This window comes from Carya illinoinensis, chromosome 11 (genome assembly GCF_018687715.1).
Source record: "Carya illinoinensis cultivar Pawnee chromosome 11, C.illinoinensisPawnee_v1, whole genome shotgun sequence".
Classification (NCBI taxonomy): Eukaryota; Viridiplantae; Streptophyta; class Magnoliopsida; order Fagales; family Juglandaceae; genus Carya; species Carya illinoinensis.
This window is the reverse complement of record NC_056762.1, coordinates 42075095-42146917: the sequence shown is the minus strand read 5'-3', so window position 1 is coordinate 42146917 and position 71823 is coordinate 42075095. Positions and strand designations below refer to the sequence as shown.

The window sequence follows — 71823 nt, the reverse complement described above, 5'->3', positions numbered from 1 at the left end:
TTGAACGAATGTCCCATATGCCACAAATCAAGATGGACATCTGACAAACAAAATGTGCCGCAAAAGGTAGTACGCCACTTTCCTTTGACACCTAGATTACAACGATTATATATGTCACGTGCAACGGCTGCAGACATGATATGGCACTCATCAGCCAGAGTTAGAAACGATGATATTTTATCACATCCTGCTGACTCTCAAGTGTGGAAGGAATTTGATAAGGAGCACGCATGGTTTGCAGAATAACCACATAATGTGAGACTTGGGTTGGCAACAGATGGATTTAATCCGTTTGGGAACATGAGTACTAGTCACAGTACTTGGCCAGTCGTACTTATGCCGTATAATCTACCACCGTGGAAGTGTATGAAAGATCCATATTTCATTATGAGTTTGCTCATTCCAGGTCCGAGATCAACGGGAAATGATATAGACATACACTTACAGCCATTGATTGCAGAATTGAAAGATTTGTGGGAGAATGGGGTTGTCACATTTGATTCATCAACAGGCAAGTCGTTCAAGATGCATGCTGCCGTTTTATGGACAATAAATGATTTTCCAGCATATGGAAACTTGTCAGGTTGGAGTACTAAGGGGAAAATGGCATGTCCAACTTGTAACAAACATACTAAATCTGAATGACTCACTTACGGGAGGAAATTATGTTTCATGGGTCATCGTCGATTTCTACCTGAGATCATAGATGGCGGGGAAATTCACAAATGTTTGATGGTACTGTTGAATGGGGCCAACCTCCACCATATTTGTCTGGTGAAGATTTACTTGCACAATTTCTAGATGTTGGTTGTAAAGAATTTGGTAAAAAACAACAAAAGAGAGAACGAACTACATCTGAGTTGAATTGGACTAAGAAGAGTATATTTTTTGATCTTCCATACTGGTCAAAGTTAAAATTACAGCACAGTCTTAATGTTATGCATATTGAAAAAAATATATGCGAATCCGTATTGAAAACATTGATGTCAATTGAAGGAAAAACGAAGGATACATTAAACTTAAGGAAGGATTTGAAGCGGTTGGGAATAAGACCGGAAATGCAGTTGCAAGAAAATGGTTCGTCCGTTTACATGCCGATTGGGTGGTATACATTGTCAAGGAATGAAAGGGCTACTTTTTATGACTGGATAATGAAAATTAAATTACCGGATGGTTATGCCTCGAATTTGACAAGGTGTGTGCGAACAAATGACTGGAAAATAATTGAGTTAAAAAGTCATGATTGTCATGTCCTTTTGCAGCGTATCTTGCCTATTGGTATCCGTGGGTACTTGACTAGAGACGTGCGCGTGACTTTGACTGAGTTGGGTTTATTTTTCAAAGACTTATGTGCAAGGACATTACATGTAGAAGCTTTGGATCGAATGGAACGGGAAATTCCTATAATATTGTGTAAGCTAGAAAGTATTTACCCACCGTCATTTTTCGATGTCATGGTTCACCTGACCGTCCATTTGCCACGTGAGGCTCGACTTGCAGGACCAGTTCAGTATAGATGGATGTATCCCATTGAACGATTTCTTGGGAAGTTGAAACGAACAGTTGGTAACAAAGCTCACCCAAAAGGATCAATTGCAGAAGCATATATTGATGATGAGTGGCATACCTTATGTTCCAAATATTTTCACGGAGTTGACACTAGGTTTGATCGGCCAGAAAGAAACTTTGACGTTGACAGAGCAAGACAACAAAATGTGTTTTCCGTATTTTCCCAACAAGTACGTCTACTTGGTGCAGTGCGTGGTTATGACTTATGTGGAAGAGAATTTGAGAAAGCTCAGTGGTACATGCTGAACAATTGCCCTGAGATAGAGATTTACTTGAAGTAAGTATTAATCTTTTCTTAATTTAGTATTCGCTCATTTACTTTCACAAAATTCTAATAATATAAAATACATGTGGTAATCATCAATTTCAGTGATCATATTAACATGCTCAAGGAACTAAGAGTAAATGATATAGACTAGAAACATGAAGAGGAGTTTCCGAGATGGTTTGAACAACAGGTAATGACATTACATATGCGACACTTCATTCAATACAAATAGAAAATATTGATTGTTTTTTTATTGATATAATAGAAGTTTTATTTAATATGTAGGTTATACAAATGCATGCCAATAATCCAAACGATATATCAGATGAATTGTATGCATTAGCGCGTGGCCCATCGAGACGGGCTACAAGATATTCTGCATGTATTTCTCGTGGTAGTAGGTATCACACAATAGATCGAGATCATTATAGGAAAACACAAAATAGTGGTGTCCTAGTTGAGAGAAGTCATGATGGAGAAAATATTGATTTCTATGGAGTGATTGTTGATATAATTGGAATGAAATATTTGGGGGAGCTTGCAGTGTATCTATTTAAGTGTGATTGGTGGGATTTAAGCAATCCTCGAACTGGAGTACGTGATGATGAATATTTCTTGAGTATTAATACATTAAGAAAATGGTACGATGATGATCCATTTATTTTAGCTTTTCAAGCATCTCAAGTATTCTACTTAGATGACCCGAAGTTAGGAACTCAATGGCGAGTAGTACAAAAATATGCTCCAAGAAATATATATGATGTTATCCCTCAGGCAGAAGGGCGAGTGAAGAAGAAGATGATGTCTCTACTCAAGAAGCATACCAAGAGAGTCAGCCCGTCTTTAATTTGTTTGTGGATTTGATCCAGTATGAGATGATTCCATTGAATAGAGAAGATATTGAGGCTGAAATTATTGATGCGACACTTGAGCAAAATGTTGATTCATCTGAAGTATCTACAGAAGATGAGACTGAATTGTCAAATGATACTGATACAGATAGTGATTGACGAATTATATTTTCACATTACGTGATGATGAGCACTATTTTACTTAATGAATATTATATCAGTTTTTTGAAATTATGCCTCCAAAGAGAAAGGAAGTGCGCAACCCATCTCCACCTGTTCCTAACTCTCCTTCAGACTCACCATTAGAGATTGACTCTACAGAACAAGATAAAATTCTAATAGTCATAAAAGTTATTAATTAAGATTATAATAGAATATTGATTATAATGTTATATATCATGATGACTTCACAGTACAATCTCGTCAAGGTCGAGGTACTACGAGAGGCGTGACGTTGGAAAAATATCGTAAGGTGGGTAAGATCAAAGTTAACATTCTTGATGAACATACCAGAGGCAAAGGACAACCAATAGCTTGGCTTGCATCGCATGTGGGTGCTCTTACAAGTACATATGCACCTTTGGCAACAAGTTCATGGAAGAAAGTCCCCCAAGATGTTAAGGACCTTATCAAGAAGCGTTGTTTGGTAATGTTTAATAAATGAAATTTAATTGGACTTATGATTTTATTTTACTTTAAAGTTAGAATATTGTAAATGATAATATTTTTGTCTAAACTTTTTTCTGTAAGGATAATTTCGAATTAAATTTTGGTCGAAGAGAGGAGCGTAAAACTGTGGAAGAGCTTATGAGTAATGCATTCCGCAAGTATAAGGCGAGGTGTCATGAGCATTATAATAAGTTTGAGAATAGTGAAGAAGCACGCCAACATCCTTTTCAAGATGTGCAACCTTTTGATTGGGAAAAATTTTGTGACATGTTTGAGGATCCATCATATAAGGTATAATTAATTTAATTATTTTAGTCCTATTTTTAATTTCACTTTCTAATATTTTCAATTCTTATATAGGAGCGAAGTTCTATAAACAAAACAAATAGATCAAAATTAAAGATTATTCATCATGCAGGCTCAAGATCTTTCCACCGCCTCTCTAAAAAATTGGTATTGCTATTCTTTTATTTGTATATAATTAACTGAATATATGAATCATAATGACTTTATATCTTAACAAATCTTTATTATAACAAGATTCAGATGCCAATTATGATATGACAAAATTATATGCTGCATCACATACTAATCGTAATGGAGAGTGGAGTCATCCTGATGCCCGTGAAAATTATGTAAGTATTATAATTTGTTTTAAATAAATATATTTGAATATTTATGATGATATTAACTCTTTATCTTATGTGTAGGATAAAATTGTTGCCCTGCGTGCTGAATCTACGTCAGATCAAAATTCCTCAAATACTGATGTTGAGATTTTTACACAAGTTCTGGGTGAACGTTCAGGATATTTGAGGGGTTTGGATCGCTGTGTAAAACCTTCTCCCTCTTCCTCTTCTTCCGGGTCTGCTTCTATAGCTCAAGAGAATGCGAATCGTAGAATTGAAGAATTGGTTGCAAAACAACAAGAGTTAGAGACTCAATTAGCGAGACAAGGAGACATAGAGATGCGCCTCAAACAACATGAAGAAGAACAAGCAGAGTTCAGGAGAGATATGCAACTCCAAATGCAACAGCTCATGCAACAGTACAGGCCTCCAACCAACTGATGGTTTTTTACGTCTAACTTATGACATTATCTAATTATGTATGAACAATACTAGTCTTATGGTTATTTATTTCTTCGCACTTATTATAAAAATTTTGTGAGTAATTAAACAGTTCCTAATTTATGTTTTTCAAATAATATGGATGTCTATTTAGTTTTTTTATAATTATTGGGTTTAATAAAAATAATATTCGTTCGAACGATCGTGTCACGTTCGAATATTAATGGGCATGCCATTCAAACGATAATGTACCGTTCAAACATTAATGAGCAAACCATTCGAACGATACCAGATGCTCAAAAAAACGTTCAAACGCAGGACATTACCATATCATTCAAACGTTTATCAGCACCGTTCGATCTCCCCAACCGTTCGATCGGTTCATTTAACTTTCGAATGTATTTCTATTGATCGTTTGAACGTATCTTGATAACCGTTCAAAAAAACGTTAACGTTCGAATGGTAGATGAGAAGCATTCGAACGCAATTCTGGAACGAATTTTATCCGTGACAAAAAAATCTATCGTTCAAACGGTGAATTTCAAATTCGTTCCAAAAGATATATTTTGGGACGAAATTGTGATTTTCATCCCAATATATCTTCTGGGACAGTGATGTTGGGACGACCTTGGGACGAAATTTTTTCGTCCCAAAAAATATTTCGAAACGAAATCTATATATTTTGGGATGAAAATTTTCGTCCCAAAAAATATTTTTTGTTGTAGTGACTACAACAAATACAGGCTTTTGCTGCATTCCTTTTTTCAGCGATGGTTATCAGCCGGTAAGAACCATATGTTTCCTATTGTATCCTTCGTGTCGACTAATTGAAGTGCCATCAATTCAATTCCTTTTTGCAACAAAATTAGGTCGCAGCAAAAGGTAATGCAGCAAATGTATTAAGTCATGATGCAGTTTGAACAAAACAGCATTAATGTTATATGAAAAAGTATGGTGTCTCAAAAGAAGTTGGAGATGATGAATTCAGCAGGAAGGATATCAATGAGGATCTTATATATATATATATATATGAGGCTATGCGCTTTCTCAATCTTTTAGGGGCAATAAATGTCATATAAAAGGACAGAGATGGATATATATACCGTAACAACCCAACCCAATAGGTAATAATTTTAAAGTTAGAATATTGATAATTTTTATTAGGCCTAAATTATATTTAATGGGTCACATTGCATAAGCCTACGAGTGATAAATTATTAAAAGTGATTAAGAATTTTAATTAGACTCAATCATTAAGTTAAATCCAATTTATTATTTATTGAATGAATTAGACTCCTTTTAGAATTTAAAAACTAGCCATTAGAAATTTATTTCAATTTAAAATTATTACTAATTGAAATTCCCTATATAGTCTCTAACAGTCTCAATATTACATTAAATAAACTACTAGAGTATGTCTTCAATTTCAAACACGTTAGAATTACAACGTTAGAATCTTCTTCACCTTAAAATACCTAAACCCAACTCATATCATCCTATAAATAGAGTCGCATACATTGTTCGTGCATCTACGGCCTCTTCAAGCCTAGACTTTTTGTTTTTAGCTCTCTTTTTACCTTCAGTATGCCGTAGACTCATCCCCCCCCACCATGAAACACGGCAAGGCCACCGTTGTCTTTTCCTCCCTCCTAATCACAACCATTGTTGTCCCTCCATTGCACTGTGATCGATTTTGTGTCGAAAAATTAGGAAGCAACACTATAAGGTAAGTAGTTTGATCACAAGTTAGGATTAGAATACATTAGCCTGTTAAATATATTATTATTAAGAGTTTTGCTATATACAAGCACAGTTGTATACTAATCTGTGTACCAATACTGATTCATTCATATTTAAAATTTAAATTAACATTGTTTTCAATATAATCTATTTTTTGACCAATCACATCACATTGGTGCACAGATTAGTGCACAATTGTGTTTGCAAGTATATTTTTCCTATTATTAAAGCCAATTCTTTCGAAACTAATGTTTATGTACCACACATGTTACGATATTTGAATGCATGTCATTCATTATGTTTCATTTCCCATATTATAGTTATATATGTATCATGCATCTCACGTTGCATAAAACATATAAATTTTTATAAGATCAAGTGTAAAATAAATTCATAACAATTAATCAAATGGTTATTCAAATGCAGGCACAGATTCTAGCTTGGTCCACTATAGTATGCCATAATACTATTAGCGGCTCCTCTTGCGATAGAGGGAGGTGGGGACGTGCATAACCTCGCACACATGATTAAGTGTGTTGGCCAGCTAGATTAGTCAGATAAATCAGATCAATCAGTTAATTCAAATAAATCAGTCATGCAAAGTATAAGCATGAGTATGATCAATCATGATTTTAAGCTCAAGATGAAATATTTTATAAAAATCTTATATTAAGTATGTTTATGTTATGATAGATTTTTTACTAAGTCGTCGATTCATTTTAGTTTATTTTATGTTTTTAAACTAACCTGGATCATAATATTTATGAATGTAGCGATGCAAGACAAGACTTAGTATAAAAAGGCATGACAGTGGCCTAAATCATATACAGAGATTTTAAGTTATGATTTTTTTTATAGCATAGACTTCAAGAAATTTTAATAAATAATTCCGTGCTCTCTTTTATGATTTCAGTATTTTAATATAAAATAAATTTATTTATTATAAGAATTTTTGTACCTAACGCTTCTTTTAGAATAAAAGAAAATATTTTTCTAAGTCTAGTTTAGTAATAGTGCGCACTCTGGCTCCTCCAGATCTTTAAAAATAACTTTATTAATAACTATGGGGAGCACGGTGTTACATACACCCGGCCATGTGAAAAAAGAGATGAAAGCTAAGGTTGAATCGCTCGTATATCCAATCTCAATATGAGTATTACTAGTTGTATTCAAGTGCTCTAAAATAGATGGATCTTGGAGTTTATAATAAATCATGAAGAAAAGGCATAGCCCTCAAAATATGTCTTCCTGTTGATTTAGTTCAAAATATCATACATAAGCTTGGTTTGAATGCCTTTAATTAACTTTTTAATTTACCTTGTGCATGTTATATGCTAGATTTTTCATTTTTTTTTTATTCTTTTACTTGGCACAGCTAGGCGCCAATATTTCGACTCCAATATCATCTCTATATGGTAAGAACTACGAGATCAGGAGCCTTCGATTATTACGCATTGACGGTAGTAGTCCTGTAGCCTGAAGTATCACTACTAAAAAGTGATAAATTAGCAAAGTTGTAGAGCTCAAGTGATAAACTCTACTATTAAAAAGTTTTTTATTGTTTGATAATCATATGCATGTCTAAATTAGCACTTTGTAACATGTTATATTTGTTTGAAAACAATATAAAAAAGTGATTTTTAAGATGATTAGTTCCGTATGCATGCATGGATGTATCCAGTTTCGACAGAAAAATGATCTAATAAGTTTAACTTTTCAAAAAATATGGAAGAAAATGAGCAGTATAGGCCAAAGGAAAATGGTAAACCTTACAGTTAGTTTATAACTTTTTTACAACTCTACGTGAAATTGAGGGTAGTTTTGTAATATTAAAATTAATTTTAATTGAAATGATATAATTTTATTGGTTGTTTAAAAATAAATTCTAAAATAATTATAAAAGAATTATAAGTCATGTAACGATATATAGATCGAGCGGACGAAAATCTGGAAAATCGCTAGAGTGGAGGAAAGTCCGCATGAAGGAGGCACGCGCGGGTAGTTGGAAAGTAGCCAGTATGCAATTGGCTGTTTATGTATACCATTTTTCCATTCAAAACGTACATATCGAACGCACATGCTTTTAATTTCTACGGACTCGTCAAAACATGTGCGATTGACGCCAAATATTGATCCTAGTTAGATTCTTCACACACCTTATCTATGAATATTATACATGATCTGCAAGCAGGCATTGTGGACCGGATCGTAAATCAACAGTAATTTGAGCATGAGTTTTACAAACTAATGCGGGTTTGTAAATTAAGTCCGCATGTACGAGGCACGGGTAGCGGAAAGGTTGAGTTTGATGACGTGAAATCACAAATAAGACAGAAAGTTGGAGTCAAGATTTGTTTACGGGTCATAGAAGTGATCAAGATTGAAGGGGGGGGGAGTACTCGGTCCAAAGAAGTAAGCATGCAGCCGCGCGTGGGGTATTTTGTGACTGCTTGGAGGAGTCCGTAATCGATCGGTTTCCACGAAAAGACTACCCAAAAAGTATCTGTTCTCCAAGTATCTATTTTATTCCCAGAAATTCAAAGGTGGCTGCTGGCGATCGAGATATTTTATTAGATATTTTTATTATCAATATAATATATCTGTTCAAACCGTTTGGGTGTAATTATCGATATAAATTTTCTCAAGACTTTCCAGTATAATTTATTAAAACGTGTGATTAAGGTCTGTAAAGTCATTCCATTCGTTGTTTACAGCATAAATCTTTCTATAAATACCTGAACCCGCAATCTCTTTATGATCACATACTAGCCCCTGAAACTGAAAGCTCTAGAATTCGGTGCCATTTAGCAACACCATCTCCAATTACCTTCTAAAATGTCTGTTCAAGTTTCAGAAGTTGCTGCTCCAACAGCTCAGAATCATGTTATGCCAGAAATTAACCGTCGTTCAGCAGATTTTCAACCCAGCATTTGGGGTGACCACTTCCTCTCATATGCTTCTGAATTCCTGGTAATTTAAGAGTGCTATGTATTGTGTTTACATTACAATATCATATGTTTCGAACTTTCATAAATCAAACACTATTTGCATTTCTCAGTACTGGGAAATGCTAGCTTATATTTTAAGTCCTGGCATTTCAAGGGATAATATTTTAATCTTGAAAGTATGATATTATTTTATGGACGAGTCACAGTGCATATATAACTTTTGCTCCTACAGGAATATGATGTGAATATGGGGCAACAAATTGAGGAATTGAAGGAAAATGTGATGACGATGCTCACGGCTCCGATTGAGAAGCCTTCACAAAAACTAATCTTGGTTGATGCAATTCAGCGCTTAGGCGTGTCTTACCATTTTGACAATGAGATTCAAGAAATTCTACAACAATTGCAGAAGACTCATGAAAGTGATGACCCTGAATATAATGATGACCTCTACAGTGTTGCCCTGCTATTTCGACTGCTTAGACAAGACGGCTATTATGTTTCATGCGGTAAGAAATGCTTGCTTCAATTCCTTTCTATAGGCTTGCAGAATTCTTTTTCAAGGGAAACATAATGAACTAATTAAAGCTTTTAAAAGTAAAAGACAGAACCCATTTCATTATGGGATTAAAAAGTGCCTTACAGTACTATTTAACACACACACATATAGATATATATATATATATATTAATCTCCTTCCATGGGGTGACTTATTTGATGTCATTGGAATGTTGTGAGGTAGATATGTTCAACAAGTTCAAGGACAGCAAAGGGAATTTTAAGGGATCACTTTGCAATGATGTGAAAGGAATTTTAAGCTTATATGAAGCCACACATCTCAGGGTAAAAGGTGAAGATATATTGGATGAGGCTCTTGTCTTCACTACCACACATCTTCAATCTGTAGCATCCCAATTAAGCGGGCCTCTAGCAACACAAGTAACCCATGCCTTGAAACAGCCAATCCGGAAAGGACTACAAAGGCTAGAGGCAAGGCATTACTTTTCTGTATACCAAGAAGATGCTTCACATGATAAAGTTCTTCTTAAGTTTGCAAAGTTGGATTTCAACCTATTGCAGAAAGTGCACCAGAAAGAACTTGCTGACATTGCCAGGTCAGTTATTAAGCTCTATCTCAGAGTACTTGCAAGTACTATGAGTAAGCTAGCTTGTACATAATGATATGATAATTGTAGGAAATTGATAGAATGATTATTTTAAATTATGTTTTACAGTTGGTGGAAAGACTTGGACTTTTCAAGAAAGCTACCCTTTATCAGAGACAGGGTGGTTGAGTGCTATTTTTGGATATTGGGAGTGTACTTTGAGCCCCAATATTGCTTTGCTAGGAGGATGCTAACCAAAGTGATATCCATGACCTCTGTTATTGATGATATCTATGATGTGTATGGTACAATGGAAGAACTTGACCTCTTTACTGAAGCAATCGAGAGGTTGAGATTGAGACACATCCTGATCATATTTGCATTTATTCTTAATTTTTTCTGATTAACAAGGAAAGCTAAATTTCACAAAAACTACCTATTTTACAGGTGGGATATGAGTGCTGCAGATAAACTCCCGGAGTACATGAAAATGAGTTACCAGGCACTCCTAAACGTTTACACTGAAATGGAGCAAAACCTAGGTGAAGAAAAATCGTATCGAGTCCAGTATGCAATAGAATCTGTAAGCATCATAGTTTATATATTCAGAGAAATTAAGCAAAAAAAAAAAAAAACAAACAAACAAACATATATAACATGAAATATTATGTTTGACTATATTATATGTTTCAAAAACATTAGTGTTTGTTCTGATTGTGAGTTGCTTATATCTACGTACTTACGTTGTCTCAGATGAAGAATCAAGTTAGAGCATACCACCATGAAGCCAAATGGTTCCACCAGAAATACATACCAACAATGGACGAATATATGCCCCTTGCTCTTGTTACCTCTGCCTACGCAATGTTAGCAACCACATCCTTAGTCGGAATGGGAGAAATTGTCACAAAGGATTCCTTCGAATGGTTGTTCAGTGACCCTAAAATGGTCACAGCTTCAGCAGTGGTTTGCCGACTCATGGATGACATCGTGTCACACAAGGTATAATTATTTCTCCTTTTTTTTCTTTATAATAATAATTTATAAAATTGCCCTATTAATTAATTATATACTAACATATATAAACAATTCTTCAATAATAATATTTGCAGTTTGAGCAAAAAAGAGGGCACGTTGCTTCAGCTGTTGAATGCTACATGACACAACACGGTGTTACAGAAGAAGAAGCAGTCCATGAATTGATGAAACAAGTGACAGATGCATGGAAGGATATAAACAAAGAGTGCCTCCACCCAACTGAAGTCCCCATGCCAATTCTCATGCGAGTTCTCAACCTTGCACGTGTCATTGATGTCGTGTACAAAGACGAAGATGGCTACACACATGCTGGAATTGTGCTCAAAGATTTTGTAGCGTCTTTAATGGTGGATCCTGTGCCCTTATAAGCTTCATGGCTTAATAAATTAATAAGTTTAGCAGATTGCTCAATATATGCATCTAAATATATAAGGTGTGGGCCAGGAGACCATAGAAAATACGAAAAATTTCTTGATCTCTCTCTTCTTATTCTGATTGAGTAATGCTACATACAGTCACTTTTACGTATTCCCTGCGCACTCTACTGATATGATTGGCTGAATTAATTTTTTTTTAATACACAACTAATCATATCACTGGAGTGCACAAAGGAGTCTACAAAAATGACTGCGCATAGAATTTTTGATTCTGATTATATGACAATTTATTGAATAAAGTGAATCGTGATCTATTCGAGTTGCAAATTTATTATTATTAGTTTCGAATTCTTAATTAATATAACTAGCCTGTATAAAAATTGGTCGTTCTCTTAAAAAATTTATGACAAGGCTCGAATTGGGCTAAAGCCTCGGCCGGGGAAAGACTCCTGGGCCTTCAATCTCGTCCCCTCAACAAAAATTCTTGCCTTGGGGACTGGACCTCTTAAAATAGAGGAACCCCAAACTAACCTCCAGGCTTGGCTGACTAGGCTTCTGCCTAGTCCACCTTAATTACATGCAAGTGCAACCTTTAAACTCTCTGATTCTGCAACAACCCAATCCCAATTACTCACGCTAGCTGCATGCACCTGATTGAAGAAAAATTAACAGTTTAATCATGAAAAAGATGCTTGTGCAGCTAACCATCTGCTTGGCTTCATCTCTCTCGACTCTCACTAAATCTTCATTGATGTTCATTTATATTTTGTTAGCATGGTTTGAATACATTTTTGTTATGTTGTGATCAAACCATCTTGAATCCACTTTTCGTCAGCTTTTAATTTTTAAGGTTACATTTGGATACTGAAATCATCGTAAATTATATATAAATAATAATAAAAAAAATTAATAAATGGTAGTAAAAAATGTAAGACATAATTTGTAAATAATAATAAACTGTTTATGCATAATAGTAAAGTAATCCCATACTACCTTCACTTACCAAACACAGCCCTTTAGCATATTGTTAGTTCAATTCGGCCAACTAAGGACTATTTATTGCACGTAAGCTCCAAATTTAGTATTAAGATATTTTGCATTATATATAGTTTTAAATATTTAATTTTTTATTATCCCTTCTAGTTAGGAATGATTTGATTAATATGATTAAATTATTTATTGCATTGATAATATATTTATATTTGAATGTATTTATGTCTTCATATACCCCAATTCTCCCGATCGAGTAGTCTTGCCTAGTGTTGGACGTACGTTGACATTGTATACGTAATACCGAACTACGTACCATAAAACTATGTCTTATTTTCTCTCGACCATTTCTTTCTCTTTCAATTATCTTTGGATCATAAACTCACGGACTAAAATTATAATTCTTACAATCCATTTTCTTAAATAAAGGACTCATAAATATTATATATATATATATATATATATCAGGGGTGCAACATTCCTCGCTCTCAAAGTCTCCTACTCCTACTGGTGAATCCAATCATAACCGAGAACCGCAAGTAATCAAACGTACACAAGTGGTTCCATAACCCAACGGCGTGGAATATATATAGAGACAATTTTGCTACGTATAAAAAAAAATTGCGTTACATATCAATACTGATTTTTTTATATTTAAAATTTAAATTAGCACTCTTTTTAATAAAATCTACTTTTTAAAAAATTTTATTATGTACAAACAAAGTCACATTTCTTTAATTTACAAAATTTTTTTACAAGTAGATAAAAAAATTATAAATTTGATAAATATATAACTTTTCTTTCTCTTTTAACCAATCGCTCATAACTTGAAGTCTCTATTGAATTAATTATCCTGGTAATCAAGTGTAACAAATATTAAATAATAATATTTCATTTGATATGACTTGATTTATAACATCGTTTACAACATCAAATAGATTTTTTAAAAAAAAAAAAATCAAATAGATTAAAAAAAATAATGCTCTTGTTATTCATCTTTGATCATTTTATAGGGTACACATCAACGAACAGCAATCCAAAATTCACTCCATAATTGAAGATACTTTTTTGACCGTTGAGTAAGGTTGGCGTTGGGATCAGTAGATCAGTACGGCTCTTGTTCTTGTCCATCTGATCGGCTCTGTTCTTTGTTGTCGCTGAGACTCCACTCAAATCACAACCACTGACAAGGCTCAATCACCATTAGAGAAACTGTCTCTGTACAATGACCAACCAAAAATTAAAGAATAAATATTGGGAGCAGCCCCTGTTTGGGATCAGCCGGAGGCACACCCTACGTGGCAACTGTCTAATGACCAAATTGACCCCATTTTCCGTTCCCTCCCTCAGTAGTGTCGCTCGGTTTGATTTCGAAAAGAACCTCTCGAGCTCCCCTCTCCCCAGCTTTTCGTCCCCTCCCTCGTTCTGTCGTCAGCATCCCCCCACCAGCAGCACTCTCAGACCACTCTCCCCCTCGTCTCGCTCAACTTCTCCCACTCTTTGGCAGCCACTATTTGGCAGCAGCCGGCTCACACATTACAGCTTTTGAAATTCGAAGCACCCATCCTCTCCACGGCCTCCTCCTTCGTGTTCCAACTACCAAAATGCACCCTTGCTAAATCACTGGCCACGCCCTCCTTCACTATGTTTTTCCTATTGTCACCGTCTCTCCAACCATCTACAGCTTCTACCCTTCAACCCCTGTTCCTCGGACCAACAGCAAGCTGCTGCAATACGAGATGACCCCTTGCAACCCAGCCGCTACACAACTCATGCACGGCAACTAATCGACCCCTTATTACTTCTTGTTTCTCTGTGATGCTAGTGTTTAGGAATATATTTCTCTCTTCTTCTTCTTTTTTCTGTGTTTACTCCTCTGTATTTAGCTCTAGGGTTTAGGTATATTAGCTGTAAATTAACTAGGGTTTTGATTCAGGTTGATAGAATTTGGTTCTGCATTTGGTACTATAAATTAACCAGAATAATTTCCTTATTGACATTCTCCATTGCCAATCTTGCCACCTATGGTTTCCTAGAGAGTTTCTTCTTAAGCCTAGAGTAACTATTTCCATCTTTTCTCTCAGCCCAAAAAAAAAAAAAAAAAAAAAAAAAAAAAAAAAAGAAAGAAAGAAACCATTTCTGTCTTTTCTTTTGTTAAATTATTTTTGGTATGCAAGCTTTGAGGTATTGGGGTATACCATTTCCGTGTTTGCTCTCGTTTGTATTTCTTTTTATTGTAACTATTTTTATTCAAGTAGTCTAATTGACTAGTTTGATTAAACTTCTCTTTTTTTGACCGTTGTTGCACTAGTGTTGCATGGGTACTTGGAGGCGATGGTGCTTTTGCTATAGCTTATACTAACGGAAATTTGTATGTGTATGATAAGGCAAGCCTTGTACTTTCATGATTCAATGTGTTGTAGATAGCAAGTTAAGTATGTTTTAATGAAATTTTGTTTTGCACAGAGTAATAGAGGAGAATATTTTGACAAGAGAGAACCAAGATTGGAAGAGAAAGAATAATGTATTGTTGCATGAGTATGAAGCTCAGAAAAAGAAGATGAAGTAAGAGAAACAAATGTTCACAAGGTTGAGGTCGAACTTGAAAAGCGGAGGGTTATGTACATGAATATGGTTGTTTTTGTATTGGGTTGTATCTATTGTAATTTCTCTAGTTGGTTTGAATCAAATATGTAAATAGCTAGAAGCATAGTGTCAAAATCAATTATGTAATTTTTCTGGTTGGTTCGGATCAATAGACGGAAGCATCATGTCAAAATCACTTTAACATTTGTATTGAAAAAGCCTTTGGTCTTGATGTGAGTTTCTGCCTGAATTTAGCTTGCACAAGATATTAATACTTTTCCATCTAAAATGGTTCTTATTTATCTAAAAAATCAGCCAGCATGACTGTATGCATTTCTCTTGTTCATCAAGCCATCCTCACATAAAGAGAACTAAAGATTTGTGAAATGAAGGAATAATAGTCACTAACTTCTTCCAAGTCATCAAAGCCAAAATGGAAATGGATGCCACGGTCAGCAGTTTAAAAAACAAAATCCAACAAAAGAAAGAAGAAAAGAAATGTAAAAGTAAAACAATATCATGGCTATCGATGGGCAATATTTTCATGCTAAAATTGTACAATTCAGCTAGTTGTATTCATACTTTCAAGATGAAATGTTCCAAGGTGAATTTGGAGATCTTAACTCTTAGATACAACATTCTTCAAACTACAAAGTGTAAATTTACAACCACAATTTGATAAAAACTACAAATTTCAATATTCTTCCAGCTTCAAATTACAAATTACACTTTCTATAAACTACTCCACAACCAAATTTTGGAGTGCTGCCTTAACAATTACATTACAATTCCTACAGTGCTGCCTTAACACTCGAGATTGCTGCTAACTGGAAGGATCTCCAAGTCAAATCAACACTATAGCAAAAGACTAGCCTAAGAACTTGAGCTCCCTTCAAATGGGTTTGAAGCTTCCATTCTGTAAGATAAAGAAACCTGTACCCTTAACATTAGAAATTCATAAAGATGTGTACTCAGTTAATATGTTGGGCATTTATACTAATTCCGGCAATATTTGGACTAAATATAGCAGAAAACTTCATGTTGAACAACGTAGGCATCTATTTCATCTTGGTCTTTTTATAAGCAAATTAAAGAGAATAAACTAAAATTGTAATTTAATCAATCCACTTTAAAGCTAGTGAAAGAAAGGGAATAACTATACCTCCAAATGCAACTCAACAAACAAATTTCCAGGTAAAGAGATTATATAACTGGAAAAAAAATTGAATTTAAACTAAATGTGTAACAGCCCGCTAGAAATTCAATTATGAAATTTCTATTAACTTTAGGAACCTCGTGAAAACCCCATAAGTTTTCACGAATCCATTAATCGTATAGGTTTTTGTCTAACTATATAGTTAGTGTTATTATTTACTATTGTATCAGAAGTGTGTTTTTGATTATTGGAGATAGTTAGAAGTGTCAAAATGTATTATGGTTTGTGCCATTAGACTCGGAGGGTTATTTAAAGTCTTATGGCGCAATAACATTTTTTCATATTTTCGGTCAAAACGTCTGTTTAAAACTGTAGATATTATTGGATAAAAAGAAATATCTTGAGGTAATTTTCGTGAATATTATTGGGTAAAAATATCTTGAGTTGATTTTGTAGATATTATTAGGTAAGAGAGTCCTACACTCCACTCTCACTCCGGTAAGAGAGTCCTACACTTAACTCTCACTTCGGGTAAGAGAGTCCTACACTTAACTCTCACTCCAGCCTCATCTCTTCCATATCTTATCCACAAATATCTCCAGCCATCCCTCCCCACGAAATTATCTTCATTTATGCTTTCCATTGAAAGAATACCAAACACTCTCTCTCGGATAGCTTTTAGGAGTTCTTTTGCACACCCATTTCGAAGCTTTTGTAAGTGTTTTATCATAAAGTCTCCTTCATATAAGTTGTTCCTCTTTGAGTCTAGTTTCCGTAGATGTATTTTTTGTATTATTCCATGGTCATTTGGTCGGTCAAAAGTATTTTTAACCATAGAAAGGTCATTCTGGGCGTGAATCTGGAGAGTATGTTATAGTTTGGAGTTTTTGACCAAGCTAATGGATAGATATTGGTCCGAAAGTTTTATGGAGTATTGTTAACATGTATATATGACTATTAGTTGAGGATTTTTGCATGATCAAAGGTTTTGATGAAAGATTTTCTTAGATTTAGAAACTTAGAAACTGGAAGAGGAAAAACAGTTTCTGTTTTGAGAAAGTTTAACTCTTTGGTGGTCTAAACCTATTCTAATGACTTTAATAATTTTATTGGAGGATCCTAAACATCTTATATACATGTTATATTATTATTTTGAAGATATTTAATGTTAGTTTCAAAGATATGAAATTTTATGCAAAGAGATATTCAGATAAGCCAAAGTGTGGATATTCTTGGCTAAATTTATGTTTTGATTAATTTCTAACCATGTGATCTTGAATTAGAAGCTTGTATATGTTTTAGGACATCTTTTTAAACCATGTAATGGTTTGGTTTGAAGATCATATATTTATATGTCATAGATCAAGAGATTTATCAAAACTAGTTGAGGAAAAAGTTTCTGTTTTTGGACTAAGTGTAAAACCAAAAACTCCAAATGTTATTTTGTGATTTTGGTGACTTTAGTTTGATGATTTAAAGCATGGTTGATGTTAGGATGATATTATGAATATGTTAGAAGTAAGATTTGATTTTTTGAAATTCTTGGAGATGTTTTGATTTAAGGTCAAAACTTGTGATTCAAGTGCTTGGATCTTTTTACAAAAAAGTTTGGTGTTAATTATTAGCTTTTTCTAAATGGATGTTTTAAGTATGATTTTGAACTTAGGATTGGAAGATGTTTGTTGCAAAATTTTGGTTTAAGCATGAGTTTTGAAATTGGAAGGAATTGCAACAAAAATCAAGGGAAATGGCCTATGGATGTTTCGGCCATAATGTGTTCTTCATAGTTGTGTTTTGTTTTAAATTTTTCTGAGTTGATATTTAAGTTTAGGACAAAATTTACATGAGGAATGTAAATTTTGGAAACTTTTGGAGTTAGTATGCAAAATCCTTAAGTTATGGGTAAAACGGTCATTTTTCCACATGTAGAGAGTAAAATGAAAATTTTACTCTTTAAGTTAGTATTTTCCATATTTTAAATTATTAGTGATTTAGTTTTAACTTTTAGAATCACTAATTACAGTTCCTCGTGGTCGCACTTGAAGTTTTATAAGAAACGCGGAGATCGAGGTAAGTTAGCTTTTAACTTACTAGCAGTCTACTGTGTATGTGTGCTAAGTAAAAGAACTACAGTGTATGTATGTACGTTATCATATGTGTCATGCCATGTCAAGTTATCATGTAATTGTCTATTATACAGAATTTATTCTGTCATCAATTTTTATCTGTTACATAATATATTCTGTTATATATTACTGTACATTACAAGTACGTCATGCTAAGTATGTCATCCATTACATGTAAGTCAAGTCATGTAATATTCACTGTTGCAAGTATGTCATGTTAAATATGTTGTCTATTATATGTTATGCCATGTTACGAAATGTTTCTATCTCAAGTTGGTCATGTATTCTAAGTTATGTTCAAGTCACGTTATGTTACGTCAGGACTTCAGTCCTTTCGTATTCCAGTCACATTTCATCTTGAGTACATTATGATGTGTAGAATACATGGGGCCACAACAACTGTGGAGTATGTATTTTTAATGTTAAGTCAAGTTTGTGTAGAATACATGGGGCCACAACAACTGTGGAGTATGTATTTAACTACAATTGTGATGCGTAAAATACATGGGGCCACAACAACTGTGGAGTATGTATTTTTCATGTTAAGTCAAGTTTGTGTAGAATACATGGGGCCACAACAACTGTGGAGTATGTATTTTTAATGTTAAGTCAAATTTGTGTAGAATACATGGGGCCACAACAACTGTGGAGTATGTATTTAACTACAATTGTGATGCGTAAAATACATGGGGCCACAACAACTGTGGAGTATGTTTTTTTCATGTTAAGTCAAGTTTGTGTAGAATACATGGGGCCACAACAACTGTGGAGTATGTATTTTTCATGTTAATTCAAGTTTCAGAGCAAGTTTATGCTAAGTCAAGTTCAGTTCATGTTTCAATTTAAGTTATGTCAATTATGTTATGTTGTACGCTAAGTTATTCTTTAATTACTTATGAATTTGATTATGCATTTATGCTTTTACTGTCATCCATGCATCATTAGTCTGTGTGGAAGTTTTTTGTTAACTTGCTGAGATTTGTAATCAAATCTCACTGTGGTAGTCCCAACTACCATTCCTCCCGAATGGTAGATCTTGTTACAGGACCTGAAGGAGGACCAGGAGCTGACCAACTAGACACAGTCGACTGAACGACGGTGCGTCATTAATGTTAATATAGTAGTTAACGTAAATTACTACTTGTACAATGGAGTTACATCTTTAGTATTTTTTGGATCATAACCATTTTGGACTAGTGTTGTGATCTACTCAATGGGTCTTTATGTATGAAGTATGTTTTAAGCATTTGGGATATTTTCAATTTGGTGCATAGTATTGCTAAAGAAAAAAATTATCCGCTGCGAATATTGCATAATGTTAGATGCATGTTAGGAACATTGCATCTTATATGTCATGAACGGGGGCAGGTAACCTTGTGTTGCATGTCTCGACGCTTCAAATGTCCGTCTGATCCCAAACGGAATTTGGGGGCGTCACAAAATGAATTACTAAAGAAAATACAAAAAAAGTATATAAGATCTATCTAACTACAAAAGGAAGTCACCTTGGTCCCTTCACAAAACTTTGAAGATACAGGATCCCTAGAATCAGCAACAAAAAAACATTAAGCCCTTAATTTCTACACAAAAGCACATAGTTTGTGACTGCAAAAGCAACCACGAGTATACATGTATTGAAACCATAAACTACACTAAGAATTTCACCAACACTAGTTTCAGACTTGTCAAAAGGGAAAAAACAGAGTTGGGACAGATCATTTAACTTAACAGCAAAGCTCTACAAAGTTTAACATTTGAGGTTACCAAAGGATCAACTCCATGCGAATAAAACAACAATCTCACAATCCTTAGAGTTCATTTAACATTTCATTAATCATTATTCTTTATTCGAGAACATAAGTTAACCCTCTGAAGCCCAGCCTGTGTACATGAACCCATAAGCTAAAAACAAGGGCATAGCCCCTCCCTCTAATTTTAAAAAAAGAAATAAAAATAATTTTCAATCAGATTCGATTATCGACTAAAATAGGCAGAAAAAAAAGAGATTCATATCATTTTGGCTAGAGGGATGATTTACAAAATCAGATGTGTCAGTTGCACCGTCTAGACCTTTCGTAATACAGGTGATTTGATGTCCTACCTGCATTTTATAGGATATTGTTTTGACAATAATGTATCGTATAAACAAAACCATTTGACACTCTTAACGCCATGATCTCGTAAGTTTTGCAGTTCCATGAACTTTTTTGAAAGAAAAACTAACACCAAGAGTCTAAAGTTTCACTTTAGTAGAAGAAAAAAGATGAGGCAAAAAACTTCATGAAAACAGGGGTCATCAAAAGCAAAAAGTTTGATTTTTTCTCCATGCCCTAAGTCTTTCGAAACCCATCTCACAAAACCCTTTTATTGCACCTCTCTCAATAAACAAGAAGAATGTAATGGAAATCGAAGGAAAATGGTACAACATTTACCGTTGAGCAGGGGCGGCGACGCAATGGAGGAACGTCGGAGGGCTTTTGTACTTGAGGAGTTAGTCTGCTTTACTCCATCAGAGGAGCACTTGGGGAGTGGGGGCACTGTGCAAATGGAGGGACGTCGCTCAGTGTTTCTCTGGACAGAGAGACGGCATTGCCGAGTGGCTGTGGGCAAAAGAAGGTGATGTGACGCGGGCGGGCAAGGGAGGATTTCTTTTGCGGGACAAATTCAAATGAAAAAGCAAAATGCCAAACAAAACAAAACGGTGCATTTTGTTTAATTAAAAAAGAGCAGCCACGTAGGGTGTGCACTGTGCGCAGCGCTATAGTGGCTGCCCTGTAGAATTACTCAAAATTAAATGAATAGATAATACTTATCGAATTGAGAATTTATTTGCATATATTCGTACATAGAATGCAAGAAAATTCATTAAAACTCTAGTTTTTCTAGCCTTTTTAGAAAATGGCGACTTCTCCATCGCAAGTTTTTCTCTCTTATTTCTTGAAATCCTCGCTTTATCTCTTGGATCTCGTTAGATCCTTGTATTGCTGCCATGTACTGCCCACTGAGTCCCACCCCGTCGGCCTCAACGCCACAAATCTCCCTATACCAACCACTAATGTACGGTGGCAAGCCCTTTCCCTTGGCTTTCAGCCCTCCCATCGCTGCCATCAATTGCCTTAGACCACCACAACCCATGTCCAAGCCCCACCTCCATTAACCACTACCTATGTCCCCTGCACCAATGAGAGAATACAAATAGAAAATGAAAAAATAAACAAACTTGAAGAAAGAAGACAAAGACACAAAGACCTAAAGAAGAGAGAAGATGTAGAGAATAGATATATCACAACACTTAAATAAAAAACAAAAAACTCAAAATTAGATCTCGGATCATCTTAAAAAAATACAAAAAATATATAATTTTTCACAAAATTTATACCCAAATTGTAGTGGTACCAAGAACGGAGAAGACCAACTCCTGCTCTTTGAAAAGGGTTGCTAGCTGATGGGGAGAGAGAGAGAGAGAGATGAGAGATGAAACATCACTTCACATAGTATCTTAAAGCTAACAAAGGTGGACACGCGGAAAGTAAATCACAAAAACAAAGACAAAATTGTAATAAGATCCAACCACACAAATAAATCTTGTTTCTGTTTACCTCACATAATATCTTAAAGTTGACAGAAGTGGACATGCGGAAAATAAATCATAAAAGTAAGAGAAAACCGTAATAAGATCCAACCACACAGAAATATAAATGGAAGAAAGAAAGTGTCAAACAAAATTTACTATTTATTCACATTCATTCATCGATAGGCTCTTTTAAGTATAAGGAGATATAGGGTAACATTATTATCCTCCCTCAATTTTCTCACTTGGTATGCCTCCTAGTGTAAAGTACACTTTTTTTTTTCCTTTTCATTTCAAACATTTTTTAAGCATGTTTAAATATTTTTAAAAAATAATAAAAAAAATATTAATACATTAATAATCACTTCTTTAATCAGCAAGCAAAAAAAAATTAAAAATTAAATGCATGAGAGGTTAAAATGAGGAGGTAAAATGATGGAGCATACTAGCATTATTCATACATACATACATATAAATATATATATATCTCCCATGTATGTGCTTCTTTATGTTTTATTTTTCTCCATTCTTGATACAAATTGGTCAACATAACCTATCTCTTTCCTCTTTGTTGGAGATGTAATTAATCTGGTTGAGTCGATCCATATGAGAGGATTTTTGGACCGGATCAAAAATTTTGATCCACTTATTTTTTACCTTAAGACCAGACCGATTACACTTATAGACGGGTCCAATTAGGTCCGAGCCAATGCAAAATGGACCAACATATAAAAAAGCTCTAAATCATCTTATAATGTTTATTTCGGCCTAACATACAAAAAAATCCAATATTTTTCTTTTATTTTATTTTCTTAGGAAATAAATTAAATGATAAAATCCAACATTTTTCCTATTTTCATTTCCTTTTATTTATAAAAAATATTTTAGCTATAAATAGATTATACAAAAATAAACTCACAAATTTATATAACTTAATGTCTCATGTCAGGTTGTAAATTTATTTTCGTTATAAAATAAATCTAACAAATCAAGTTAATATATAAATTTGCATAATCTCTATTATCTCTTAAGGTAACACTTTTTCATAAATTCCTACTCGTAGGAATACAATATTGAATATGCTTTCCAAGTTGCAGCTTAGGCCCCGAACCAAAATAGATGCCCAGAACATTCCTCATGATCATCACCACACCCGCGGCCCCTTTTAAACCTTTATCCCAGTCAATTCCCTGCAAAATCAAAAGGCCATTCACTCCCTACCGGCCTACTGTCCATATATACAAACACCTCCTATTCCCTACGGAGAGAAGAGAACCTCTTAATTCCATAAATCACCCAGATATGACTGACGCGTCAGCATCCGATCCTGTCAACCGGAGCTCCGACCTACGGTCACCCCTGCTAGAGCCGGAAAAATATCCCGAACCCAAATCGGGACACGAGAAGCTCTGCATCGATGACATCCTCCAGAGATACTGCGGCGAGTTCGGGCCATGGCAGCTGAGGCACTTCGTGTTGACGAGCCTGGCTTGGGCTGTGGAGGCTTTCCACACCATGGTCATGATCTTCGCCGACCGCGAACCGGGGTGGACGTGCACGTCCAGTTTGGGATGCGACGTCGCGGCAGCCAGCGTTTGTGGGCTCAAACCGGGATCGTGGGAGTGGAACGGTGGGTTGGGAAGCTCGACGGTGGCGGAGTGGGGATTGGTTTGTGGACAGAAGTATAGGGTTGGGCTGGCTCAGGCCGTGTTCTTTGGCGGCTGCATGATAGGTGATCCCTATCTCCACGTCTCTATCTTCTTAATTATTTATTTATTTTGTTTGTTTGCCTGCCTGCCTGCCTTCCTTTATTTTGTATTTGAGATTTCCTAAAATTTTGGACCACCAAGCTGGAATGATATATTATAACGATACGTGGGGGGATGAGAAATAATTTTTGCAAATTTAAATAGATAATTTTTATATGGGTAAAAGATGATGGTCTAAAGATTGATGACCGATTGTTTTTTACTTTTTTTTTTCTTTAAATATTAAGAAATATTTGTTTAATATTTAAGAAAACAAAACAAAAATAAATAAACAAATCAATTCAATACATTTCTTAACATTTTAAAAAAATAAACAAAAAAAGAACAGAAAATAAAAATACATCTATCGGTGCAAATACTCGGTAGACCGATAGCATTTCCTTTTACCATGCTTTTATTATTTTTCTGGTCTAAAATTATTGTCGGGCAAACATCATCACGAGTAACGTCTTAAAATTATTTTGCAGGTGTTTTGTAAGCATGACTCTTATTTTATAAAGGTTTTTATAATTAGGTAATTAAAAACAGTTGAGAGTAAGTACTCCAATAATTAATTATGAGGATTATATATAGTTTCAATCAATTAGGTGGTCAAGTTAGATTTAGACCGAATAAGAATTAATCATCCATCTATTTCTTCAGGGATTTTCTTTTAATACAAGACAATAATTAGAATTTATTATTATTCATAAAATTTTCATCTCATCAAGCCGGATCTTTCTTACTCGACCATCTTATCCGCTTAAGTATTGTCTTCTACTACTCTCTTTTACGTATTGTCTTCTACCATCCTATCCTGATCTTAAGTAGTACTATTTAACTGGTAATGGTAATATTGGCTAACTCTTATGTACAAAGACAAAGACAAGAGATGCGTATGAGAGTAGGGAAAATAAAACGTGAATAAAGGGAAAAAAAAGGGAAGGGGGGGGGGGGGGGGGGAGCATCCGAGGCTTTTGGATAAAGCTATAGATCGATCAAGTACTTCAGTTGTCGGTTTGTTTGTATTCTTTTGATTTGTAGATCATGGCAAATATCTCTTGTTTTGTTGCACATGTTCATGAGCACATGCATGCGTTGGTCATCAACACCTTTATGAAGAATGCAGCATGGGAAAACCTTTATGATCTTTCTGAAATGTCAGTCTGCATTTTAACTTTAATGCCACCGAAGATAATATTCTAATCTGTCAAGGATGCTATTATTATTCTTATTATAAATCTTCCACCTATATATAATAGTTTTTCAAAGTACCAAGTGGGGGGGAAGATATCATTATCTGATCAATAATGTTTTGTTCTTTCCTTTATTTAATGGCCATGTTAATACGCACAAAGTACTCACTGCTTAGTGCTTGTCATCATAACATTCATGACACTGATCAGAGTACTGACTAAACGAATTATGGATAAGTATGATCATAACATCGATGATAATATTTTTTAAAGTTACGGTGCTGCTCATCCCTCTTGGTATAAAATCCCCTAATGTCTACTTCATTTGCTGCTAACGACCCCTCTTCTGATCAGAAGCGAGGCCACTCTCACTTAAGCTTTAATCAATGCCCGACAAGCGAAGAAAATAATAAAAAGATGCCTGCCAAGAATAATGGAATAATGTCACGGTAAACAAAGTCAATAATGTCTGACAGGAATTATTATAATGTTTTCAGTATTCAACGTGAATAATGTCACAGCAATATAACTAGTGTAAGGCCCCGCATGCAACATTAGTTGATTAAACCCTTGAAAACAAGAAAACAAAAATAATTAGGTGCGAGGTACATTTGTAGACAGACGTTGTGGAGTACTACATGATAATATTAATTGTGCGTGCATATATATGAAATATATTCATAACCCCACGCATGCTAGCTGGTCATGTATGATCAAAATTATCAAATTTTCCTTAATTTATAATGCCAATGTAAATGAGATTATTCGCCTGATTAGTGCTTAGTACTAATTTTTTTGCAAGCTAATTGAGTTTACAACAGCATGATATCACGACTGACATGATTATTGTCTCGTAATTTCATTTTCAGGTGCTGGGATATTTGGCCATCTTTCAGACTCCTTCCTGGGTAGAAAAGGTTCTCTTAGAGTAGTTTGTATCTTAAATGCCGTCTTTGGTTGCTTGACAGCGTTTTCCCCAGACTACTGGACCTACGTCTTACTACGCCTCCTAACTGGTTTTAGCACAGGCGGCGTTGGCCTTTGTGCTTTCGTCCTAGCCACCGAGCCCGTCGGCCCTTCAAAGCGCGGGTATGCCGGGATGTCCACATTCTACTTCTTTTCAACCGGAATCGCGCTACTCTCTGGTATAGCCTACATTTTCCGGTCATGGCGTGCTCTCTACATTGCTTCCTCCATTCCCTCCTTTCTCTTCCTCGTCACTGTCCTTCCTTTTATCTCTGAGTCTCCAAGATGGTATCTCGTTCGAGGAAAATTAACGGAGGCCATGACACTCTTGCACTCCATCGCTAAATACAATGGAAAGCACCTCCCCGATGGAGTTTTTCTGGCACTGGACGAGGAAGCAAATAACAGTTCAAACTATGAACAGACCTGCAAGCAGCAACTGGAAACTAACAAAGCAATTAGTGGTTCTCTCGTAGATGTGGTTCGCTCACCAGTCACTCGCATCCGTCTTTTTCTTGCCGTGACCATTAATTTCCTGTGCTCGGTTGTGTACTATGGCCTTAGCCTAAACGTTGTCAACCTAGAAACTAATCTTTACCTCAACGTGTTCCTTAATGCAGTAGCCGAAATGCCGGCATTTACGATCACAGCAGTGTTGCTGGACAAGTTCGGTAGGAAGCCATTAGCAATAGGGACGTTATGGTTCAGTGGATTTTTCTGCTTATTGGGAAGCTTAATGAGAAGCGTGGGGATATGGAAGGTATTGAGAATGGTTTGTGGGATTTTGGGAATCTTTGGAATGGCTGGAACTTACAACTTGCTGTTCATTTATACGACGGAGCTGTTTCCAACGGTGGTCAGAAATGCAGCACTGGGATGTGCAACACAGGCGGCGCAAATGGGGGCAATCTTAGCACCGTTCGTGGTGGTTTTAGGGGGTGGGTTGCCGTTTGTGGTGTTTGGAGTGTGTGGGATCGTGGGAGGGATGCTTGCATTTTACGTGCCGGAGACATTAAATAAGCCTATGTATGATACGATGGCAGGAATAGAGGATGGAGAAAGTGCTGATAGATCAAGTACTGTGTCAAGTTGTTGATATAGGGTGTTTACCTTCTTTCTTTTTTTCCCTTCTTTTGACGAGAGGTTGTTTTCTTAAGAGTTCCGTCGTTCATCTTTGACAAAGAGTTACGTTGCAGGGAAGCGGGTACGGTTTCCCTTTGTGACGTGCGAGCTGTATATGTATTCGGCTGGGCATATGGGCATGGAAATAGTTTTTACTCAGAAATAAATAAGAAAAATTCTATATACAATTATTTTTATATATTTTTTTACACATTATACTGATATAATTAGTTGTGTATTAAAAAAAGATCGATACAGTCAATCACATCGATAAAGTGCGTAAAGTGTATGCAATGGTGACTGTATAATGATATTTTCAAGCACGGTGGAGACACAAATTTTATTACAGTTCTTATTAGTACCCAAATAGACTATGCATTATTCTCATCTTAACACTACTTCCTTTTTAGTTGCAAGATTCAGTTAATATCAATTCAGTTTAGTTTATTTTTAAAATAAGACTAATGTCAAAGCACCAAACTTTTAAATTAATAAACTTATCTTAACTTAAAACTTGCTTATAAGTGAAACTAACAACTTTTTTTAACTCAACATATTTTTATACGTAGGATCCACAACCTTTTTTAAGTTTTTATAAATAGTATTAAATTCAATTTAATATCTAAATACATCTAAACTCATTTTAAATAGGCCACACATAACTCACTCCACCTACTGAACTCACTACTATTTATAAAAAGTTCAACTCAATATCCAAACGCAACCTACGTGTCATTTGGATCAATAATATACATGTTGCATAAAAACCTTATAATAGCATTTTTCTATTAAAATTTCTTATATAATCACAAATTTAAATCAATATAACATCTTACAAAGAAACGACAATATTATCAGATATTTGTGCTTTAAGACTATCTAATAATTACTTCAAATAACAATGGAGTCCATTCAAAAGAAGCCTATGAACTATCAGACTAATTGTACCTTAGAGCATTCTCATCCGGTTTCTCATAAAATTTCCTATAATTTAATTCAAAATCACATTTTTTCAAATTTATCTCTAAATTTTATTCATCTTTTAAAAACCTCTTACATCATATTCCTCATTTCTATCTCTATTCTATTAAATAATATTTCTTTATTTTTTTAGTACTTTTTTCTCTCTTTCATTTATAATCTTAACTGCTAACTCTTTTGTCTTATTAGCCTATCCGAATCTATAAGGAAAGAGATTTACCAGGAAAATAAATCAATTGAATATTGGAAGTCTCCATGAAAAACAAAATGGGTGACAAATCAAACACCCAGAGGGCTTGCAAAAACATTATTTTTATGAGGATTTTAAGGGTAGGAGAAAATAAGTAATAATTTAGACGCTTTTATTAGTGTCAAATGGATAACTCAACGGCAATATAAAAGACCCAGTTGCAGGGAAAACAAATACAGCTTATGAAAGAAATTAGAAAGAAAAAATGAAAAGGAAAATAGAGAAATTTTCTGAATATAATATACTCGGTAGAGAAAGAAGACTTAGAAGAGGCCAGATTCATCCTTTTGAGCCAGACAGTTTCATTTCATTACAAGCACCAGTTTTGCCCTCCAGATTTGGCCCAGAACACTTTCAGTTTCAGGCCTCCCAAACTTAATCCACGCCCTTAAACTAGGTCAATTTGCATTACCCTATTAACTACCCCGCGAAGTCCAGCCGAAAAAAAAAAAGAGGGAACGATATACAGAAAAAGGGATACCGGAGCAGGTAAGTTTGACCTATAAATTAGTATGGGGAAGGAAGAAAGGTCACAATCTGTTCATAGTTAGAAAGGCCTACCAAACATTACGGCAGGTGGGGGCTACTTGATCTAGCCCTCTTCTTGCAGCAGAAGTCAGGCCTGCGCACGACTTAGGGCAGCCCAACCACACAGGCTTTCCAGAGGTAGTAGGGGCAAACGTCCTCATCACCCGCCAAAAATATTGAAAAGGGACTCTCTTGACGACGATCTATCTAACTTTGCAAAAGTTGGGATTACACGAAAACTTAATAGATCACGAGGAAGTTACTTCTGTATATATTTTTAAAGAATAAATCTATTTACAAGCCTATTTATTGATACATTAAACATATTATTAATCTAAAAGTCTATAATACTAACTTACATAAAAATTTATGGGTACTTTTGACTTTCATTATAAATATAATAGATGGCACAATAAATAACATGTTAGACATTAGATTTGTAAATGGTATAATTTATTTTTTAATCCAAGCCATGGTAGTCATGTATGGTGGTTCCGAACCACAGGAAGTGGAGACATCATGGTGGTCTCGAGTATTGTTCTTCCTTCCCATGTCTAAAGTGAAAAATAATATATCGAAATAGGGTATAGTCTCAATGTATGGAGCAGCTTGGTCGACAGTTTAGGTCATGGGGCTAAGGCCAATCAAGCAATTTGTTGCAGTGGTACATATATAAGAGAGGGAAAGAGTGAGTTCATGATTATTTACTTTTTGTGTGGCAATGGATGTTAGAATTCGTCTCGTTTGGCTATTCAGTTTAAATGAGATGAGTTGTTTTGTTAAAAGTTAAATAAAATATTATTATAATATAATTTTTTAATATTAATTTTATTTTGAGATTTGAAAAAGTTGAATTGTTTATTATATTTTATCTGAGAATTTGAAAGTGTAATATCTGGATTAAGGAATTTAGAAATGTTTTTTTTTAATTTTTAATTTTTTCATTTCTAATTAAAAATAAGAAAAAATTTATTTATAAGTCTTATTTCTTACCCACCCAATGCACTTTGATGTGTGGAAGGCAGGTATGCTATAAAATTATTGATGTTTTAATTTTTTTTTTTAAGATATAATGGATTTCGCTATAAATAGTGTGTCAACGCATCAGTTTAGGTGTAGCAAAATTAATAAAAAAAATCACATATTTTAAATGACTATTATTCAAGTACTTAAAATTTATCATATCAGTAAATATAATTAAAAATTAATAAAATTTAAAATGAATAACAATATTGCCAGTCAATTAAGCAACTAATTAATAAGCGATATGTACGATGTTGGATTACAAATAGTGATTAATCGCTCAGTTGGCAGGGTATAGCACTATAGCCCAGCTCCATAACAGATTGTGCTCCATGCCGAACAGACGTGCTGACATTGTTAAAGATGTAGGGATTTTGTCGATTTTGAGATGTATTTAACGTGTGAAGTAGATTAGATATGTTTTAACTATTTTTTTATATAAAATTAAAAAAATAATAAATCTCATTAATAATTAATTTATTGTTATAAGGATGGAATAATGATAAAAGTCTTATCAATCAACAATGTTGAGTTAAAATGAAAAAAATGAAGTTATTTCGATGAAATAAATTGTGTTTGGATTAAGATTATATACATATGTACGAAATTATCTCAGGTGATCTAGATCGTTTACCACCCAAATGGGCTTTTTAGCTCTTGTTTGAAGAATGAGTTGAGATTAATTTTTTATAAATAATAATAAGATAGTTTATTAATATTATTGAGATAGTTTGAATTGAATATTGTTTAAACTTTAAGAAATAAGAAAGAAAAAGTTGAATAAAATATATTATAAAATTAAAATATTATTATAATGTTATTTTTATTTTAGAATTTGAAAAAATTGATTTTTTTTTTTTTTAAGTTTAGAGAAGTTGTAATAATTAATTTGAAAATTTTATATATAGATATATATATATATATATTTATATTTGTGAATGTTTAGACAACTTGTGCGCACCTCGACTAATCTCACAAAACCTTAAAATAACGGTCAGATAAATCTCCAGTGTCCTTGAGAGAACTTGAATCAGTAACCATTAGAGAACAAACTCAAGGCCTGAGCTATCCCTCATGATTTTAAAATTTTTTATTTAAATTATATTTATGAAATAAATAAGATAAGATGAGATGAAATTAAAATTTTAAAATAAGATCTATTTTCAAATATAGTATACCAGTAACATGTGTTCAGTCCTGACTGCTATATAAAATACAAATCAGTGAAGAAAACAGGATTATACTAAAACATATAATATTATAAGTGAATGCTGAATATATAAAAAGAGAGAGAGAGAGAGCACTCCTGCCATACAAAGTTACTTTTTGTCTAAACGAAGATTTGACTTAAGAAAAATTTAGTTGTAAGTGTAATTATATATTAATATGTATATTAATTTTTTATGATTGATTAAAAAATAGATTTAATTAAAAATAATATTAATTTAAATTTTAAATATAAAAAAATTAATATTTATATATATATTAATACGTAATTTTAGTTATACTTAGTAAAACCCTTTGAAGTAAGACCACACAGAAATACACATTAATCATCAAGTTTATTGTTTGCTTCGGGTGTTCAACACAAAGGGGCCAGTAGGAGGGAGGTCCCCACCACTCATCCAAATTCAGCCTAGATTTCACAATCTTGCACTCAAAAGATAGATTACCACATCAATATCATCACATCATCACCACTTGGTATTTTCTTCAAATACAATTGTAATGGCATTCTTTCATTAATATTAATACCATTTTTAATTATCATTCTTTCATCTTTATTAACACGATTTACAGTTAAAGAAATAATCAATCTTTTTAATAACTTAGTGCCACTACAAAATAATAATAATAATAATAATAATAATGCGTATAAATAAGAATATAATTAATAATAAAAATAGCAAATTTATGGTTAAAAATTAATGAAGAACATATTTATCAGTTTATTCGAGTAAATTTGGAGGAAAATTCTCTGCAAGTTGAATCCTTAGTTGTAAAACAAAATACGTAAATAAAATCCAGGAAAATTTTATAGGAATTTATTTTCTAAAGTTACGCTTTCAATCCATAAAATTATTTACAAGCTTTGGATATAAAGAAAACGAGGAAACCTCGAGTGAACGCTAATCAAAACATGAACGGAGTCGGAGCGAATGCCGGAATGACAGTCGGAATATGATGAGTTCGCCTGCAAATATTCACCACCAATAAGAAATCCTCAACTATGTTTTCTATTGATCAACTAAAAGTTTAACAGAAACAAAAAGGGTGCCGGCCCGTGACCGTGGAGAATTAAAAGGAACGGTTGTTTTACCCGTAATCGTCACCGTAGCTACGGACATGAACTCCGGTTCCGGACCCACTCTTCCTCTTCGCAGATCTCCGAGCCTCAGATCCAGAATCATTGGCGCAACCGGCTTTCTCTTTCTTCTTCATCACCACCATCGCGTTGTCCTCGGCGATAGCGCACAGAGACGGCTTCCACTCGGACTCGGCCGCCGGCTGGCCCAGATGTCCCCGCCTCCTCCGCCGATTCCTCCTAGTCGGAAAAGACGGGGCCAGGCACTTCGTCTCCTCATCGTACTCCGCTCTCTCCGGCGCCGTTCCCTGGCCCGAGCAGGCAGCGGATCCACAGCACGATACAAATTCCAATAAGAACTTCATTCCAACAATATATGAGTCTGTAATCTCTCAGACTATGATAAAAGAAATTATAGGTGAATCCATTGTAGGAGAAGTAGAGGTACCCTCCTTGTAGCCTTAATTTTCTCCATCTGCTATGCTACGGAACCAGAGGGAGAGTAAGCAGAAGTTTTATAGAGGGTCGATTTTGTCTTTATCCGTAAGTGCATAAAATCACCCCTAGTTTTGTGAATTTATTTCGAGCGTGCCCATGAATTTGATGGGTGGATGCGCGGCGGGCCCGGCGGCTTGTTAGGATACTCCACACATTAAGGAGTGCTAATTACCTTTGTAGCATGTGTCATGTGTACCTATCACTACATATGAACCGTATTCTCGTTCTATTTTTATTGAGATTTTTTCTTAATAAGAATTGAATATATTTAATATTTATATAAAATATATTTTAATAAGAATCTTTTTTTTTTTTGTTAAATGATTATAAGAGCAAGACTTGCATAACCCAAACGATATGTACCATTATTTTTTTAATATTTTTTGTCTGATATTTGTTTTAAAAAAATAGAATAATATGCTAAGTTGCTGATATTTATTGCTGAGATTTATAATGTTCTAAAATCTATTTATAATATTTAGTTATTTTCCAAGAATATAAAAAGTATTTAAAACAGAAAATAATAGGGAATGATCATTTTGATGTCATACCATTAAAATGGATGGTTATAAGAAAAGTTTTAATAATAAAAAATCTCACAATAAGTTGGAAGTATTCTCTAATTTATATAATAATTAATTCCATCCATATAAACAGATGAACTATCCAATGTTCATTGTCGACGATATATAGAAGCCTTAAATAGATGAGGTCCCTAGTGCATATGAGTTATGAATAATACTAGTCCCACAGCTCCCAGCTCTTGTTGGGAGCTACTGTTGGCAATTTATTTTATTTGTTTACTTCGTGGTTAATAAAGTGTTGTCTAATGATATTATAAATATCTTTTTAAATTTAAAAGTATTAAAAAAATACATGTAAAAAAATTAAAAAAAAAAAACACGTCAAAATAACTAATAGTAGCTACGAGCGGTGGATGTAGTGCCACCCTATGATGAGTTATATTTGCTAGACTACCTAACTCAATAAAAGCATCAAAAGAAAAAGAAAAAAATAATAATATTATTAGAGTTAGGTTAACAAATTAGTGGATGTGTGTATCTTTAAGAAAATATATGTGGGCCTTTCATATATATATATATATATATATAATTGAGACACGAAATTGGATGTAGATTCCACTTAACTCTTTTATTGCCGAGCCTTTAGTTTAAAATATCCATAACGCATGAGTTTGATTGGCGATTGATGAAGAAATCTTGCAAGTATCGTTAAAGAGGAGAGAGAGCTTTGTCTTGGAAGCAATTTGGGTGACGTGGGGTTTTCAAGTTCTGACATAATAAAGTTTGATAAAATGAATTAGGTTAAAAGTCTTTTTTTTTTTTCTTTCTTTTTCTTTTTGTGATGGGAAATCGACTCGACCATATCTCTCCCCTTTTTACCTTAACATGATACATCATTTTTTTTCTTTTCCTCATTGACATGATCATACGTACCTTTCACTTTGCCATTTCTTTTCTTTGTATATTCCAAGCAAGTTAACCACGTGGGTCAGCTCCTATGAAATCGACCTTGCATGAATTCAGTGACCCAATTAGCATCTTCTCTCCTCTTCTTCTCCTTCTTCTTCTTATTCTTCTTCTTCTTTTTCCTCTTTAAAAACACAAATATTCCCTTCAATAATAATTATTATTATTAGTATTACTATTATTGGTAGTGGTATTGGTGTGTTTGGCTTTCACTCTTTGTTATTGCGTGTGCCTGCCGCCAATCAGCCGTCCTCCATATAATAACCCATAGAAGAGTCAATTAAATGGCAATTTGTGATATAGAGTAATGTTAGTCGATCTCTCTAGTCTCCTTATACCATATTTTTTGAAATTTTTAAATTTTTTAATATGTTTTTTTAAAATTTTTTTAAGTTTATTTTTTTTAAACTAATCGAATTGTTTTATTCATTATCTATATATTAAATATTAGATAGAAAAAATAATAAAAATTTAAAAAAGTACGGTGTCTCATGTATCCTTCGGATTTTTATGAAAGTTTTCTCGTAAGGTGTGGATGATATTCCAGTTTTTTTTTTAATTCACTTTCATGGAGTTGACCGAGTTTTTGGTCCATGTGCAATTCCAAAATTATATTTACCCAATTAGAAAATGCCTGCGCTGCTCACACATTCAGAGCATATTTAAGAATTGTTAGTAGCATTGTTGTCATGTATTGTAGCAAACGTGGAAAATAAAATTATAACCACCATAATATATGGTAAATGTGTCGGCATGAGGAAGTCAACCATTGCATGCATTGCAAAAAATAATCCCTTCTTCATTGACAGAACTAACGATCTATAATCCCGTCTACGTGCCGTCCAGAATGGGGACTCCCCTAGCAGTCCTGCACGAGTGTCCTAAGTCTGAATGACCAAAATATCCCCGAGTCCATCTTCGATCAAAATATCGATGGCGTGCTGTATCTGAAATCTTGAAAGTGTACATAATAAGAACAAACTTTCACTCTCCCTTATTCCGATTTTCCAAATTTTTAGTATAAATCAAAAAACCGTAGTGGCACAAACCAAACATTTATTTTATTTTATTATTCAAAAAGAAAAGGGTTAAAAAAAGGGATGAGTTTTCTACAATATCAGTCTTGTTGTACGAGAAACAATCTGAAGAGGAATGGAAACAAATAAAGCTATAGAAAATAGAGATCTCTCAGAAAATCAGAAAACCAAAAAAAAAAAAAATTAATAACAACATTAACGAACATAATTCAATACTAGAGTTGAAAGATGACCAAACAAGCCATCTTTGGTATGTTTTACCAGAGATGCTGGAGGGACGGTATAGAGCTCTCTCATGGAAAGAAATCAACTGATCTCCCGTAGGCAACTCACAGAAAATAATAATAATAATAATGGGTAAATTTTGGGTACTTTTTTTTAAAAAAAAAAGAATGTAATCTAGTATTAATATATATATAAATTTATATTTATTTAAAAAAAAAAAAAAGATACGGAACTTCCACATTTTAACTATTAATAGCGTTTCTCAAAATTGATGGTAAATGTCTAGCTGGGTACCTTGTGACACTGAAATATTTCATTTTCTTTATTCTCAGGTACCTTTGAAAGTTTATCCGACATACCCAATATTCTTAATTCATATTAGGAAGTAGGTACAGAGCAAAAGTACTTGCATCATTGGCGTCGTACGACAAATTCTTGTCCATCACATATTTCATTGACATTTTGTGTTCATTTAATTTATAGAAACACATTGTCATAGCTTTTGGAACTTCAAGTTCCTTGCCAAATGTTGCTGATTTTCCCTTAATTTCTTTCCCTCTATAGAATACCCTGATCCCTTACCAGTAGTCTTTTGTCTGAGTCGAGGAACAGGTGTACACTTGCAAGCTTATAAGAAAGCAACCAGTGATGATGATATGCAGTAGCCACGATAAAATTGACACCAACATCAAATCAAAATGTCATGTGATGTACATATGGGCTAGGTGTCGAGAAACGAAGATGAATTCATTCCATTTCATCGACTACTTCAATTCCCTCCAAACACTTCCATCTAACTAAAACGATTTCTTTGTCCTAGTTTGATGACAATGCACTTGAATTCGAAATATCCAACGTTCAGTTACTTTCAGTTTAGGTTTTGTTCTTGTTTGCTTCCACGGCAAGGCAAATCAGGTGCCCTCTTCCCTCGAAAATAATGAGCTTGGCATTTACTCACTACTTTTCCACCACGTCTTTAAGAGATATGATGAAATTTATTGAGCATGGGGCCCATCTGATAGTGCTTCCGAGAATAACCTAATCAAGATTTCTTAAAGTTTCTATCCAAATTCTAGAGTGATGGGAGAGCAATTGAGGCATCAAAGTGTACTTTTATAACATTTATAACTACTAAAATAAAATTTTCAAATACCATTAAATGCTCAGTAAATACTGTAAAGTCCACTTCACGTTTCTCTCACGTTAGCCCCAGAGATCTTAATCCAGCCAAATTTATCACCTAACTAAAACTATTGCATCTGAAATCAAGTTTCCAACCACATCCACAATTTCTACTAAACAACTAACCTCTTGAATTCATTGAGAACAAATGAAGAAGTATAGCCATAGGCAAAACCAACTGCTGCGATCTTCTTCTTCTTTTTTTCCATTAAAAAACCAAAAGAACATAACAACAAATCTGACGTAGCCTTCAGCATTTCCATTGACGATGCCAACATTAAAACAGCTTCACCAGATCAGTAAACAACATGAAGTTCTACAAAATGTTCATAAATAGCCAATCCAGATCTTGCCACGACAGTCGCAACATATAACAGTTGAAGACTCGTATTTTTCAGTTTGATCTGATCAATTCACTTATAAGGCTAATATCCACCACAATTTAAAACTCTTGAGGCCATAAAAAACCAACCATCCCGACCCCTTTAGAAAGATACAGAGCCATGATTCATAAATGCTATTTGCAGACCAAGTCAGTTTCATGAATGACAAACTTGTTTCGTTTAATGGAGTCACTGACGGAAATATGGAGAAGCCGTATTGTTCTCAGGTGGGCCAGGTGGTTGCCTGGGTCTTGCATACTCAGCAAATATAACCCAACCATCAAGAAACTGCACAACACAAACAGAAAGAATGATACAATTACCAATTTTGATATAAGTATATATTTTACCAATGGAAGCAATTAAAGAAACAAAAAACCAACACCACCAACAGAACTAGGAAAACAGAAACAAGGTTGAATAATCATTATCGCCACCGTTCACTTGCCATGGTAGCATATGGTTCTTTCTTTCTATAAATTAAATATTGAAAAAATGTGCCTTAAAGTAACTTAATTCTTCTCCAGGAATTCATGAAAAAGTTAACTAAAAGATTCCATGACTGTACATTGTTTATCTCCATCTCAATAGGACATTGTAAATGAAGACGAAACATTTCCTCAAGACCAGAATTTATACATCAACATAACAATGAACTTCACTTTTCAGTGGGTTTGTGCCTGAACCAGGAGCACATTTGTTCATATATATATTTTATTGGTAATCAAAAAATTTTATTCATAAGAATAGGCAAAGCCCAAGTACACAGGGAGACATTTGTTCATATATTTAATTGACAGAAATATTGGGGCATCTTGATGTTCAGAATGTGAAGTCATAGTCACACAGCTTTTAACTTCTCAAGGGAACAATGTCAAACTCACCTTCCCATCCATGCCCTCGATACCTTTTGCAGCATCTTCTAGAGTAGCATACCTTACAAAACCAAAGCCCTTCGAATATCCCGACACCCTATCGGTCACAACCCTAGCTGTATATGGCAAAAAGTAAATCCGACAGTTTGCTGGTGATCAGAAAAGTAGTAGCATAAATAACAAGAGAACAAACCATGCAGAACTTCACCAAACTGGGAAAAGGCTTCTTGAAGTTTTTCTGTAGTGGTACGCTTACTAAGCCCTGTAAATAGAACAGAAAGAGAACCTCATAAACCTCACCATCACCAACAAAAGTAATCTGATCATCCCAGTCATTGACAAGTCTGCTTAAGATGATTATAAGAGGTTGAATGTGATACAGAGAGATTCAATGAAGCAAGGTCTCTCCAACTTTTGTTTTTTCGGTTTTTTTTTTTTTTAATTTTTTTTTTTTACAAGTAATAAGAATTTATTAATCCAAATACTTAGGAAAAGCCCAAGTATACAAGAGAAAAACCATTTTTTTTTTTTATAAGTAAGAGAAAATCCTATATAGAGAAGGGAAAGCATTCTTCAAAGCAACATCGCCACACCCTTCCCACCTCAAATCTCAAATTTCTAAAAAATCTCCCCAACCATTCCAGATAAATTTCCAAACACCCACACCATACACCACTCTTACTTCATTTGAGCACCAACCTTCCCAAATACTCCCATATTTGACATCAATAAACATTCCTCCACAAAGCAACCCCTTCCTGATGATACCGCCACAACCATTTCCACAAAAGTGCCTTATTGAAAATTCTCAGTTTTCTAACCCCCAATCTTCCACAAGATAAAGGGGTACAAACAATTATGTTGTGATCCCCAATTCTCCAACTTTTGTAAGCAGCATAAGGAATATAAGCATGCTGTGAAAAGAAATTAAGTATCAAACAATTAAAACCATTGAATCTTGACAGCATTTACAATAGAAAAATTTAATAGACACAATGAATACTTGACAAGGAAGAAAAAAACGGAGAGCATGGAAGACAAAAAGGAATACATCGTTCAGTTCTAAATTGATTTGAAGGGCATCTTGGTTCCCGTTCTTCTACGAGAATTAATTTGTTTGCCTCAAGACTTGTATTCTCTTCTCATATATATTTTTTATAAGTGTATTCTCTTCTCATATAATTTGAGTCTGTGTAAAAAGTTAAACTTTACAAAAGAAGATGAGAAATAATGAGGGTGAAAGCAACAAGAGAGAAAAAATGAACTATGGCTACTTTAAGAAGACATAACTAGCCAAGCTTCAATTGTTATGCCCCCTCAAAAGGAAGAGGGGGGAGGAAATCATCCCATTTCAACCCAGCCAAGTCAACTAACAGCGGTCTACAAAAAATAAGCAAACTCAATGGTCCAAGCATTAAGCAACAGTTGCTTTGCACCAACTATGTATCATAGGCAGAAAAGGCAACAAGATATAAAAGCACAACATTCCCTTCACCGAAGTATATCAGCTAAGGATCCATACAACAATGAGTACCAAATATCTACAATCTGGAAACACAGATTGCCTAGTTGCCTGAGGCACAATAGATATAATTTCCACCCTAAGGCAAAAGCCTTAAGGTTGGGCATACCCACAAGCCATAATGTCACAAATTCCATTCCTAGCCCAAAAATCCAAGACCTTTTCTCAAGTCCAGTAACAATTCTGTGCAACAGCTAGACTGACACCAATTAGACATCCAAATACATATACTTATAAAAAAATAAAATAAAAAAAGACATCCAATACATATAATTCTATCGGTCCATACCCTCCACTGATTTATATTTTTTATTAGTAAAGCTTCAACAATGAACAAAAGAAGGTGTTGCCTGAGTAAACGGGGTCGGGGCCTATACATGAGCAACACCAAGCAAAAAGAAGAAGAAGAAAGAATAAGGAAGTCCTGAAAATTAGAAAAAAGGAACTGATTTATATTTTTTATTAGAGAAGCTTCAACAATGAACAAAAGAAGGTGTTGCCTGAGTAAACGGGGTCTACACATGAGCAACACCAAGCAAAAAGAAGAAGAAGAAAGAATAAGGAAGTCCTGAAAATTAGAGAAATGGAAAACCAAACCCTACATTGATTTATACTAAAAAATTAATTGGATCTATAACCCCAAGGTAATGGCTAGTTAAAGTAACAAGAGTATTTAAATGAGTAATTATTTTGTGAGCTACACAACAGATTGAGACGCCCAATAATGAAGAGTACAATACAATAGAAGCAGGGTTTCCTTTCATGATTTTCTTGTTCTTGTATTGCATGGGGATAATCTTCATGTATTTTTTTTTTATAGCTATCTTCATGTATTGAATGGGGAGATAATCTTCATGATTTTCTTTCAGCTTTTCCTAGTTTCTAGCATGTATTTAGGTGTTTCTGCTTGTATACTTCCGTGTACTTGGGCTATGACTATTTACTTGTCTTAATAAAAATTTTTATTCCTTATCAAAAATACAAAGAAGCAGGATTTCCTTTCATTTCCTACATCTTTTCAGGAGGCAAACACAGCATTGAAGGACTCACAAGAAGTGAATCACAAAACTGAATGTCACCAAATTCTTAGAGAAGAAAACGTAACAACATGAACAAAACTACGATAACCCAAAAAAAGAAGGAAAATATGACATAAATGAAAAAATATGACAGAAATAAATGGTAAAAAATGAAGATAAAGATAGAGAGAGATTAAGAGACGTGCCCGAGACGAAGAGGTTGGTGCTGGGCTCGGCCTTTTCTCTCTGCTGAGCCACTGCGGCTGCCGACGGGGGAAAATTGAAGGCTGGGGTCGAAGTTGAGAAGAAACGCCTCAAACCGCGAGGCGCAGCCGCAGCCGCTGTTCTCAAAGCCATGGCCTTGGGTTTTACCTAAAACCCTCTCTCTACGTTCTGAGACTAAAGATTAGGATTTTTTTGAGAGAGAGATTTTACGACAAAATAAGACCATAAGATAAAATAGAAGCGGAAGTAACCGAAATTACCAAAGTAACCCAACAGTTTTGTAAGTCAAACTGTCAAAGCAAGCATACATTGGACAATAACTGGGCGTTTGTCCGATAACTTGACTTCGAGGTTGAGTTAATATTGGGCCATTAGAATCAGCATCATATTGGGCTACTTCACAGTCTTCACTAAGCCTAGGTGCAATCCCATCCACATGGTTCAATGTGGGCCAAGTATCTCATTTCCAACAACCTTAGCCTTTAACGGTTCAAGATTTTATTTTTTTAAGAAATACGGAGACAGTATATCAATTTTATTAGGAAAAATTTAATTATAAGTACAATTATATATTAATATATACATCAATTTAATATAATTGATTAAAAAGTAAATTTTATTAAAAAAATAATAATTTAAATTTTAAATATAAAAAAATCAATATTAATACACAGATTAATGCACAACTTTACTTGTACGTAACAAAACTCATTTTATTAACAACTCTCTTATAATGGATGAATCTCTTTCACAAGCAACAGAAGAGCTTTATAATTACATAAATCTCAAAACCAAAGTTCTAATAAAATCATATATTTTAAGAAAGACTAATACGTATATTAACCATTTCAAAATATTTAAATAAAAGATATAAACAAAATATTCAAAGTTATATTTTCATCTAAAGTTTGGTTTAAACCAGATTTATCAATAACCAAAAACCCATACAATTTTTTAGGTAATGGTCCAAGAGTTCAGTATCCATGTCCACCGTTGTGTTGTGCTTAGATGCCTGAGTAGCTTTTTTCAATTCCTTGAAAAAGGAAAAAAAAAGAAATTGATAAAAAAAAAATGTCTCCACAAAATCTCATATTTGAGCAAAAGCAAGATTTGCTATCTACTCTTGGGACTTCGGCAAAAAATCCTAGGCTGTAGAAAACTTAAAGTTTCATTAATTAAGCTTGAAGATTTGCAAGTCAAAGGTAATCGGAATATTATTATATAGAGTTTCACATACTTAGCGTGGTGACAAGATTTACGCAACTCATGAGTTATTATCTTTAAGATTCATTAATGACCAAGCAGCAAGCTGGTTTACATGCATATGTTTTCTTATAATATATTACATGTGCCTAACAACATGTGACCTGGCCTATTATATATTCACTTAACTAATTATGTTATTATATATGTTTGGGGCAAAATGCGAACATGATCAAATTAATTATATTATAATCACGAGCCACATTAAACTTTGATTTAACAAGTCTAAATAATCCTCATTTTTTTAAAACTTTATAACCATTTTATTGTTATATATATAAAATATATATATTTATAACAATGATCTGAATAATCTGCATGTAGATGAAGTATAAAAATAAATACAAAGCATATTGGTCGATAATTAAGGAAAGGCTGTAACAAGAAGTTGGAACAAGGCGAGAGTGATTGAACTGAACACAAAGGTTATGAATGAACGAGGACAAAGTAGTAGGTATTTGGATCCATCAAATTAAAAAAAAAAAAAAAAAAAAAAAAGAAGTTGACAAATCTTGATGATTATAAATTAGCTAAACTAATATTCATGGCGTTGTGGGGCTTTGCATTTAATCATTTTGTAAAAGATACCGTGCACGCATATCCGCCATTAATATTATAACTTTTTTTTTTTTTTTTAAATATATAGCTAGAGACTAGAGATGATAACATTTTTCTATAACGAGTATGCCTGACTTTGTTTTTTTAATTAAAGGATTTGTCATATTCGATCAATAATCTCTAATAAAATCTGAAATGCAATTATGCATGTGATTAAAAAAAAAAAAAAAAAAAAACACAATGTCATATTAAAATCAATATGCATAAAGTTGACGATCTTCACATGTCATCGCCATTATCTCTTTCCCCACGCAGTTCATGCACCAACAGGCAACAACCCATTTCGATAAAGATAGGTCTACCGCCATCTAAAGAAAAGGTAAAAGAGAGAGCTATCTAAGCCTATTGTTCTCCCCCAAATAGGACAACATCTATTGAAATATGGATATATTCACTTATATTTCTTTATAATGCAATTTAAAATCGTTCATAGGGTAAACATTTTATATTATGCATTGAGTTTTTATTTCATTATTGAATTTTAAATTATTTATAAAATAATATAATGTTTTACGTGCTTTTCTCTTGTATGACTCACTTTATAATTTTTATATATTGAGAGTGACAATTAATATAATTCACACGACACATTAGATCGCGTACTCATCTCATAAATTTGGAACAAATAGATAAATTAAGATAGCTAGCTTCGTTTCAAAAATATTTCTAGACATATAAAATAACTCAATAAATAACCTTGTTTCTAAAATGCATGTTAATTACTCCTCATACGTCGCATGATAAGTTCCGTGTTTTGTGAGAATGGCATACGACCTAACTTTACCTACTGATATAAATATATATATTTCCGAATCAAGCAAATTTATAAATAAACTAAATTGTTACATGATATAAGATTTAATGGAATGAGAATATCCCATAATAATCTCAAAACAAACAAATGCAATACTCGTGAAATAATTTTTTTTTTAAAAGAGATTTGGAGTCAAAAATTAGCTCATATCCATTTTTCACTAAAGGGAAATGGTTTTTGAATAATTTGATAAACAGATTATTAGACTAAAACTAAAAGTTGCAATGAAACGATATGTACTAGAGCTTGTTTGTCTGGACTGGCTAGGAGTCTTCCACAACCGTTTTGTCTCAATCATCGGTTAAGAAAAATAAAAATATAAGAACGTACTAATTGAAAGATGCATTGATACATATGTTGACATAGGACCTTCACTGTCTCGAGAGAGAAACGAAAAAGTGGAGGTTTGTTCCTCCAACCTACTGATATTACTTCAGCATGCAAATTAACCAAAAATCTCAACGCATCGTTTGTTTAAAAAATGCCTCGACACATCAACAATTATTTTTTGTATAATGAAGATTAATTAAGACGTGATAAGGATAACAACGAGACGTTAATTAGTTTATGAAATCATATTGTTTTTTTTTTTTTTGGTTTCCAGAAATAGAGACAAAACTAGCATATCATTGAGAAAACTTAAATAATTAATTTATTCAATCAGAAAAAAGAAAATAGAAAAAATAAAGAATCAAAGAAGATAATTGGAGAAAATATATAGTCCTCTTCTTACCAACCAAAACCCAAAGTTGACGTAGACGGTGTGGAATTATATATGTTCTTCTTTGTTTGTACTTCAAACATATCCACACCTTCACAAAACACCCAAAAATAAAATAGATAAAAATTCCTCTGTAGTCTGAACTCATGATCATTTCTAACGAGCACCTGGATTCTCTGTACAAAATCGTATAACATGTGTCATCTCCGATCCTACTTTTTTATCATTTTTTCGCCTGGTTAGTAACCGCCCTCTCTTTCTCTCTCTCTCTCTCTCTCTCTCTCCATATATTATTATATTGCATAACGTGCACACAAAGGGCAAAGAAAGTTTTTTGAGCCAACATCCCCACGCCATCTTTCCGAGAAAAACTTTCGGTACAAGAGTTCCCGGAGTCGCTTTTGCCCATTTTCTCCTTCGACCACACTCTTAACCTTTACAACTAATATAACCAGAAATGCCTTCCTCCATAAAATGGTAACCTGCAATTTCTTCTGAAAACTCTTCGGAAACAATTCATATTCAGTCCAAAACCTCTGGTCACCATGGAAGTCAGCCTGCTTTTCTTTCTTCTAACCCGTCTCTTTGTGAACTCCGAATCAATTAGCAGAGTTGATTTCTCGGATGGGTTCGTTTTTGGAACAGCTTCTTCTGCTTACCAGGTACTACTTTCTCACCTCTGCTAGTTCTAAAATTCAGCCACAAATATAACATGTACACCATACATAGAAGCAGCTTAACAATTAGGGTGATTCTCTGTGTGCTAGTTTGAGGGGGCTGTGAATGAAGGAAACAAGGGAGCTAGCATATGGGACACTTTTGCTAGGCAACCCGGTAAGAAATCAAACGCTTATTTATACAGAAAAGAATACATAATTACCCTTACCCCTGCATTTAATTTCTCAACACTTTATGTTACGACAGGAAGAATTTTAGATTTCAGCAATGCAAACGTGGCTGTAGATCAGTATCATCGATTCAAGGTGCATTACAAAGATACATTTGTTGGTTTCAGATTATATTTTTTCAAGTAAAAGCAGCATATGATTAGGATTCTATTCCTTCAAGTTTATCCTTTCATAGCCGACAGGTTCCTACAACATATATGACTAAAAATAAATACCGTCCGGGACAGGTAAAACTTAAGGAGAAAATCATCATTGCGGTAAGAAATACTGATATAAACAATTCATAAGAATCATGGTACTCTTGTAAAAGTAAGATTAGTGAGATTATGTTGACAGTGATGTATCACCAACTTTGTAATGCAAGGATAAAGAATATGGGAATAAAACTCCTCCAATCCCCCTCCCAGGCCCACCCCAATAAAAATTAAATGCAGCAATTTGCATATAGTATATAATATTTTCAGTCAATACATGAATAAAAAATGTAGCATGCTGAGTCGCTGACCAAACCTGAGATAAAACCTCAAAATAACAGAGTGACAGTCACAGAGCTTGACCAAAATTGAGCCCCAATCATCAGGATAAAAGTAAGTGATGCAATCCATTCTTAGCAACCATAAACTAAACAATTTTTTTTTTTTATAAGTACGGTATATATTTTTAAAAAAATTAAGATTAAGACGACGATCGAGATGCTTGATAATGATGTTTAGCAACTTCTGTACATAGAGTACTAGGAGCAGACATTGGCATATATTTGAAAATATAGTGCAAGTGTGCAGTTTGTTGGTTACTGATTGAGATAAAAATTTAATACTTACAGAGTGATATAGAGTTGATGAAGGATTTAGGAATGGATGCTTACAGATTCTCAATATCATGGCCGAGAATCTTTCCAAGTAAGATACTATTCTGACCAAAAGTTACTTTCTATCTATTTTCCATCTTCCTCTGTTTATTACTAATTTCTACTATAATAACCTTATACAGATGGAACAGGAGAACCAAACCCAGAAGGCATAAACTACTACAACTGCCTCATAGATGCTTTACTGGAAAAAGGTGACACTAGAAACGTCAGATAGAAATTGATTTGTCTATGGTACAATATTGTTAAAGGTTAAGCTGCTCTTTCAATCAGGAATCCAGCCTTATGTAACTCTATATCACTGGGATCTTCCACAGATGCTTGAAGATGAATACGAAGGATGGTTAAGCTCTCGGATAGTGTAAGTAATACAAACCATATACCGATATATGACATTTTTGTGATTACCAATCAAGCTTCAAAATAGCCTCCTCCATTTACTTACAGAAAAGACTTTGAGAATTATGCCTTTACCTGCTTTCAAGCTTTTGGAGATAGAGTAAAGCACTGGATCACCTTCAATGAACCTCGTGGTTACTCAATCCAAGGTTATGACTTAGGCGTTCAAGCTCCTGGAAGATGTTCTCTTCTTGGTCATCTGTTCTGTAAAATGGGAAAATCGTCCACTGAACCATACATTGTCGCCCACAACATCCTCTTGTCTCATGCTGCCGCTTATCATGGTTATCAACAGCATTTCAAGGTACTCTGATTTGCATACACGACCCTTATAATACATAGGGAAATAATACCCACATGTGGGAAAAAAATCAGAGAATGAAAAGCATCTTTTTTTTTTCTGTTAACCTAATCGGGTCATTCAGGAAAGACAAGGAGGTCAAATAGGAATAGCGCTGGATGTCAAATGGTATGAACCCATATCTGAGAGTGATGAGGATAAAGATGCAGCACACAGAGCAATTGATTTTGGGCTTGGATGGTAATTTATTTACTAAAAGTAAACACGACATTTGGGAAGAGATCAACTTTCACATAGAAATAAATCTAACACAGAAAATGATCCAGGTTCCTTGATCCACTTGTATTCGGCGAATACCCTATTTCAATGAAGAAGCTTGTTGGTGGGAGATTACCAAACATTTCATGTGCAATCTCAAAATCCCTCGCCGGATCCTTCGATTTTGTTGGCATAAACCACTATACCACATTGTATGCCCGGAATGACAGAACAAGGATTCGAAAACTGATACTGCAGGATGCCTCAGCCGATGCTGCTGTCATTGCAACCCGTAAGATGTCAAAACTGTTATCTCATACACACGCACACTGACACGCGCAAGTAAAACAGAATTTGGATCGAACTTTTGACTGATAATCCACTAATCCGCTGTTTTAGCATACCGAAGTGGAGTTGCTATTGGAGAAAGAGTATGTTTCTATGACACCCACTAAAGCCTAAGATTCATAGGTTTGAAACTAGAATTGGCTCATGAGTTGTTCCTCCAGGCAGCTTCCCGTTGGCTACATATAGTCCCCTGGGGCATCCGAAAGTTGGCAAGATATGTGAAGGATAAGTATGGGAATCCCCCAATGATTATAACTGAAAATGGCAAGTATTTTCGTGGTGAAAAAGCTAAACATCTATACTGTTTAGAATGCAAATAAAACATGTAAATTTACGTCTTCAAAATTCATGACAACAGGCATGGACGATCCAAATAAAGCGTCTATAGCTTTAGACAAGGCTTTACAGGACGAGAAAAGGATAAGTTTCCATAGGGATTATCTCTCAAATCTGTCTGCTGCAATAAGGTAAATAAAAGTAACAACACCCCAGGCCGATTGCTCACCACATCTTAAATTGGGTTGCTGCGTTTTATGAATTGCTGTGCTATACATATAGGACTTCAAAACTACAAATTAATGCCATCTACAAATGCAGGGAAGACAAGTGCAATGTACGTGGTTATTTCGTGTGGGCTTTGCTTGACAACTGGGAATGGAACTTGGGCTATAGTGTGCGGTTTGGACTCTACTACGTGGATTACAAGAATAACCTGACAAGAATTCCCAAAGATTCTGTTCGATGGTTCAAAAGCATTCTCAGAGAAGAAAAGATGATCCAAGATTGAATTTACTTTGTGGTTGAATATAACATAAAAAGCCAAACACTTCAATCTATCATTTCTTTTTAACGAAGATTGCATTAAATTCAAAACAAAGTACAGAAGGAAGATGTGGGGGTTCCAATTTTAGTCTTCCCCGCTCGTGTAGATTCCGTGAGAAACTCCCTGTGTCTCTGTAACCATAATAAATTTTATGAAAGTTTCTTTATTTTCATCTTTCTTTCACTTTAAACTTGGAAATTAAATTATCCAGAATTTGATGAATATTCACATACATTCCTCTCACCCATCATTATTTTAAGAAACTTCTGTGTCGTCAGGATACGAAGTTGATAAGTAAGGCACTTTAGTCAAAGATAATACCTAAAAATATATTTTTTTATTCTTGAATAAAATGTAAACCTAGATTTTTTGAGCAAATAAAATAATGCATATATGGCTAAAAGTATATTTATGTATATTAAATCCCAAGGGGTTCTCCTAAGTAGTGAAGGCCTTGATTTTGATATATCACTCTTTTCAATGTTCAAGATTCGACATCTCATGAATGTAAATAATTCTTTGAAATCACACTCCTGGTGAACAGTCAACGACTTAACTATTCTATGTATGGAGTTTTTTAAAAATGCAGTGCCCGGGATTGGAAAAATAAAATATTATTTTGACTCAAAGATTCATCATTTAGTATGGGAGTTTTTCTTAAAAAGAATCTCTAAGAGCTGTGTTATACATAAGCACATACCACACTTTTTTTTCTTTTTAAAATTCTTTTAAAAGGCTTTTTAAATTTATTTTTTTTAAACTAATTAAAATCTTCTACTTATTATCCACATACCAAATATTTGATTAAAAAAAAAAAGTATGGTGTGGTTTGTGAGGTTATGTTTAAAATTTTTCTTGTTATCGCACCATATTTTTTTTTTAACTAAATAATTAATATATGGATAATGAGTAGAAGTATTTAATTAATTTAAAAAATTAAAATAAAATAAATAAATATAGTACATAATATGTGGATTTATATATAATAAAATTTAAAAATAATATTAAAGTATATAAAACGTATGACGTGGAGGATAAATATCATCCCTCATTCCCTTGTCTCCAAAATATGTTATTTTGCTTTTGGAAACTAATGCTAATGCGCGGTGTTTGGTCCTGCTTGCATAGTTTATAATTATACCTCCGTCCAAATCTGCCCAATCGGACACACAAAAATCCCTCTTTGCTATCTCAAGCTCGCTGCCGCCCCCCCTCCCTCCCCCGGCGATAAAGAAAGCACCTATACATTTCCCGTGTTCCTTGTTCTCGGAAACAAAAACCGCTCGATTGGTGCCAAACCCACATTCCATCCTATTCATCACAAACCCATAACCTATTTTTAATCATATCATTTTGATCGTTCAGAAATGAAGCGAGGGTACCCAGAATCTCCGTCGGCCTCTGTGGGGCCACCTCAGTCCAAAATCAAGTATAACCCTGAAGGTAAATTTTTGTCCTTTCCCCCGGTTCTGATTTGGAGGATTATGATGCTGTTGATAGGTTTTGAGGTTTAATTTGGGAGCTTTTAGTTTTGGATATGTGGCTTGTGGCTTAGTTTAGTTGCTGTGAAATTGGAGCAAAGACAGGATTTGTTGGTGTTTTATGTTACTGAATATTCTGGTTTCGAAAATAGCCACTAAAATGTGATTTTAATAACAACGATGATAAAGCTTACGTCATTTCACTGAAGTTAGTATCAGAGTTTGCCTTGTATAAGTTTAAATGAGCGTCAAGATCTTGTTTAATTGCAAGTGTTTTGCTCTGTGGTCTTAGGTGATGCAAACTTTTTAGAGGATGAAAGCACCAAGATTATTGCGCGGAAAGTGGCTGAGCATTACAGTGCAAGGACGAATCAGACTCTGGAAGAAAGAGAAAATAGTCCAATCATCCATTTAAAGAAACTCAACAATTGGGTTTGTCCTGTGATCTAATGAATTATGTTTTAAGTTTTTTACACAACATGCATATGAATGTTAAAATTGGTTGTAGTTCCTTCTTTTTTTAAACAGATTAAAAGTGTACTTATTCAGCTCTATGCCCGCCGAGGGGATGCTGTTCTTGATCTTGCCTGTGGCAAGGTACTACAAAAAATTCCCCCCCCCCCCCTCCCCCCCCTTCTTTTTCCTTCCCAAAGCACCGAAACAAAGAAAAGAAAAAGTAACTTTTTTCTTTCAATGTTGATCAGGGTGGCGATCTGATCAAATGGGATAAGGCAAAAATTGGATATTATGTTGGCGTTGATATAGCCGAAGGCTCAGTAAGTGCTTAAAATTTTCATATTACTGTTCGTTTGTTCACTATTTCTTGGAGATAGTATAGGTTTGGATATAATTGAATGCCCAAAGTTAGGGGTGGGCAGTGGGGCCCCGCACCCCGCTACCCCACCCCCGTTCGCCCCGCCCCAGCATGGTGGGGTGGGCAACACTGCCCCTCATGGGCGGGCAGGGAGGGCCCAACCCCGGCCCGCATTTCCCCTACCCCACTCCCGCCTATATATATATATAATATAAAAAAATCAATATTTATATATATACAAAAACATAAATATAAATATATATATTACAATTTGTTAGACTTGTTTACAAAGTATGCATTAGCAAATTTAAAAACTATATAGTTTAAAACTACTATACTACAACTTATACAAAATATGCACTAGCAAATTTAAAAACTACATAATTTTTTAATTATAGTCATATTTACAAAATTTAAATTTACAATTTGGATCTAAAAATATATTTATGATCACTTTTAGATCTAGAAATAATTTTTAAATATAGTGAAATGTAGTTCATCTTTGAAGTATAAATGAAGCGGGGCGATGCAGGTATCCGCCCCACACCCCACCTAGCGGAGCGGGGTACCCCGCCCCGGGGATGCGGGGGTGGGGGGACGGATGGGAAAACCCCACCCCCACACCATGCAGCACCCCTACCCAAAGTGGGGTTGTCTAACAACTCATTATGGTAGTCAGTCTATCATTGAGAGACCAAAATTATTTATCCAGTTATCATTCTTAATATGTCAATCTCCCATTCAAAGCAAACAGACTGATGAAATGGCTTGTAATAGTGCAAGTTATTTTGTGGCCACATTATGTACCTTTTGGTGCTGTAGAAAAATAATATAAATTCTTTTCATCAACCATCATTGTTTTCAGCATTTATGTGCAGATAGAAGACTGTCGTACACGTTATAATGGTGATGCTGATCATCATCAGCGTCGTAAAAAATTCACGTTTCCTGCCCGACTCATATGTGGAGACTGTTTTGAGGTATCTGCAGTTCTCATTATCCAGATTATTTAGTCTTAGCATGACTTGATCAGTGGAGTATTGTGTTAACTGGCATATGTTGTTGTGAACAATAGTTGTGCATTCTGTAGAACAGGAACATGAAAATGACTTTATGATCAGCTTCTTCAGTATAAGTTCATGTATTTTGTCAAGACCATAGCAGAAATAATTGATTTTTATGTTCTCAGATTCGCTTGGACAAAGTACTTGCAGATGATGCACCTTTTGATATTTGCAGTTGTCAGGTGAGTGATATCCTTTAGCTATGTTTGCAATACATTATACATCTACATATACACATACATAATATATATATATATATATATAAGAACATGGATGCTAAATCTGCAGAAACAGCAAGCTATTGTCTTGATTTCATTGAAATGATTATTGTTTGACTTTACCTTGATTTCTGAGTGAGTAAAATACATACTCTAGGAACTGTGTTTTGCAAGTGCATGTGTCAAGTTGTCATATTATGATAATAGTTTCATAGCAGACATGGAATCACAAGTTTTTTCTTTTTTTTTTCATGTCCTTGAATAAAGCTCAATATTGTCTATGTTTCCCTTCCAGTATATTGTGAAAATCATCTATATGGATATTTTTCACTTTTTCAAGGCATAGCTTCTTGGATTCTGAACATCAAAATTCTATAATTTTTGTAGTTTGCCTTGCATTACTCCTGGTCCACTGAGGCACGTGCACGGCGAGCCTTGGCAAACATATCAGCTTTACTTCGTCCAGGGGGCACCTTGATTGGGACTATGCCAGATGCCAATGTGATTGTTAAAAAACTTAGAGAAGGTTTTATCATGCTCCTCATCATGTTTACTTTTGTTGTTTAAACTGCAATATGAAAGAAGCTGAAGTCTAGAGTCTTAGAATTTCCTTCTTTCCTTGATTCTTTTTGTTTTCTTTCTTTCTTCCCCTAATTTTCTTTTACTTTTCTGGGTCTATTAGAGAAACAATTTGATAAAGAGCGAGTTCAGGGATTATGATTTCCATAAAATATCTAAATATATGAGCAAAGGCTTAATTAGCTTACTTCTATGTTCAAACACATTGTGGTGATCGATATGCTGCCCTTCTGATTTCTAGAAGACTTAATTTTTCTTGCTTCCTTAATAGTAATACGCAGAACGTAAATTTATTTTCTCACTTTTTGTGCATTACATCATGAAGGAAAAGCTATGGACCTCACCAGGAAACTAATTTGTTTCCTACGAGAAATATTTTCTCCCAAATGTCATCCTGTACATTTGACAGAATTAGCCATTGTGAGAAATTTGAGACTGTTTTCCCAGTACATTTAACACAAACTTTCATTCTAAACCAAGAAGTGAAGGGGAGAGGTTTCGTTTATTTTCTCTTTACCTTGCTTTCCCACTTTTTCTGCAAATTACATATTTTCTCCAACCAAACAAAGCATCAAGCTGGCAAAACCTAATGGTAGCTACTAGGGGAAAAATGGAAGGGTTCTTGGATAAAGACACTTGCTGTGACTTGGAAACATTAGAAGTATGAATATCACAAAAGTTTCTCTGAGTTTAATTTTGATTCTAGTCAGATTGTCATTAACCAGTTCTGAAGTCTGACAGATGATTTAGTTATATGAAGCTTGAAAATTTTTCCTAGCATATATAAGCATTGAGATTCTTGAGTTTGGCAGATCATTTTGTTCTTCAAGAAGAAATTTTTACACTCTGAATATGAAATGCAGCTGAAGGGTTGGCCTTTGGTAATAGTGTCTACTGGATACATTTTGATGAAGAATTTTCTGAGAAGGTCTTTCACTTCTTGCATCTACCCGGTCTTTCATTTGATTTTTGTTTTCTTCCTGTTTTCTCTGCTGTTTCTTGAAAATGAGGTTTTTTCCCCTATAATTTATTTACTGGAGATCACTTCTAACTTGACATTATCTTCATTATCTTGTGCAGAAATTCAAATCTTCTCATCCTTTTGGTATCAAGTACAAATTTCACCTAGAGGTACCATTAGTTATAAGTTTTCTTTATTACTTCTATTTATAATAACGTGTAACTATGTATCTGTATTGCTGTAATGTGAAAGGATTTGCATCTCAGAGCATGTGTGTATGTTGTATAGTAGTCAGTTAGGTCAAATTTATTGAATTTTTGCAGATATATCCATTGGATAGCTAATTGGTATTTTTTAAGCCAATTAGCCCAAATTTCATGCTTTATGGAATTAGATACTGTCCTGCCAATGGCATTTAAATTTAAACCCTTTTTTTGCAGGATGCTGTTGATTGCCCAGAATGGATTGTACCCTTTCACGTCTTCAAATCATTGGCAGAAGAGGCATTTATAACTTTGTGTGCTGGTTACTGCCTTTATGATATTTGTGGCAAAACTCTATTGTTACTTTCGTTGAAGCCTTATTGAAATAATTTAGGCATTGGGGTGCATAAACTTGTTTGGTCAAAACAACTTAACGTGTTTTCATTTTTTTCAGTATGATTTGGAGCTAGTTTTTGCAAAGAACTCGCATGAATTTGTGCACGAATATATGAAAAGGTCAGACTATGTGGATCTCATGCGTAGGCTTGGTGCTTTGGGTGATGGTAACCAAGATCAGAGTAAGTTTCTTCTGCCCGTAATTCCTTTTCCTTTCTCACTGGGTAGGAAACAAGTTGATCTGAGAGACAGACTCTTGTTCTAGTTGGAGATCGTTTGACCTTCTTATGTGATTTCGTACCAAACTCTATGCTTAAACTCCTTAAAAAATGTTATATAATTTTGATTTTTCAGTCATTCACCTCTGTCATCAAAGTGCTTCAGATCCACCTGGCCTACCACTGAGAGTACTAGTCTTGCTGTGTTATGCAGGTACACTCTCACAAGATGAATGGGAAGTAGCTTATCTATACTTGGCATTTGTCTTGAAGAAGGTGAGTACCTCACCCCTTTTCCGGCAGATATGGAGAAGAGAAGAACGAGTGTATGTAAGACGACTATATTGATACACGTTACAAAACTCTTGAAACTGACTAGGGTTTGTATTATTCTCAGCGAGGCCAACCAGAGCAGACACAGGGAAACGGCAGGAGATCAGACAGGGGGCAGATGCATATATCAAAGGAGGACATCATGTCCCTTAGTAGCGATTTTTAAACAATGCAATAGCACGGGTTGTTAGGGCATGGGGAAGCCTGTGCAATGGAGTGGTTTTGTTTTAAAATGCTCTGCCACCAATTTATCCGAATTACAGACTTCAGATATATCGATTCAATTTTGTAGAACCAAAATAATTAGGGTAGTATGTACAATCTGTCTTGCTGCTCCCTATAATTTAAGTCTATACTTATCAAAAGAGGAATGTTTAGAGAGAAGAAAGGCTGTGGTGACTGCAACCATTGCTGGATTGGAAGCCTGATGTAATTTGAGTTGTATTGGAACATTTACTGGAAATGCCATGAATTGCTCTTATTCTTAATGCTATTATGGATATCAATCAATTTATCAAACAGAGCCAGGGGGGTCCCATGTTTTTTCTCGGTGGATGAACGGTGAAACCATTTTAATAAAACGTAATCAAACGGAGTGAACTAAAAAGTAAAAACCATTGCTCAAAGGCATTCTGTACATCATCACATTGGATTATTTGTTTATTTTTTTAATAATTTAATGGCCAACCTAGCAACTTGCATTATTAGAAGGCAGGCATGGGAGGGGAACGTGACCTTTCAGAAGCCAATTATGAACACGAAAGGAGACAAAGCGACCCACCAACGGTACATTATGAAAAGATAAAATCTTTAAAAGATTAGAAATCTTATAATCATCAGGTCCCACCTATAATAATCATACAAATAAAATTGAAGGGAAAGCTAGAACAAAGTACTTGTACTAAAAAAACTGTGTGGTATTTTAATTGGATGGTAGTGATCATCTTTATGCATGCAAGCCAAAAATACTTAAACATGATACTGATAAATATATATATATATATATATATATATATTTTTTCTGTCTCTTATGTTAGTAATTGTTGTAGGTGAGGTGAGGTGGCAAAATAATTGAGCTACCAATTAGAGCCTTGATCTCTAGCTGTACCCAATTTTCTTATTCTTCTCTTTTGACCTGTCTCTGAGCTCTCTTGTGACCTGTCTCTGAGCCCCTCCATGTCTCTCATGCATTCAAATTTAACTGTAATGTCATGCCGAGACAAGTGTTTTCTTATTCTTTCATGGCAGACGGAAGCTGTTGAATATTATAATGGTACATTTTTAGGCACTTAGTTTTTTCAATAATAATAATAAAAAAGTTCCATAATGTACGAAGAATTCATTTTCTTGTATTTCGGGGCAACTGTATATATGATTGTGGGTCAAAAAGGCTTAAAATTAGGGCGGAAAGAACACTAAACTTCACACGAAGACAGACCATGCATGGTTCCAACCAAAGAAAGAAAATGATATATAGGTATAGTATTATATGTGCGAATGTTAATGTAGTGGCCGGGAGATAAGTCTCATGAAAGTGCAAAGGGCCAAGTCGCAACAAAGCAAAAGCAATGGGACAAAGTGATCGGCTAATAGGGTCCACCCCTAGCAATGTGCATGCGTCGGACCCACATAATATGGAAGACCAGTATTGGCGAATCTGATTGGCCCGCATTTCCCGCGTAACACAAAAGTCGCCAGGGTGATGAATGGAAAGATCATTATAATAACATGGACTATTCTTGGGGGGAAAAAATAAGAGAGTTACAGATCAAATCTTCATATAAAAATACAAATTCTTGAAAGGAAGTGTTGTCGGCACCACGGTCCACAGCACAGAGTTCTCCCGTGAGCAGAAGCTTTAATTTCCTCTTCCTTAATTCATTTGTCGAGGATCAATATAAACCTCGTCAATATGAAAGCTATGAAGATTCAAACGACTTTCAGATCAATCAAAAGTAAATAAAATCGTAAAATAATTATTTGACAATATTATTAGGATTTTCTTCATTCTGCTTGAGAAAACATTTGTTATCACTTCATGGAAATTCATGTACTTCTTTAGAACTTGTTATCAATTTCGATATTCTGTTTTAAAAGGCCGGTTTGAAAAACTTAGAGAGAGATGGGGATTGAGATACAGGATAATTAGATTCTTTAATTCCTTTGACAGTCATCTAATCTAATGATCTTTTTCCTCTTAATTAAATAGATTTAAACATAAAGGAATGAACAAAAGTTTGAAGATTAGAACTTATCTCTCTCCTAATTCGATTGGGACATCTGATTCCAGAATTCACATCTTTACAAACTATTACTCAACCTCTAATCTAATCCCACCTACGCATATAACTATCATTAGGTTATTACATCGCATAAACAAAACATAAACAAAACAAAGTACTTGAAACAGATCGACATACGTCTCTCTATCTCATAACCTCAAAACCTTTGATCTCCTTCTTCTCATGATTCTTCCAAACCTGCACTACCACATATATAGTTAGTTTTAACATATATAGTTCACAACTTAATAAAATGATATATATATATATGCACACAGATTTGATATTTGCACTGGTTCCCTTTCCTGAAAAAGGTTCTTCCACTTGTATTTTAATACGAAAGTTATTTCAAATTATTTATTTATTTATTTTTTATCAATTGTTATTTATTTGGTAGGACGGTTCCCTTTTTTAGGGTTGTTTGGAAGACAGAAAATGAGAGGAAATTAAGCATGTGTTCAGTTTTTGAAAGCACCAAAGATAGATGTAACTGGAATTATCAGCTATCACATGTTTCTGGAGTTATGGCTGCAGCTTCGTACTCGAGCTGTAACAGAAACAAAACAAACTGCTGCAGGTGTTACAAGCTCCAAAGCATACAAACAGACCAGGAGAACAAAGGAAAAGAAAAGAAGAGCAAATCACCCAAAATATATAGGATCAATTAAAACCAATATGAAAATTAAGAAAAAACCAAATGGCAAATGCTATATATGATAATTGAAGAAAATAATTAAGCCAATCTGATCTGAGACCCAGATACCAATTTACGTACCTTGAGGCTTACAACTCGGCGGATCTTCAAAGAGTGACAAAGAAAGTTGCTTGTGAGCGACACCTATGTCAAACAATATCAGCCCCGATCTTGGATCATCAACTATGATATCTTTCACTGGCAGCCATAGAAAAAGCTCTTCTTGGGATAGACCCACCACTCCTATGAGACTCCCATAGGTGAGATTAGCCCTCACAACACTGTCAAAATACACCCTGTTCTCAAACTTGGTCAGGCATGGCCCATCCAGAAAGACTTCTAGGGTACCATTTTCTAAGAGAGTGTAGGACTTGACCTCCTTGGGGAGCAGACCAGGTGGTAAGCCTTTGGAGCGAAGGAGGTCATGGATGGAGGAGTCGGAGAGCGAGAGAGGTAGAGAGAAAAGGATCAGAAAAGTGCAAAGGAGGACTGTGAAGTAGGTGTTAAAAAACTTGGCCATGGTTAGAGAGAGAGAGAGAGAGAGAGAGAGAGAGGGAGGGAGGGAGGGTTTAAGGCGTGGTTTTTGGGCAGAGCTGGAGGGAGGGCGGACACTGGAAAGTGGAAAGACTATTTTAAAAAGGCATTTTTGTAGACGGAATTCCGATTTTACCCCTGGTTTGGTGACTAGGTCCTACCACTGGGTTTGTTCCTATGGGTTTAATTGTTTTGTAGTGTACCAACTAATGGACCTTAATTAATTATTAGAGGTAAGGTGAATTATACTTTTATACTTTACGTGGGAGTCATTAATTTGGTGCCTTGCTTATTGTTGCATTTAAGCCATAACTTTAGCATATACTTTGCAAATTAAAAGGTAACATGAGTATAAATCAATTCATATATATTTGTTATTACGAGGTATCATATTCTTATCTAAAAAATATTATATAATAAACATGTGATTTAAAAGGTAACAGTATAAATCAATTCATCCTTATCACCTAACATCAAAGTCAATAATGGAATAAAAGGAAGCGTTATTGCATGTTTCATGCAGTGTCATGGTCACAACCCTAAATATATATATATATATATATACCTTGTTGGGCTTGTCAGACCTTGCATATTTACTCTCTTTATATGGTAATAATCATATAAAAGTGGTCCAAACAGCTCAACCAGTCATGTACATCCATGTTGGTCGCATTTCGTGATAGGAATTGACAGAAAGATTAATTAACATACAAGCCTAAGTTGTTCCACCCCATTATTGCAATAGAAATTAACCAGGGTTAAGAGGCAAAAGGGTATTTAGGTCAATCAACGATTTTCACGGCGTAGTACACACAGAATGTAACGGTTGCATCTGCAGTTAAAAAGCCGGAACTAAATTTGTAACAGAGTGAAGGGCCAAAAAGGAAAATTCTCAGTCTGTTAGTCGTGGTAGTTTGCTATAACGGGCGAGGCAGCGAGCTGGAAGCCAATGTTTTAGGAGAAAATTACGAAGTTTTGATTCGACTTTGACGAAGAAGGACAGAATAGCTATCTGGATTTTTCGTTTATGCCACTATTGTCATGCACGCTGTGATAGTGCTCGGGCAGAAGAAAATTTCTAGAGACAATAATTACGTTACCCATATGGGACCTGAGGAGGGTGCCCACAGCTAAATGATTTGATAAACGTGGAGAAAAGAGTGACCGGCTGTTTACACTTTCCGTTAATTTTATCATGGGATTTCTCGAAATATCTAATTGAGATTGTGAGCTGTGTTACCAGGTTGCCGGTTGAATTTGGCCCACGTGTGGGTCGTGCAGGTCCCCTAGCGTAACATGTGCGTGAGCCCCCCTCTATGATGATTTGTACCCATATAAATCATTTCTATAGAAAAAGAAGAAAATCTTAAATAGATAGTATTTTTTAATGTTAAAATATAGTTTTTTCATCGTTTTATTTTATTGTAGTTACCGTATATATAACAATGAAGTAGAATGAGATATTTCTCAATTGAAATTCATCTCATCTTATTTTGAAAGTAGCTTGACTATTATGCTTTATAACCTTTTAGTCTTTAGTTACAATCTATAAAGGGTTCATGTCTGGTTAGAAGATTATTATTTTTTTATATTTAAATATTTCTAAAAAATAAAAAAAATAGACCAATACACTAAAAATCACTTATTTAATTATTAAAAAAAATTATTTTGAGGGGGAACGGTCAAATAGAGCGGTCAGAGTAGATTTATTATTCATAATTTATTGAATATAATGTACAAAATACTCCATGAAATCCAACCCAAAGTGCCTTGCAAGGTTATTACGGGTCGATATATGATTTCGGTCTATAAATCAATTGAGAATCGTTCACTCAAACCAGGTAACTGTTTGTATGATATTGAATGCCAAGAATAATTATTATCATTAATTTATAAAAAATTAAAAAGAAGAAGAATAAATTGGAGACACAAATACGTACAATATATACTGATCGAGAAGGATGCCTATCTCTTGCGGTGAAAAACGGTCATGAAAGAAAATAAAGTAAAATAAAAAATTAATTATACGACACAAATATTTACTTAGTTTGGCAACATGTTTATGCCCAAAGAGCTGTAGAGGTTTTTATTAACTTGTGGAATGACAAAATATACTTAATTTGCATTGAAGCACACTTGTATCATACAACCATATTATTCATTAATTACACATTTATAAGGTTGTAAGTAGGGTGGACAAAAACTCCGAAATTCCGACTTTGGCCAAATTCTGACAAGGCTCTAACTTCGATGGAGTCGGAGTTTTTCAAAATTGGAGTCAGAGTTAGAATGAAGAGTAAGGCGTAAATCCAAATTTTACAATTTATAAATTACTTGTTCGAATAAAGTGTGAAGCGAGTCTCAAACGAACTCTCTATTTAATATTCGCTCAAGTAACTCTCTATTAAAGTTTTGCTTGAATAATCTGTTAGATGAACTTTCTATTTAATATTTCTTGAACTACAAATTGGGTCAAAAAATTTTCTCATAAGTTTTGCCCCTAGACCCACACAAGGCTTGCCTAAATTTGGGATCTATTGGCCAAAGCCTGAATTTTATGACCCAAGCCTCGTTAAAATTCCACTATAAATTGTGACAAATTTATATTGATTCATGTCAGGTCATCAAATCTAATCGCCGTAAGAATGGACTACACTCCGCAACCCCAACACCTCTAAGAACGATAAGCCCCTCGATGAATGCAACTTAGAACTTGAATTTTTATCCTCCGGGCCTCCAATACAATTATTTTGTAAATAGTTCATAATTTGGCGGTTCTTGGAAAGATTCTCCTCCCTAGAGCTGATCATGAATAACCAGAGGCTATATTAGGTGGATGAGGCTAATTGGGAGCATCCAATGCTCTAAAGACGATAGCCAGTAACTTTAGTCAACAAACGAAGCCGCAAAAAGTTATCAAGTCGATAAATTGTATATAAAAATGGCTCGGTGACACAATCTCCCATGCAAAAATTAATTAAATTGATGCAAAGTTAGCCGCTCGAAGCGGAGTATGTACTATCTACCTAAGAAAAAAAATAAAAAAATTAACAGAAAATTAATTAGTCGGAAACAAAAGAAGATCATAGGTGGAGTAGTGCCAATCATTATTATACATCCAATGATCATTCGTTAGTTTGTCGTCCACTCTTTAACACATGCCAAAACTCCGACGTGGCATTGTCTTTGTTCGTGAGTCTTTACTCTATAAGATATATGATTACAGTGCTGGTTACGCCTGTGCTTCCACAATTAGTACTACTGAGCTTTTGAAAATTTTAAAGGATTAACTCACATGTATACTACGGCAGAAGGACAAAGAAAGTTAATTTTTCATTTGAACTCTTTTAGGAACTCATGAGGGTCCCTTGAGCCTGAGGCTTGTGTTTGGGTGTTTAACAAAGCCGATTTACATGGCTTACTTTATCGTGACTGACTGACAGACAGAACGAGGCACATGACCTCTTTCTTTTGCTAAAGTCAGAGGAACATGATGCAGATAACAACAGCAGATGATCCTTTTACCCCTCGGACCCTTTTCCTCTGTTGGGAATGTATGCGGTATGTTTGCGATTAATCTTTAGCAAAATTTTATACATGGGTTTTTGGACAGCCAGAGAATATACATTCAGTGGGGATCTTTGGACTCTGGAAAGTATGAAGGAATGTCACGGGCCTCATGTTGATTGATTGTGAACATTCAGTGCAGGCATCGTAATTATGCTCAACCATGGCCCAGTACAAGCCATATAATTATTGATTAAAAAAAAAAAAGGAATCCAGATTGATTGTGTACATGGTTACAAATTTACAGGAAAGAATGTTCTGTTGAAAAAGATGGATTTAAATCCATGCTCGCAGAGACTGTTTTTGGCCTGCGTCTTTGTGAGCACAGTCCATGCAAATTATGTAGGTAATTGAAGAAGCAAATCTCAAACTTTGATCTTCTGATGCAATACATGTGTTGGAATATACCCTCAAGGATTGAACAAATGGAGTTAAAATCTAAAGCTACACGTGTACTAGAAGAGGGGAAAAAAAGTTAGTTAAAACAGTTAGTCTATTATTTCCTATTTTGCCTTGTATAAATAGTTGAAGTACTCTGTAATAATTAATTCATTCAAAGCATTTTTTTCATCTCAATAGTTCTGCTTTCATCTTCAATTCTTTCCTCACAAATCAGAACCTCAATTCATCTAAAATTTGACATGGTATCAGATTGAAAAATTGTGTGCTTCCGCGATCTCACAAAGATTTTGTTCTAAAATCTTTGTACTCCTTTCTTCTACATACTTTCCTCTACATACTTTCTTCTATTTCTTGCATTTCTGGCAGTTCTTGCAGTTCTTAGAGAAATTCTTGCATTTCTGGCAGTTCTTGCAGAAATTCCAGAAATGACTTCTGATGATGAAAATTCTATCAATTCTCATACTTCTCCTCGCACAATCAATCTTTCGGATGATTCATCAAGTCCATTCTTCTTGCATCCAAGTGACAATCCTGGTGCATTACTTGTTTCAGAAATCTTTACTGGTGACAACTACATCGCATGGAGTAGATCAATCACCATTGCTCTAACAGTCAAGAACAAAGCAACATTCATTGATGGTACAATTCTTGCTCCTCCTGTTAATCAGCGTGTTCTTCACACTGCTTGGCTACGTGCCAATAATTTGGTTCTCTCATGGTTAATGAATTCTATTTCAAAAGAAATAAGAAATAGTCTTCTTTATGTTGCATCTGCTGTTGATCTTTGGAAAGAACTGAAAACCAGATACTTAAGAAGCGATGGTCCTAGAGTTTTTCATCTTGAAAAATCTCCAAGTTCTATTACTCAGGGTTCTTTGTCTATCACTGAGTATTTCAGTTCTTTCAAGACCTTATGGGATGAGTATGTGAATTACAGACCATTTCCAACTTGTAGCTATGGAAAGATGGCAACATGTACCTGCAACTTGTTTGATTTTCTGCTTGCCAGACAGCAGTCTGATTATGTGTTAAAGTTCTTGGTTGGCTTAAATGATTCTTATGCTTCAATTCGAAGTCAGTTACTTATGGCTTCGCCATTGCCATGTATGGCAAAAGTATTCTCTTTACTACTTCAAGAAGAAAGCCAAAGACAACTCAACAATTCTGTTAGCAATGAAACTCATGCCTTTCTTGCAAAACAGAATAGTCAGCCATCTATTCCATCGAAGTTTCTCAAAGATAAACAGAAGAGATAATCTTTACATTGCACTCATTGTGGGTACAATGGACATACAATAGAGAAATGCTTCCAACTTCATGGTTACCCTCCTAGCTGGACTGGACCAAAAGGGAAGAGAAGTTCACCCACTGCTCATGCTGCTATATCAACCTCTGAGGTCTATATTCAAAACAGTAACGAGGATCAAAAGTTTTCTTTAACTTATGAGGAATTCAATAAATTGCTAGCACTTGCAAATTCTAATTCATATCCAATACCTACTCAAACACCTACACCAGCTATAAACATTGTTACTTCTCAATTTTCTGGTAAACCTTCAAACCTTTGCTATTCTGTTTCTTCATCATTACAATCTGTTTCTTCATGGATTCTAGATACAGGTGCAACAGATCATATGATCTGTTCACCACTATTATATTCCTCATCACCTAAGTCCATCAATACTTCTATAAATTTGCCAAATGGAAACTCTGTTCCAGCTTCACACATTGGCAATATTTGTCTCACAAACACACTATATTTGCATGATGTGTTATGTGCTCCCAGTTTCTCATTCAACTTTCTTTCAATTTCTAAACTAACAAAGCAATCTAATGTTTGTGTCTCTTTCTTTGACTCCTATTGCCTTTTACAGGACCAATCAACCAAGAAGATTATTGGGATTGCATTTGAGAAGCATGGACTGTACCACCTACCTCAAGCTACTTCAAAAGCTGCTACCTGCAATAAACCCAAGTTTAATTCTTCATCCTTTGCCTCAGCTATTACTCAAAATCAATTAGATACTTGGCATTACAGATTAGGCCATGTCTCTAACTCAAGATTACCTTTTCTTAGACAGCTAGAGTCCTCTATATCTTTCAATTCTACCAATGTCTGTGATGTATGTCAGTTAGCAAAGTAAAGAAAGCTTTCATTTCCTGTATCTCAAACTAGTTCAAATAAAATGTTCGACTTGATCCATTGTGACATATGGGGTCCCTTTAATGTTGTTTCCTACTCTGGTTTCAAATACTTTCTTACTATAGTTGATGACTATACACGTTGTACTTGGGTATACATGCTCAAGCTGAAATCTGAAGTTCCTTCTATTCTCAAAAATTTCTATAAAATGATAGAAACTCAGTTTAGTATTCCTATCAAAACAGTAAAGTCAGACAATGGACCTGAATTTCTTTTGACCCAATTCTATAATGATAATGGCATCATACATCAAAGAAGTTGTGTGGAAACTCTACAACAAAATGGAGTTGTAGAAAGGAAACATCAACATTTATTAAACACTGCAAGGGCTTTAATGTTTCAATCAAATTTGCCTCTAACCTTTTGGAGTGAATGTGTGTTAACTGCAACACACATTATAAACAGAATTCCTACTCCCCTTCTTAAAAACAAAACACTATTCGAAATGTTATTTGGTAAACCACCAAATCTTTCTCACCTCAAAGTATTTGGCTGTCTTTGTTTTGCATCAACTCTCACAAATCATAGACATAAATTTGATCCATGAGCTACAAAATGTCTATTCTTAGGTTATCCTTCTGATATAAAAGGCTACAAATTAATGGATCTTAATACAAATAAGGTATTAATTTCCAAAAATGTAGTCTTTTCTGAAAATGTTTTTCCTTTCAAGGCTTTTCCATCCAATCCTGAAACACATACCTTCCTATTTCCACCAACAAATTCTGTTTCAGGTTCCTATTCTCATTTTTTTGATATTCATTCTGATCAAAACCTTAATTCAGATCAGACTCACCTCACCTCAGATCCTAATCTCAACTCAGATCCTAACCTCACCTCAGATCAGAATCATACAAACCCTCAACTATCTTCAGACCAGACTCTTGCAAATACTCAACTATCTTTGAAAAATGAATCTGTTCCTCAGATAGCTTCACAACCTCTTAGAAAATCCTCAAGGATTAAACAAATGCCAATTTACTTGCAGGATTATTATTGTGGTACTGCTTCACAAGCTCTAAATGCAACTCACTCATCTTCTATTGATGATTGCTCTCATAATAAAGGTATTCTATATCCCATATCTGATTTCCTTTCTGTACATCGATTGTCTAGTTCTCATAAAGCTTTTCTAGTATCTCTTTTAGCCTCTCAAGAGCTTAAAAGTTATAAATTTGCTGCTAAAATTCCTGAATGGCAAGCTGCAATGCAAAATGAAATAAATGCCTTAGAGTTAAATAAAACTTGGGACCTTGTTACTCTTCCTAAAAATAAACAGACCATAAGTTGTAAGTGGGTATTTTGAATCAAGTATAAGGCAGATGGAACTATAGAAAGACACAAAGCAAGATTGGTAGCTAAAGGCTACACTCAACAAGAGGGATTAGACTTCTTTGATACTTTTTCTCCAGTAGCAAAGATCACTTCCATTCGGCTACTGCTTGTTGTAGTTGCTATTAAAAATTTGCATATTCACCAATTGGATGTTAATAATGCATTTTTACATGGTGAATTGCATGAAGAAGTTTACATGGAGTTGCCTCCTGGTTTGGTTGTCAAAGGAGAAAATAAATTTTGTAAGCTTTTAAAAAGTCTCTGTGGTTTGAAGCAAGCATCTAGGCAATGGTTTGCTAAACTATCCACAATATTGCTTGATTATGGCTTTACTCAAAGTACTTCAGATTGCTCTTTGTTTATCAAGAAATCTGAATCATCCTTCATAGCCTTACTAGTCTATGTAGATGATATTCTTTTAGCAAGTGACAGCTTGCTTGAAATACAATTACTCAAGACTTTTCTACATGATAAGTTTACAATTAAAGACTTGGGGGAACACAAATATTTTCTCGGATTGGAGGTGGCAAGATCTAAAACTGGCATATCAATTTGCCAAAGGAAGTATGCTCTAGACATACTTGAACAAGCTGGAGTTCTTGGTGCAAAACCTGCAGCTTTCCCAATGGAATCAAATTTGAAGCTCACTGCTTTAGATGCTGATTTATATGAAGATCCTTCAGCCTACAGAAGATTAGTTGGGAGGTTGTTATACTTAACAATAACACTACCTGACCTTGCCTATTCAATCCAAGTTCTTAGTCAATTTCTAGCAAAACCAGCTGTTAGTCATTACCAAGCAGCCATTCGAGTTCTCAGATATTTAAAGGCAACTCCTGGACAATGTTTATTCTTCCCACTTTCATCAGAATTACAGCTCAAGGCTTTCTCAGACAGTGATTGGGCAGGGTGTGTTGACACTCGAAGAAGTGTAACAGGTTTTGCCATTTTTTTGGGTGATTCACTAATTTCATGGAAGAGTAAAAAGCAAGCTACAATAAGCAGATCCTCTACAGAAGCAGAATATAGGGCCCTTGCCTCAACAGCTTGTGAGATTCAATGGCTCCTTTATGCCCTATAGGACCTAAATGTTAACCACAAGCAGCCAACTTTGGTTTATACAGACAGAAAATCGGCATTATCCATTGCAACAAATCCAGTCCAACACGAGAGAACAAAGCACATACAGATAGACTGTCATCTTATTCGAGAAAAGCTGCAACAAAACATCATCAAGCTCTTTCATGTTCCTTCAAGACTACAACTAGTAGATATTTTTACCAAGCCTCTAGGCTCTCTTCCATTTCATCATACTCTCTGCAAGATGAACATCCTAAATATACATGTTCATCTTGAGGGGGGGTGTTGGAATATAGCCTCAAGGATTGAACAAATGGAGTTAAAATCTAAAGCTACACGTGTACTGGAAGAGGGGAAGAAAAGTTAGTTAAAACAGTTAGTCTATTATTTCCTATTTTGCCTTGTATAAATAGTTGAAGTACTCTGTAATAATTAATTCATTCAAAGCATTTTTTTCATCTCAATAGTTCTGCTTTCATCTTCAATTCTTTCCTCACAAATCAGAACCTCAATTCATCTAAGATTTGACAACATGAAATAACTTTCACGACATCAATTGTTAGATTAATGATCAATCCCCTACAACATTTTTATAATCCCCACATATTCGAGAAACAGCATCAAGCTTTTTTGCAGGAAAATTTCTAAGAAGTTCGTGGCGACGGGACCCGTCATAATGTGGTTGGACAAAGAAGTGTAAGAATCATTGTTAACGAACACAACGTGAAGAAGAAACAATATTAATTTGTAAGTAGCCCGTTTATCATCACCCGAAAGTCACCTTGCCCGAAAGGCAACCCAGTAGTGATTGGAATATTCAATCACTGTATACCATTAACTTTTAGTAGTTTTTGAACACCATCATATATATGCCTGGCATGAACAGATCGATTGTAAAATTCCACAATCATATATATATATATATATATATGTACAATTCAGTGGTAGAGCGTCAGTCTTGTCTCATGAAAGTGATCTCTAGTTCTACCCCGCAGCATTCAGCAATCACAGTTAGATATCCATTCTGATCAGAGAAATGAACTTTTAGAAAGAAAAAGTTGTGAAGTTTGGATAGAACTAATATATCAAGAATAAGGATTTCTCAATTAATATATATTAAGTTTTTGGTTTTGAAGCTCGTCATGAAAGTCGAGGCTACCGATTATAGTGAAGTACTACTTCTTCTCGATGATCTGCAGGCTTTGCCATGTATCTAATTGCTTGTCCCTATTTAGTTATATTCAGCATAACATGATTTATTGTTTTTATCAAGAACCCGTGTACTTCCTATAAGTAATAAAGATTTCATAAAGTTGTCGAGACGGTTGTGAAGAAGAAAAAACGACAAAGTAATACCCGTTGATCCAAGGTTAGTCAAACCATCTGTTGATCTAAGTATATTTTCTCAAAGATCCATGACTTACTTGGAAGAAAGGTTTTGCTTATTTTTATAGTACCGGTTCATGCACACAGTGATGAAAATAGAAGAAGAATGAAATGGAAGAAATATAAACAAATTAAAGCAAATATCAACTCGACCACAATTGAAAGAAGCGTTCTATTATATATAGAATAGGTCAGAATAAACTTTCTATCTTCTAATTGGGCTTTAGGTCACTTTTAAGTTGCTCGTGGCGTTGGGTTAAGCCTAAGTTCAAGAGACATCTGAGTGCACATGATTGAATCGGCTGGGCCTCATTCAATGATGTGTACAATTTGTTGGTTTCGTTGCAACCTAGTACGTACGGCTTTTAGGATCTTCAGTTGCTTATTTCCAGTGTCCAGTTTTCTAAATTCACGTGTCTCATGCTTTAGACTCATTCACAAAACGATACCCAACACTGTTCATGATTCATTCAAGTAACTTTTTGCCCCTCTTTTTTTCTTAAGCTAATTATAGTTTTAGTACGTAAGACGAAGGGGAGTGCATTCAAATCCTTCTTTACTTAAACAAATTAAACAATAAGATGGATGCATGCATCATGTGTAATGAGCTGGTGGAATGAGGTTTGGGTAGGTCACAACTTCCTATCTTTTTTGGTTGTTTATTCTTGAAATCGAACGGTGGCAATATTGTATGCAGAATTAATGCAGTGCAACATTTTGGTTCCCTCTCCGATCCCCCCCTTTTCCTCTGCCTGATCGCTCCTAATAATTCGTCCACTCGAGAAATTAATGAATTTCGGAGGAGTAGAAGTTTATGATCACATGATCAAGTCATGTATGATATAAATATTAAATATTCTCACATTCATCTAAAAATATCATTCTTTAATTTGAAGCAAAGGATAAGTACAGTATCCCCAGAAGACAAAACAATAATAGTGCTAGAGAAGATGATTGGGTACGTGGCTGATCTTTCTTTTAATTCAATTCTTAAATTAGTAGTACTTTGTCAAGCCCTTATTATCATATTATATAGATCGAGGTAGGAGAGAGTGTGACCTAAAGTTGTCATGACAATTTTCTATCAGCCATGTTGATCATCATGTTGTGGTCCTCAATTTCATGCACGCAGATCACTAGCTAGCTAATTGAGAAATGCGAGCATTAATCGAGTTAAGAATATTATATATATATAATTAAGGTCAAGACACTAATTAAAAGAGTGGGTCTGGGCGGCGGCCGGCTACCTCTTCATATCAAACCTGTCTCTCGACACTGTGCCTAACTGCATGCATCATGATGTTTTCTCTCTATCCTCATCATCGACACATGCATATAGGTGGTCGCCATTGTCGTAAGCAAGCGAATAAGATTTAGTTGAATCTTTTGCAGTGTTAAGACATCAGAAAACATGTTTTCCTCAACATCCAATCATAACGAATATTAATTAATGACAAATATTAAAACTATCAATCATACTTTGAAGCAGGCGTGTACACATAAGATCGAGGAATCTCAGCATGAAGTGCAGTAACACACACACACACACACACATATACACACACGGGGCATAATAGCCTATCCAAGAAAGTTTAGGAAAAGATCAAAAGGGCCAAACAGAATGTAATATTTCAGGAGCTAGCCTAGTATTGAAGTGGTCCAATGGCCACAATAAAACCTGCATCACATTTGGAGCGAGTTCACACCAGCTGCGTACTGATCAACAGTCCAAATATCATATAATATATATATATATAGAACAACAATTATTTACACGTAATTATGCTTTGAAACTGCAATCATGAACCGAGGATCTGGGCAGTGAGCATCTACTTCACATTTTAAAGGAATCATGCATTGCAGTTTAGAAACCTAACACTGAAATTAGTGTGGTCCAAGGCTACAACGTCATTAATACAACCTGCCTCAATTTTGGCCGGGGTGAATTTAATCTTATATTATTTTCCAGTCTTCCACTTCTCCTGTAGCATCATTGAATACGCCATGTTGAAAGCAACACAACAACTAAAGAAGTTGAAGATTAGGGCAAAAAGAAGCAAGATAAGCTAAAGAAACAAATTAATAAGAAGAAGAAAAGACTCAGTGCTATTTGTTGTCTATTTTTCTGACTGTAATTAAGACTATGGCACATTTGTTAGATCTTCTGGGACGATCAAAATCTTGATCAAGAACACAATAATAATCGAAGGCAAAAGGAATATTCTTTTCTTTCCATATTTAAGAATGTTAAAGTCGAGCTGCAATCAGTGAACGATGAAGCTTAAATATTATCGAACTTTTTTCATAAAAATAAAAATAAAAAATAGCCCGATTGGTCAATACCTAAGTCTCTGTTTTCAAGTACATGAATATATATATATATATATTGATCTGCAACATGTTTTCAACTTATATATCTATCTTCAACATCAATTTTTTTATACACATGATTCCTTGTGGTTTTACAGCTTTCACGTAACTATCAAAGAATATATTAATTCAGCAATGCTAGATGTTAGGAGGACATTAACATCTATACATAAACTAACTGCTCAACGAACCCCAGCAGGATAATATTATATATGAAATTGCAGTACTCATGATGCATGCAGTACTAGTACTAGTCATCAGGAATCTTAGCAGAATGGTAACATATATATATAAGCACTCTAGAAACCACATTAAAATACTAACCCAATATATATATATATAAGAAAATAAAAGGCGTTTTCGTATGGGCATATTAAATCTAGAAGTAATAAAATTTCAAGGTCATGTCAGAACTTGCTAGAAAGCCTGATTTGAATGGGTCTCCTTGGTTAATTAGTCATGACATCATTGTTTGTAATCTTTGTTTTGTTTTTTTGTTTTTTCTTTTAATTAAGGTTCACAAAGACTATGTATGAGTAGATGGTACTGAATAATGTTATCATCTTGCGATTTGTTTTATTCTTTCAAACCATATCAGGTCTGACACTTATTTAATAATTCAATATTAATCGAAGCATGTTTTTTTTTTTTTTTTTCCTTTAAAAGAAAGACTGTTCATGACACATTTTGGGCCCGGAATGGGCCAACCAAAGAGATTGTAAGGGCCCAGCTAGGAAACAAACCGGATATCTCCCCACGTGTGGGGTGGGGTTTAGCTGGGACCAGTAAAAATTTCAAATATTCCTTCAGGGTCCACACGTGTTTGGAGGCTACTGTCTTATATGATGGCCACGTGTGAGGTGACGTCAGATGTGTGCCGTCTCAATGACACAGGTTAGGCCGTCGCCGTCGTCCCCACCGATCCCTAACATTTTCACGTGAGTTTTGGGCCAACGTCTGGTCTTTGAATAAGTGGCTCTTGTTTAACTGGGCTTATTTTATAATTAATATCGTTTTTATTAATATATTATACTATATATATATATATATATATAAAAATATAGATACACATGATATTGCCCAATATGGGGGGGCTTCTTTTCATTTGAATTTTCCACTTTGGACTCAGTTGGAGAATGGCGATACAACTATATATATACGATTTAAAATACACCTAGAAAGAGGAGGAAAAAGGAAAAATAAATATAAAATCTTCTTAAGTTGCAACTCTTATCTACCCAAAAATAAAATATTGTAAAGTGGGTTTGAGGGTGTAGAAAGGTTGACGTGTTTATTATTTTTAATTAACTTAAGAATATACACGCGTAAAAGAAAATAAAAGAAAAACACCTTGGTTTTATCTGCAAGATCGCCCGTCACATGAGTTCCACTTTCATGTCATCAATCTTCATCTCGAAAACCCTACTACTGAACAATATTTTCATTCCCCGGCCTTTCTGATCACATTACTGTCAACCTTTCTTTCGTATCAATCATTCTATGCTAAAATGTTGTTACAAACTTACAATCACTGTATATATAAATATATATATATCCATACATCAATCAAATTCACTTTTATATATGTTTTGTCTTGTCCTGATCAGTGCAGACGTTATAATGCCTTCATATATTGCCCATCTCTTTCGTTGTTGCACTAATTGGCTCTAAAGGCAATGATCATTTTTAGTCAGTCCCAAAACTGTCCCTGTCTTATTAGTCATTCATGCATCTTTCAATCA

General features: G+C 34.6%; 7 protein-coding genes across 7 annotated transcripts; 4 read left to right on the top strand and 3 right to left on the bottom strand.

Annotated features, from left to right (window-relative positions):
* Window positions 1-8866: 8866 nt before the first annotated feature.
* Window positions 8867-11963, top strand: LOC122280511 ((-)-germacrene D synthase-like). The gene is made up of 7 exons (XM_043091436.1): window positions 8867-9137; window positions 9348-9624; window positions 9858-10230; window positions 10351-10569; window positions 10669-10804; window positions 10975-11223; window positions 11334-11963. The coding sequence occupies exons 1-7, from the start codon at window positions 9003-9005 to the stop codon at window positions 11625-11627; spliced, it is 1683 nt and encodes a 560-aa protein (XP_042947370.1). The 5' UTR covers window positions 8867-9002; the 3' UTR covers window positions 11628-11963.
* An 11123-nt stretch (window positions 11964-23086) lies between these two features.
* On the top strand, window positions 23087-27296 carry LOC122282561 (organic cation/carnitine transporter 4). Its single transcript, XM_043094497.1, has 2 exons — window positions 23087-23797; window positions 25879-27296. Exons 1-2 carry the CDS (start codon window positions 23185-23187, stop codon window positions 27069-27071), a joined length of 1806 nt encoding a protein of 601 aa, XP_042950431.1. The 5' UTR covers window positions 23087-23184; the 3' UTR covers window positions 27072-27296.
* Window positions 27297-31893: 4597 nt separating this feature from the next.
* Window positions 31894-32691, bottom strand: LOC122280776. Its single transcript, XM_043091793.1, has 2 exons — window positions 32200-32691; window positions 31894-32073 (listed from the first exon to the last, which is right to left on the bottom strand). Exons 1-2 carry the CDS (start codon window positions 32547-32549, stop codon window positions 32013-32015), a joined length of 411 nt encoding a protein of 136 aa, XP_042947727.1. The 5' UTR covers window positions 32550-32691; the 3' UTR covers window positions 31894-32012.
* Window positions 32692-36916: 4225 nt separating this feature from the next.
* On the bottom strand, window positions 36917-40858 carry LOC122282647 (organelle RRM domain-containing protein 2, mitochondrial). Its single transcript, XM_043094590.1, has 4 exons — window positions 40622-40858; window positions 38068-38136; window positions 37884-37990; window positions 36917-37287 (listed from the first exon to the last, which is right to left on the bottom strand). Exons 1-4 carry the CDS (start codon window positions 40770-40772, stop codon window positions 37189-37191), a joined length of 426 nt encoding a protein of 141 aa, XP_042950524.1. The 5' UTR covers window positions 40773-40858; the 3' UTR covers window positions 36917-37188.
* Window positions 40859-44132: 3274 nt separating this feature from the next.
* LOC122282644 (putative beta-glucosidase 41) lies at window positions 44133-48133 on the top strand. Its single transcript, XM_043094587.1, has 13 exons — window positions 44133-44718; window positions 44824-44890; window positions 44981-45039; window positions 45788-45863; window positions 45955-46026; window positions 46106-46193; window positions 46280-46535; window positions 46657-46772; window positions 46859-47082; window positions 47190-47221; window positions 47300-47402; window positions 47497-47605; window positions 47736-48133. Exons 1-13 carry the CDS (start codon window positions 44602-44604, stop codon window positions 47923-47925), a joined length of 1509 nt encoding a protein of 502 aa, XP_042950521.1. The 5' UTR covers window positions 44133-44601; the 3' UTR covers window positions 47926-48133.
* Window positions 48134-49063: 930 nt separating this feature from the next.
* On the top strand, window positions 49064-54721 carry LOC122282645 (mRNA cap guanine-N7 methyltransferase 1-like). Its single transcript, XM_043094588.1, has 13 exons — window positions 49064-49404; window positions 49735-49874; window positions 49971-50039; window positions 50147-50218; window positions 51135-51236; window positions 51446-51502; window positions 51926-52064; window positions 52981-53045; window positions 53198-53248; window positions 53519-53581; window positions 53736-53859; window positions 54110-54171; window positions 54293-54721. Exons 1-13 carry the CDS (start codon window positions 49329-49331, stop codon window positions 54392-54394), a joined length of 1122 nt encoding a protein of 373 aa, XP_042950522.1. The 5' UTR covers window positions 49064-49328; the 3' UTR covers window positions 54395-54721.
* Window positions 54722-56464: 1743 nt separating this feature from the next.
* On the bottom strand, window positions 56465-57796 carry LOC122282646. The gene is made up of 2 exons (XM_043094589.1): window positions 57286-57796; window positions 56465-56708 (listed from the first exon to the last, which is right to left on the bottom strand). Exons 1-2 carry the CDS (start codon window positions 57722-57724, stop codon window positions 56692-56694), a joined length of 456 nt encoding a protein of 151 aa, XP_042950523.1. The 5' UTR covers window positions 57725-57796; the 3' UTR covers window positions 56465-56691.
* Window positions 57797-71823: the final 14027 nt, after the last annotated feature.

Bases quoted from the DNA above. Each gene is read 5' to 3' on its own strand.
- LOC122282646 (XM_043094589.1), bottom strand. From the start codon at position 57,724: ATGGCCAAGTTTTTTAACACCTACTTCACAGTCCTCCTTTGCACTTTT.
- LOC122280776 (XM_043091793.1), bottom strand. From the start codon at position 32,549: ATGAAGTTCTTATTGGAATTTGTATCGTGCTGTGGATCCGCTGCCTGC. The intron at 32,074-32,199 runs GTAAAACAACCG...GAATATTTGCAG, and splicing joins AGCTACGGTGACGATTACGG to GCGAACTCATCATATTCCGA.
- LOC122282645 (XM_043094588.1), top strand. From the start codon at position 49,329: ATGAAGCGAGGGTACCCAGAATCTCCGTCGGCCTCTGTGGGGCCACCT. The intron at 53,249-53,518 runs GTACCATTAGTT...CTTTTTTTGCAG, and splicing joins AGTACAAATTTCACCTAGAG to GATGCTGTTGATTGCCCAGA. The intron at 53,860-54,109 runs GTAAGTTTCTTC...TGTGTTATGCAG, and splicing joins TGATGGTAACCAAGATCAGA to GTACACTCTCACAAGATGAA.
- LOC122280511 (XM_043091436.1), top strand. From the start codon at position 9,003: ATGTCTGTTCAAGTTTCAGAAGTTGCTGCTCCAACAGCTCAGAATCAT. The intron at 9,138-9,347 runs GTAATTTAAGAG...TTGCTCCTACAG, and splicing joins CATATGCTTCTGAATTCCTG to GAATATGATGTGAATATGGG. The intron at 10,570-10,668 runs GTTGAGATTGAG...CCTATTTTACAG, and splicing joins TTTACTGAAGCAATCGAGAG to GTGGGATATGAGTGCTGCAG.
- LOC122282561 (XM_043094497.1), top strand. From the start codon at position 23,185: ATGCCCAGAACATTCCTCATGATCATCACCACACCCGCGGCCCCTTTT. The intron at 23,798-25,878 runs GTGATCCCTATC...TTTCATTTTCAG, and splicing joins CTTTGGCGGCTGCATGATAG to GTGCTGGGATATTTGGCCAT.
- LOC122282647 (XM_043094590.1), bottom strand. From the start codon at position 40,772: ATGGCTTTGAGAACAGCGGCTGCGGCTGCGCCTCGCGGTTTGAGGCGT. The intron at 38,137-40,621 runs GCACGTCTCTTA...TTCTATTTACAG, and splicing joins CACCAACCTCTTCGTCTCGG to GGCTTAGTAAGCGTACCACT. The intron at 37,288-37,883 runs GTGAGTTTGACA...TGTGTTGTGCAG, and splicing joins TCGAGGGCATGGATGGGAAG to TTTCTTGATGGTTGGGTTAT.
- LOC122282644 (XM_043094587.1), top strand. From the start codon at position 44,602: ATGGAAGTCAGCCTGCTTTTCTTTCTTCTAACCCGTCTCTTTGTGAAC. The intron at 45,040-45,787 runs GTGCATTACAAA...TAATACTTACAG, and splicing joins ATCAGTATCATCGATTCAAG to AGTGATATAGAGTTGATGAA. The intron at 46,194-46,279 runs GTAAGTAATACA...ATTTACTTACAG, and splicing joins TGGTTAAGCTCTCGGATAGT to AAAAGACTTTGAGAATTATG.